This window comes from Bombus bifarius, unplaced genomic scaffold (assembly GCF_011952205.1).
Source record: "Bombus bifarius isolate JDL3187 unplaced genomic scaffold, Bbif_JDL3187 scf7180000007984, whole genome shotgun sequence".
Lineage (NCBI taxonomy): Eukaryota > Metazoa > Arthropoda > Insecta > Hymenoptera > Apidae > Bombus > Bombus bifarius.
This window is the reverse complement of record NW_022884367.1, coordinates 2,117,479-2,178,426: the sequence shown is the minus strand read 5'-3', so window position 1 is coordinate 2,178,426 and position 60,948 is coordinate 2,117,479. Positions and strand designations below refer to the sequence as shown.

Here is a 60,948-nt window from a genome sequence, read left to right as displayed (position 1 = left end):
ACATGTCACGACAATGTTATTTTTTTAATCCACAAAACCTTCATAACAGAGTTCTTAATCGTGGTTTTGTGCAGAGTTTTCTGGAAAATTTCTGGAATGATCTTTTTCTTTTTTACGTATAACATACTAATGATCATCAGGATTTGTGGTTGTTGGTAACATGGCAAACAATTGTCTTGACATCTTACAAGCAGTAACTCTCCGTACATTTCCTGCTTTGTTTCGTTGTGGCATGTAGGTACTGCATGTTTTCGTTCTCGCAGATTTTTTACCTCGTTTTTCCGTGAAAAATGAAGCAACATAAGCGGAGAGTAATTGCAAGACTTATTTTAAACGTGGTAAAACAGTATCAAATTTTTTTTAAGTTAATGCAATAAACTTACGATAATTAATAAGGCAAATGGTACACAACGTTTAGAAAATGGTATACTTAGGAGATCTCTGATAGGAGAAAAGATTACGTGAAATATATTCTTTGACACTTCTTTGACAGTAGAATAAAAAACACGACTTATGTGTCTTAATGTCATCGCATATCAAAATTTTACATTTTAATAAATATTCATTTAATCAATTAACCTTAACATAATTAATTAACATTAACATTAATTAATTTTTCCAGGGAGAGAGAGAGTCCTAAAAACAATGTACAGAAAAAATATAAAATGATCTATATATTGTTAACGAGTAAACCAAAACGTAATAACGCACGATAGTAAGATGTAATGACTATGAGATTATGAATCAGAATGGGCGTGCATCTGGCCAGAATTTCAATGAAAAAGGAATCAAGTGAAATCTCATTTTCTTCATCGTGATGGCACAGACGTACATAATCGAGACCCCGCCGCGACTTCCCCTGAGAATATCGTGACTCGGATTCGCCGATCTTGCACACTTTTCGCGGCATTCCCTACCCCCGTGAGGCGAAACGAAGTTTGCGGAACGGTTCCTCAGACTTCGAGGCTCTTAGGGCTTCCCTCGTAGTTCCACGGAACTACGCGGATTTTCCGTTTTCACGGAAAATGTTCAGGTTGCACGCGAAAACGTGTGCACAGACTGATATACCTATATACGAAAAAAGGCGCCGTCTTATGTACACATTACGAGGAATTACGTGATGATTTAAGTAAACGTAAACGGATGATCCGTCAAGAGGATAAAATTGATCAACGGAGGTATGATTGACGATAAATAATATGCATAATAAATTTTCACCGAATTGGTCAGATTGCAAGGATTTTATATTGAGTAGGATACTAATAGAATAACACATTAGAAATACCTATGTGTAAATATTACATTATGTGAAAATTAATTATAGCTTTTAAATATTTAAATATTTAAATATAAATACTCTAAATTTCAAATTTTAAATATCCAATTATTAACATTTATTTCGTATAACAAATTGAAAATATATATATGAAATCTTATTATTTTTTCATTCTGAAAATTGGAAGTCGCATTATTATGATGCTAAATTTAATATAGGGTTTTAAACGTCACGCAGTCAGATCAATTTGATTCTAGTGAAATAGTGATGTAGCGAACGCTACACTATGGTCTTGTAATAATTGGCTAACTCTACTTCAAACTAACATCATGTGAAAATAGAAGGAAAATAGAAGGACCAGAAGAACGATTAGGTATTTACTTTTCTAGTTTTACAATTGTTTAAAACTAAAGAAAATTTAAATTTCTCATTAGTTTGTAAGAAAATTACAAATATATCCTTCTACAATAAAATTTTATCCGTACAAATATAGAATTGATAAATAATTGATAAATAAATAATAAATTGATATCATAACTATAATAAATTTGTTCTTTTTAATTAAATGTGTAATAAATCGTGTTTACACAGATTGGATGAATCGTTGTATACTTGAAAATAACAAGCGATAAGCGTTTCAAGTATCGTCAGAAACTCTTTCAGTTAGCGTTTTGTAAGTTCTCGCATCCACGAGACAATAAGGAAAAAAGGGAAGTTCCGATCTCTTTTTCGTTCGTCCGTAGATACTCCAGACGAAACTGTCGTTGAATCCTGAGGGAATATCGTGACTCGCATTCTACGATCTCACATACTTTTTCCCACGCGACACGAAATGAAGTTTGCGGAACAGTCGCCGACTGAGGCTCTTGGGCTTCGTAACTTGCTTGTAAGTCTCGCCGATTTTCCATTGTAAAGAAAAACGGCCGCCTAATGAGACTCGAGAATTCAAGACGACCGTCGAATTTACTTAAAACGAGGCTTTTTAAACTACTATCTACGCTTACACAATTAACTTTTTACATTCACCAAACCCTTTAGAAATAGCACAAAAATTATCGCGTAATTAGTAAAAAAATATTTGTAAAAATGTAAAAACGTTTTACTCTTCAATGAAATTAAAATGTTGTAAATCATTAAAATATACAGTAGCGGATAAAAGGGAATCTAAAATTGATTCGTTATGAATTTTAGTAACTTTTATAATAAACATGTTTCGCCATATTGCTAACAGTCGCTTATCGTATATGCATATGCAGTATATATATATATTCGTTCATTACCTTTATTAGATATAAATGCATTCTGTAAAATTATAATGTCTTCTTCTATTTCCTATTTTATGAACATTCTGTTGCCTTTCACTATATGTGTACAAGTTTGTGTAATCGTTGCCACTGTTTGTTGTGATATTAAAACATAAAAGTAAGAGAGTGCCGAGGTAGATATGTAAATAAACACACATATAAATGTCGTCGAGTTCGACTATAGGAAGTCAAAAGTCAGTTGTGCGGCCGAGGTGCGCATCGGGAATATGCGCATTTCACGTGATATCGATTTCACCTTCGACAAAGCGCACAATGTCGATATCGATCGCACAGTCTACAGAACGACGCAGCGCGGGACGGGGCGACTCATTTCTGTTTCGGTTGAGTGCGCGACACTCGAATTTCGCGACAAAGGGAATTAATCTCATCGTTTTTCTGTGTAAGTGCGAATTCTCGTTGTACGAATATATAACGCAGCTTATTGGCTTCATCCGCCGTACAAGATTTCGCCCGAGAGCAAAAAGTGAGTAGACGAGACAATCCATGTTCACAGTTACATGCATCGACTCTGTGTGCTATGGTGGATGTGATTTCGTGCCAGAGAGCCTGTCCAGCGAGGATCTTTAAACAGCCGGGAGGATAACAGGGAATAAAGGCAAGGTAGGATACTTACATTTTACATTATCTTCTATGGAGGCTCATCGGGGTCTCTCTCATTCACTTTCCCGCTTTTCACGTCTAGCATATGTAGCTCCATAGTGTGTTATTGGCAAGGTTAGGTTTCGCGATAGAAGCGTCCGCCACTTTTAAAAGTTGACAAATTTAGTCCAGAAACATATTTCGGTAAGGCAAGGTCCGAAATAACTTTCTGGCGCCCAACCAACTGGAGTAATTTAAAATATGTATTGTAAATTACTCCAGTAGGCGCCATTTTGTAGACCAACGTTTTATGTTCGAGTGTCATAGTCACGTATTACCGAATCATTTTTGTTTGGAAATATTTTCACTCGATGATCAGGTTTATATAAATCAAAGTTAGCTACATTTCGTAATTAATAATTCAGTATATATACAAATAGATTATTAAACATCATTTAACTATTCTTATATGGTGCAAGAAAATATATATATCCCTATATTATGTTTTACAATTTTATATAATTCAACGAGACATTAAATTACACAAAATTTAGAATTAATTTATCATTACAATCTTTTTGTGGTAATAACAATGTGAAAGTTTATTGAGTTCACACGGTGTTTATAGTGGTTAATGTTTTAACATTTTTAATTTTTCATTTTAAATGCATCTTGAGATGCTTATGTATTATCTAAACAATTTTCAAACTCTATTTTCTCTGACACAAAGCATCGTATTGAAAAATATGATTTTATATTTTCGATTTACTTTTGTGAGCAGAATTACATACCTATATCATTTTTGATTATACCATTTGTTGTAATATAGAGAAGTATGATAGAGTGTTAATACGCGACGTAATCAGGATATAATCAACGTTAATCTATGATCATTACGGAAATCAATATAAATTATATCGTTATCGAAATAAATGCTGAGAAATTTCTCCGTACCGTTTGCAAAATAATTTGCTGCTTAAAAGCGGTTTCGTACGCGGCTCTAGTGCTAAAAATTTGAACAAGCGTGGCATTCGTTTTCCACACACTAATTTTCTGGCGTGATGAATGATTAATGTTATCGTTTCTGCGAGGCAAACCGTTCGTTTTCAGCGTCAATTGCGTTTCAATTGAGAGTAATTGATAAGTAGCAATAGCGAAACGTTCAGACGTGTAATAAATTGTAATCAGGCCCTTTTGCAAGGCATTTATATGGACCATGACGCGGCAACAATAAATTTAGCTAAAGGTTGTGATGAAAAAAGATCGTTAGAAATCGGTGGCGCAGTTACGTGAGTAAAATTCTTCTGGGAATCGTACCTCGTTTCTGGTCCCTGAATTATCAAACCAATTGACATACGAAGGTACTTCCTCGGTTGGATCCCTCCATTTTATGGTACTTCTGTTTCCACTTCATATGCGTATAGATTTAGCGATAACGGCATATATTCTTTGACCCCTTAGAATTAGGGAGTTTCTAATCTAAATTCAACATTTTAATCCCTTTGCCCTTCTATTTGAACATTTATTATATTGGACATTTATATGCAATAAATAAAAGTAATTATAATCTTGATTTACAAACTGATACATTATTATATGTACTTATGTATGTTAAATAAAATTTATAAATATTTTCTTAGAGTACAGATGTATGTTGTAGCTGAATTTTATGTGCAATTAGAAAATTGAATAGACATTTCTTTACAGTTTAGAACATTTATGTTATGATTGTAGAATGCTCATACTGTTCGTGATACATATTCTTTTTAATATGTTCTCTGCTGGAGAGGATTGATGCAAGACGTCTACCACAGATCATGTTTCTTTCCTTTTAAGAATATAATTTTCTTTTATTATGAACCGTCTGAAAGTTGTTTTTTTAAATTAACGTTGGTCATATATATATTCATTTATTTACCAGCTTGAAATTAGATATAGTTACAATACATTTCATGGCAATTGTATTAATGTTTACATGTTAAAAGATCTAGTGGTAAAGAATAGTTCTTAGTTCTTCTTATTTGCACAATTATTTATCGAAGTAAAATTATTTCATACTATTATTAGACCTGTTCTGTATTACATATTTATTCTTATTGCATACAATTTTTCAAAAATGATTATTAGTTAAATCGATACTTGTGTAATGTTTGTTTCGCATATAATCAATTTTTGCGAAGCAAAGCCGAATTAATTATACTAATGAGATAATATAAATAATATTGAACCCATTCTCGTATGATGATATAATAATCATCTCATTATATATTCTAACATAATAATAATATACATTGTAATATTCAATAGGATAAATTTTGCAGACATTTATTATAGAAAAAATTATTTTAAACCAATCCACGTAACTTGTACATTTTGTATATTATTTAAAGCGTATTTCTTATACTTATACAAATTATATAGTATATTCAAGGTAAATTGTATAATATACTTAATACACTTAATTACTCAAAATGCATGTGTTACGCCTTATTCTATTCTTAACGAACGTAACTAACACTTATAAAAAACTAAAAACATTAAAACATCTTCTAGATTACATATTACCTGAATAATAATTTCTGATTCCATCTCATTATTCTTTCATAAGAAATTAGATTTCGTGGAACATCTTGTGTGTTTAACACGTCGTGTCAATTTTTGCATGCGAACATTCGACATGCATGCTTTCAGACTAATTGAGGGCACGTAGCAAGAAGTAAAGAGGGCACACAGTTCGTGTTATGAGGATACATTCAAAATTAACACGAGCGACTGGCGGCGACGTCCTTGCTCGTTCGTGGTTTTACATCGTTTAGAGGCGTAAATAACCCTTGGGGGAATGACATTTGACGCTGCTCGCCTCTTTCGGCGGAGTCACTTTAGCAAAAGCTGTTGCTAGACGGTCGAATTTCAAATGTACACCGCCTTCTGTACGTTCTTCACAGGGACTCATGTTTCTCAGCAATCCAATGGAAAAATGCCCGACGAAATTCCATTTTCACTCTGATATCGTTCGCTGACGGCTTCACGGAGTAAGATACATTTATTTTCTTCACCTTCAAACTCGTTAATCTATAGCATCTGCAATTGACAAATAACTTTGCAGATTATAATTACTTGTTAAATAAGTAACAGTAATAAACTATATTGACACGATGTTGGGTTTCTCGTATCTTGGTTCTGGTTGCAATTTGTGCAGTAAAGATCTGTGTTTTAATTCAAACTGGATTAAACAGATCAGACTACTCTTAAAAGGTTAAATTACGAATAGATTTGATCAAAATTGAGAATTCTATGAAGACAGATTAATCAACTTTTCTTTCTATAAATTCTTAGTTCCGTTCTTCATACACGCTGCTATAGAATTTTTATTCCATTCTTTAGAAACGAACGACTTATTGTCACAGGTCTTGGATATTTTGAAAACATAAAAAGGAATGTTTATAAAATCATTATTTCTTTCAATTTTTTTTAATTAATGGAGTGGATCAGTGTAGTTCTGTTTCTTCAGTGATTCTGATTGCTTCAGTCACGATGCATATTTTATATTTCCAGATTTCCAGATTTCCACAAGTAAATATATAAAACTATGTAATAGGGTCTCAAAAGACTCTAGTCTTCCCTCCCTTTGGTATCTTCGGAAGGTCTTTCCCTAGAGAAGGAAATAACGTCCTTGTCTTTCAAAACAGATTGACGTTGCGGTTAAGTGTATCTATCTGAGAATTTATTTCTCCAGAAAATCCATAATCTTGGCAAATGTCAATCGTTGCTTCTGAATACTGCCAGCCTCTTCGCATCAATAGACAGGTATAAAAAAGTAATATATGTATATATGGATTTATGTATACATAGAATATACTTGTAATGAAATTCATTTTGATTTAATTTTATATTAATGTCTTTTGTATTAAGTTGTCTGGAAAATTCGTGTCGCTTTGGAAACGTAGAATTTTCATTCATAGTTTTCACTTTGTATCTTCTGTTACGATGAAGATGTCAGTCTCTATTTCGTTTTACAACTTGTTCCCATTTTTCAACTAACTTTGTTACGTCAGTTATATCAATTATAATATTTCCTAAGCTTTTTGTTAACAGAAATATGTTAACATCTTTGCAGATGACCGCTGTGTTTCAAAATGTTTTTCTTGATAATGAGTGTCGCAGTGCTCCGAATAAATAGTAGTTTGACGAAGTTGGAGAAATATGGTGCTTGCTATACAACTGGAGTGACTTACTTTGATTCAAGTGTTATGGTGTTTCGTAATTTTTCTAATCGTGCATAATATATTTCGGAATTTACAGCGTCATTAGATTATAGAAATTCTTCATAATAATTATGTTCAAGGTCTTTTTTGTACCTTTCCATATCAATATTAATAATTTCTTTACGTATAATGCTCCTTAAAACGTGTTTATAGTATTACTATGGCGTACGATTTTATCTACTAAAGATCCCTGTCAATAACGCAATAATTGTTGTTCTATGCTGTTCTATGCCATTCGATATTATTTTATCCTTTCCTATACTAGTTCGTAATTACATTAATTCTCTCAAGCCTTATCCTTATAAAAAGTATGTGTATCACATTAATCATATTAATGTAGAATTCGATGTAATGTTAAAACGGAAGAAATAATTTTGTCTCCCATTTGTATGAGCTACGTGGCAGGAAACTTCGTTAAACTCGCATCTCACGGTAAAAGTGCATGGAAAAAGATCTTGGAAGCAAAACCAAGCACAAATCGATTACTCTCGTAAAACTGTATGCAACGAGAGATAGAGGGTGCGTTCGATGTAGCCTGCGGGGCTTTAGAATTTTCAGAGCGGTGATGTTCCCCAGGTAAATACTTAATCTCCTTTCTTCTCTGGTTGTTCCGTTTTTACGAAGCTTCATGTGTAATTTAAAGTCACATCTTATGAACGTATAAACTTTATTGCGTAAGTTTTACCAAGTGGAATAACAGGGGTCCTATAAGGGATGGATCGCGAGGATTTGCCTTCTTCTTGTAACTTCCTTCTTGCAAAGGTCACGAAATAAACTTAAAATCTTTTTTGTTCATCTGATCTGATAACCAGCGAATCGAATTTTGTTGAAGGATAGGAAGGTCAGATGATCATTTTTGTCCGAAGACATTGCTTTATTTCATTCGTTTGTTTCGATAGGAATCCTATTTAAATGGCATGGAATCATTAAGAATTTGTCTTAAGTTAATATCGGTTGAATATTAGATTTAATCAACTATTGAATAAAAATTGCTCAAGACTGAAGTTTTATTTTCTAACGCAACTAAAATTTTGATTTTTTTATAGGAATTTGTTAGTTACGTAATAAATAGAAGGTAGATTTTTGTAAGACACTTTCAAAGGTTAATAGAAATGAAAAAAAATGAACAAATATGAAGTTTCTAGTATCTTTCTCGTAAGAGGTAGATTTCTAAAAAAAATAGAAAAGCTTAGTTAGATAAAGTTTCGCTATTTTTCATACGTAATTTTTGAACTTTAATGATCTTAAACCCTATTCGGTAGAGAGAATTCTAGAATTCTAAAAATTTTGTTTTTTTTTTTATATTTTTCGAGGAATATAATACTACACTCATGACAAAGCACTAATGACTAATAACCTGAATATTCTATATGTATCATATAGCGGATAACCGCAATATCTTAATATCAAATTATTATCCGTCATCGAAACATATTACACGTTCGACGAAACATCACACTGAAATATAATTTATCTATTATAATTTCTATAGTACACTGAAAAGTTAACAGCAGAATGTAATCGAAAATTTTCTGTTCACCACCATCAACGGCACACAGTTTGATAATTGCCGACACTAGGAATGTCACTAAACACGTAACGGTATTCAATTCTGCTGTCGATTTCCTGTCAGACCGTGGAATTCGTTCGTTTTAAAAGGCAATGGGAAGCTGACGCCACCCTCTTGGTCAGGCGTGATTTTTGTTCGGACAAGGTCATGTTCGACTGACGCGTTAGACGGGGCTACTTTTACAACGACAGCATAATATGACGCGATAGGAAACGGCGAACGAGGTTGCATTTACGTGTCCAGCATGAAACAATGCTATTTTCAAACGTGTGTCGCGAGCTCGTGTTAAGCTTGTCACAAATAATAATAATGGCACTGCGAACGAACAGATAATACCCACTGTTTCATTAGCGAATCCGCGGAATATACACGCGTCCCGAACCTGCGTATATCGCTAGCTATAGAGTGCTTCCTTCCTTCGATACACCTCATCCGAATGGAGTAATTCGAGTTCACCGCCACTCATGTCCGACTTATATGTATGCATTCAGTTATTTCTTAGTTTATCGACCAACAAGTATAGCGGTCCATTTGTTTAAACTCCGTTTACCCCGGCCGAAACTTTGCGAAAGCCATTGATTTACCGAACTTGCCGACAGAGACTTTTGTTTGTCGAGAATTTGGTCGAGCTGCTATTCAGTTCTACGAATTATGATTGATTTTCTTAGTCGTGGTTAATAGGAGGTATAATTGTTTTCTAGAGTAAATAAGGAGGCGATTCAGGCGACATTTATGCTCCAATCATGGGGCAATTACGGAGTTTGGAATTCTAAATGTTTCCAGACGTCGTATGGAATTTCCTTAGTTATTTAGTTGGAGTACTGGAAAGTAGTAACGTTTTTTTGTTGATTTAATGTCTATTAGGGATAGATTGGTTTAAATTGAAATTAATCGTCTCGAATTTTAAAATTGTTTTATTAGGATGCTTTAATTTTCGATTGATACGTTTGATCTGAACATTTATTTATTTTGAACTTTCACTTCTCGTTATGGAAAAATTACATATCTATTTTAATATGACTGAAAATTTGTATGAGATGTCATGGGTTGTAACAAATGATAACATATGTAAGTCAAAATGTGTAGTTAGAAAATTTTGAGTTGGATAAAAGAAAAAAATATTCTAGATATTAGTTTTATGCATATTAAATTAAACAGATAATTGGCGGAACCCCTATTACTTGAAGCGCCCCTTACATTTTCCTTGACAAGTTTGAACGAATGGGATTTTTGCAATCGATTTGCTAATTTGGAAGAAAAATTTGTCATAATTTAAAAAGTTATAATTTTGTTTCAGTCACTTGGGAAAAAATTTGATAGATACTTCGATAAGTAAGTATTAAATGAAAGTGATGCAAGAGATAATTATTAAAAACGATAAAGTCGTTGATTTTAATTGAAATATTTGTTTTCGTGAAAAATTTGCATTTATCTAAAGAATTATAAGTAATCAGACTTTAGTTCTGCAATTTAAAATAAATGAGACAGATAACCGAATTATACGTTTGAAGACCAACAGGAATTTTCATTTCTAATCAAAATCTTCACTAAAATTATCATTCATTTTATTGACTATGTTTTACCTTACGGGGTTTTATAAAGTTGGAAATCCTTATTTAATTGAATTATCTTAGTTATCTTTGAAAGTTCTGAAAGCTTTCTGTCTTACAAAGTCTCGACAATTTCAAATTTTTTCAAGTAATTTAGCTGTCGTAATAAATCTTAAAAATCTTCAAAGTTTTACGTTTCATGGAGATATTGGAAACTTTGACTGACCTGAATATTTCAATAACATGTAAAACTCTTGCAAAATGGGTAACATCAAAATTATTTTAACGATACATGTATGCATTGCTAGTTTAACGTTTGAGCAAACAGTGAAATTACTATAATTCATTCATAAGAAATATAAAGTTACTTTTAAATCAAATTTAATACGTGATCGAGATTTCACATCTTCGTTATACACTCAAAGTTCTTGAAAGATAACGATTATAGGTCAGAGAGATACTAGAGTGTTTTAAAAGGTTTTACATGTATCTCTCGGATCAACATTCGATGAGTTAAACATCTTACAACCAACACAAAATATCACTTTAACAAATTTCATATTTATAAAGTTAAACGGTTTAAAATATGCAACGATTGAAAAACTAAAGCTATAAGGAAAAGATGAAAGAAAAAAGAAATGCAAAACGACGATAAGGTCAGACACTACGCCAAACAATATTTTCTGCATGTGTTATACTAACGCCTAACAATAGCTGGGGCAGAATACAGTGGTCGTTACGTTAAAACGTATTCGCACGATTTCTTTGCGGAAAGGACAGAATTTCAATGGGGCGCAGTTAAACCCGACGCGCAAGGGAGAATTAAATAAAACCTGCTCACTGTAAACCTGGTTAAAGAATAAAAAAAAATATGGGCATGTCACGTTGAATGTTTAACAGATATTCCAATGGAAAAGTAATATTTCCCTCGGCAATCTTCTACGTGATACTGGACAATGCGAGCTCTTAACCGCGCAACCTTTTAATTATGAACGCACGCACAGATGTAAAAGTGTTTTATTTCCAAACGGTACTACACGTAATTCTTCCCTCTTACGTGGATACGAATCTCTCTCTGACCATATATCATTGTTCTACGAATGTGGATGTGCCACAAAGTACAGTAGCCCGAGCTGTTTTCCCTTTTTCCTGTCTTCTTGGTTAGTGGCTTAATGTGTGAGAACGTCGAGGGTGCGAAGACATGTAACCTGTTTCCCGAACTTTCACTGTTGACATCATTTTTATTCTTGTCAAATGGAGTGACTTTGATATCGAAGTTACCTATTGGATACTGTTCTGTTGAAAATTGTTATACGATACTATTGTACTGTATTGTGTAGAAGACAGGAAAGAGTTCGTTTTAATAGATTTTTATACCACTTGTTAAAGTTAATTTGAGTGAATAATGGGATAGCAAGGTAATGATTAATATTTCAATCTCAGTATTAACTTCTAGAATTTATATATTTATGCTTGTATTTTATACATGAGGTTACGCCCCGTTGCTATAGGCCGTGTTCCTAACCGTCTCCCTTGATACTACAATGTTACAGACAGATCGTCTTACATGGCCGGCGAGATATACACAATGTAGCGATAAGCGCATAGTTATCGTCAAGCAGCGAGTTCTAGAAAGCATCGATTCGCCTTCGGTTCGTTATTTTACCTACACAAAAAAGGTGGCATACGTGATCATAGGCGCGAACGGTCGCGAGAACCGAGCGTGGTGGGGGAAGTCTCCAAGAGAAGACAAAGGAGAAAATCGAAGGGCAATCAGTATCATACGAGGAGTCAAACCGAATGCATCGAGAGGTTCAGAGAAATAAAATGAAGGTCGCTTAGTCAAACAAATACGTCGAGAAATACTATAAAGTCGAGTCGAATTATAATAATAAACTAGTTGTATTGTTGTTAAATCATTTGTAATGTGTTAATTATAATTTTAAATATTATTAAAAATAGAAGCTTATATTAACCCTTAACCTTAAATTAAGCTTATATTAAATGTTAATTCAGTGTTACAATCATTTGAACTATCTCTGTTATCCTAATCGAAACAGGGGAACGACTGATTCGCGGCGTCGACGAATCTTTCCTTTTTGTGCTTTGGTAATTATACAACTTCCTCTATTGAATTGTTTTTTATAACAAGAATGTTGTTTAATGTTAATTTATAGCCTCATGATTCACGAGATAGTAGATCTTCTCTTTTGAGGTAAAGGTTGTTGAGATAAGTTGAGGTAGTGATTTTTGTACGCCTTGTTTTTGAGACTATTATTTAGTTCAAATTATCTTCTATGAGATTATTGATATTCGTTTTGTAGAAATAATTTTCATTCGATAATAAACGTGAATTTCTATCTTTTATTCCAATTTGATTTATGTTTTGTCTCTGAAGGTAAATTACTGCTATGGAAGAATATTAATTCCATTATTTTATTATTATATTATACTAATATCAGTTCATATAATTCTAGATTCAATATATTTTTTCAGCTTCCAGTTAGTCGAAATGTTAATACTTAATGTATCAAAAGCAGTCATATAATTTTTCTGCGGTAATATGTCATCTACCAATGACAACTGAAAGAATAGAATAAAATATCTTTACTCCTGTGGCAGTTTAAAAGTTTGATTACAGAGTATCTAATATAAGATTCCTCTCCAACAGATGTCTACCATGACTTCATTGAAAATTATCTTCCTAGAAATTTTTCTTTTTAAAATGTCTCCAAGGGAAGATACTCCCGAAAGTTTATGTCTGCTTTATTTTTACCGAATTTATAGTAAGTGCAGTACATTTTTAAAATTAATATTCCCTTTTTCAAAATGGGAATTTTATATTCACTATAGTGTATTCCTTGTGGAATATTTTTATATATTACATGGATATATCGCACAGCAACGTTAATTAGTCATGTGATATGGTCTTAATATATAATAACGCTGATTTAATTATACCAAGTGTAACTTATGATTTCTAAACTATTTCATACAAATTTCATTTAATATTTTAAATCACAATACATAATGAATTGTTACAAATTTATTATTAGCTTAACTATAACATTGTAACTATTTTACTCGTTACGATATATAATACTGAATATTCTCCTTTACTAATTATATGTATAGAAGCTTGTATCTATTGTTTATAGCGATGGACGAGTCAGAAGAAAGTCTCGTGTTTCAACCACTTGGTAGAATGTCCTGTTTGTAGTTGCGACAGAACGATGTAATGTAGAACATAATAATCGATTTTCTTTGTAAAATTCTACCCATAAAACGATTCTTCGTAGATTTTAAGAAAGTAGCAATTTTATTTTAATAATTAAAAAAAAAATATTCCACTTTTGATATTCATAAAACTGCAAATATTGTTTAAGTTTTAATCATACATGTTGATTTATTATTTATTATTCGATCGAAATACATTATTCTTTTCTGAATTCTTACGTGAAAACGTGGAAATCAAGGATTTATTTCAATATCTTTACACAGAATCTCTGAGTAGTTTAAAGTAAATATTCGCTTTCCTTTGAGCGTTACCCTTACCAGTTGTCTAATTTGTCCAGTGGGATAGCTTGTCGATGCCATAAATTCTCGATAGCGTGCTTGTCTGTTATATAATTACTCCAGAAATCCAATTTAGTTAAGCTCAAATAACTTTCCGAGCATAAACAGTGTGTTTGAAAGCGATTTGGTAAGACGAGTACTAATAACTACCTACCGTAAGAGATACCAAGCTATCCTACAATAGTTATCTTTACATAGGAAGATATACTTTGATTTTTAACCAATGAAATATAACTTTTTAATGGAAAATTGCCGCAAAAGTTCTATATTTAAGAAAAGAGAACCATTTTCGAGAAACAAATAAACTTTTTCAATATTTTTCGAAAAATGAATCTTTAACGGAAAAGGTTATAGTAAAGACATAATGATAAAAATAAGAAGGTAATTTTATATTGTAGTTCATTAAGAGATTGTTTAACCTACACATATAAAAAACATAATTTGAAAGTTTCATTGAAATGTATTGGTAACCTTTCTGAAACATTTTCTGCGTAAATTTTAATTAATGGTTTTTCAAAATAATAGACATGTTAAGGTAGGAATAAAGGAGAAGCAGGTAGCGAAAAAATTAGTTTATGTGTTTATTTAAAATATAACGTTTAGAAGCATGAACGTGTAGATTAAACATGCAAAGTACAAAACTATAAAATGATGGCAAGATATCTAAATGTATTCTTTGAAGTCAAATGAAATGTAAGTAGAAACAAATTATGTTTGCAACATCATTTTATAAGAAAAGTAGTTGATGAGATATTTTAACAGGTGTGGCCGAGAGATAAAGTGGCCGAATGCACAAATCGCATTCTCTTTGTGCATGAAATAAAGAGGAAGACTGATGAAGTGTAACCGTATGGAATATTGCTCAAATTCAATCGTTTTATTTATAAATTTTCCAATAAATTCCGAAATATAATACAGTCACTGTGAACCTACCAACGGATGCCTATATTTACTGAGTACACAAAGGTCAGTTTATCATAAAAAAAACCTATTCGAATATGATGGGTCCTATGCGACAGCGCTAGGTATTCTTTTGGCAAACATTTCTCTTCGCGTTATTATACTATTCATGTTAAAATTTAGTCTGTCAATGCCGCTGGTTTAATGAAAATCGATTTACGTGAATTGTAAAACATAAAGTGAAAATATAAGCGCTTAACGTTAATTTGTAACTATTTTAACATGAAAATGTTTAAAACAGAAGAAATCATGACAATGCTGTAGTTGTATAAGAACAGTAAAAGTAATAATAACAGCATAGTAATGATCCAGTAATAATAAAATAGAATATAAAATATATAGGTATTTTGTAAAAGAAGGAAAGTAATTTCTCTTTTGCCGGAACTGAACCGAAAGAACGAATTCCTGCATAATTTAGGTAAGCTATTACACAAAGGATGCGCATAATTTTTATGTTGCATTTATAAAATGCGCTCCAGCCACGCGACTCGATGGGTTAATTTTATTTCGTTCATTTCTTATTACACGAGGAATTTTACGAAAGAATAACCGATTTTTCCATAAATGCTTCTCGAGGTTTCTAACTTTTCTCTGAAACCATTACAGATCTCTCCATTTTATCTACGGTTATCACAAGTTTTATAGTATTTAATTATATTTTGACTACAAAATTCAAAATTAAATTTATTAGAATATTCTAGATTAAAATAAAGCAAAACATTTTGTCCTAACTTTAATATTTGATATTTCTGTTCTTATAAAACAAATTGATATGAAATAAAACCTTTGAAGGCACTAATATTGGTATGTGCGGGGAGGCATAAATCATTTCGGCACTCTAAATATTATTTTTCGTCTGCGTGAAATTTTACGCAAATATAGATACAATCTGAGGCGTGCAAGTGAATTTGCTGTGACAATTTCGATAATATTGATTTTAGCAAAAATTCGTTCAAATAAATATTCCATCGTTGAGTAACGATCTCCAAAACGATAGTCCATTAAATTTTTTTTTGTGCTTTTCGAGATTTCGATGTATTAAATTTGTAAAATAAATATTACGTTCTGTTAATGTTGAAATCCATTACGGGATTGGTTAAAATAATTAAGTAATCCGGACATTCGTGTATTTGAGAATTTCGCATAGTTACCTTATTTCAGATTCTTTTGTGGATTAATTTGTTCTACAACCTTGATGTTATTTTTGGACAATATCAAGCCAATATTTATCAACAAATATCGATAAAATTGGTATAAAGATAGGTAGAAGAAAACACACATGTAGGAGTAATATGAAGGTATCATAATAAAAAAAAAGTTTCAGATAATTTTGTTTGCCGTCTATTCTTTTTCACGGTGCAATCCATTCAATATGTTTATTCCTCGCAAAGTTTCTTATCTTTATACCTTTGGATAGGTATCAGTCATTTAAGATTCATAAACACGAGAACAGGACGATGCAGGCGTTCAGATAATTTTAGTCTACGTACATTTTCGTTTATCTCTCTTTATGATAACTTTATCAACATCATTTGTTAATAAATGTTGTTTATATCGTTCAAGGATAACATCAAGATTATAGGAAAAGGTAATAAATTCATGAAAGAAGCTAAAGTCGTAAGATGTTTATGCAAAATCTGCAAATACCTAAATGTCCAAATACTTATGGACGAGGGTGTACTTCTTATAAAACACTAGCCGGATAATTATTAAAATTGTTAAAATTATATATATGATAGCTAAAGCATACCTACCTAGCCGTGAAATTTTATCCTAAAATCTATCGTTCTAAAAATTATGATAAACCAATGCATTCATAGAAATTACATTGATTGGAACGAGATCCTTGTAACAAATCAGGATTACTACTTGCAGGATCTACAAGAAAGCGATGTTCATCACTGTCAACTAGTGAATCCTGTTAATTTCGAACAATTAACTCTCGCTCATTTCCAACTAGTCATCCTTCTTACTAGGTTTTTACAAGTGAGCATCTTGTAATTAGTGTTCATTTCTTCATGTGCGAATCTGTGTAAGCCAACGACAATAATTAGTTTTATAGCAGGGTGTAATAGCTCCTGTAACAACGAATTCAGTGGGTTGATATAATCGTCTCCATTGTATATTGCGTGTAGGTAAAGTACTTTTAGTCAATTAGCAATATTTCCTCCAATTAGTAGATTGAACATAAACTTTAAATAAGACATTGCAAGATGACATTCAATGGAGTTGTTCATCCTTCAAGTTCTATTTATCTTATTGTATTTTCTTTCATATATTTATAAAAAAGAAGAGAAAAAGTATTACCCATTTATATGTAGTAAGACAACGGCAATAAAATGTTGTAATAAGAATTATAAAAGATTTGGATATTTATCATCATTATAATATGTGATAACATGTCATAGTAAAGATATAAAGTAAATAGTAAGCCTTAATGATAGCAGGTAGTTCAGTTGTAGCAATCAGCAAATTACACCTATGATCATCTCATCATCGTCATTACGGGACAGTCGCATACACTCTCGCAATTAAGCTACTCTCTTAGTACACCCCGTGGGCTACAAGCGCATGAAACTGCAAATCATACATTACAAAGACACGTGTTCGCGGGATATGTGAAATCTGTATGAGGAAATTAAAAATCAATCTTCTTAATACACGCAACAAACTCGTGTTATTTATCTATCCATTTATCTGACATCGATCTAAATTTGATATCAAGAGAGAAATTAAGTTAGAAAAATAAAGAACGGGTGAGGATTAAGGAAACTATTCAACTTCTGTGTCGTGTTATCGTGCTACATACAATTATATGTATAATTGTAAGTATTTAATATACACGATTATTAATAACTGTCCATAGCGCAGTTGTAATTGTGTACGATGTCATCACTTTATTATTGATCTTACGATACAGTAGTTGTCATTTGATTTAACATTTCGCTAGTCAAAATCTTTCTCCAATCCAATATATCCATTGTGTCCTTTCCAAAACCACAAGAAATTGATTATTTTTATCTCTGTTAATTGGTCATTAAAATATTCGTACGATCTATAAAACAATGCCAGTACACGACATGTGCTCGTGTAAACCACTCTAAATCGAAACAATCGGTATTATCCCACGTGTTTTCACTTAATCGTAACCCGGAAATAAATCATACACGAACCCCGCTGACCGCGGTTGATTGATTTTCTTTTCCTTTCGCGACGAGTTTCGACCGTGACATATTTCCCGTTAATCAGACCGAGGTCGAAACTTTTTCCATTTGTTTCTCTTTCGGTCGTGGCCACCTTGGTCCCGTCGTTACTTCAACTTTCTCGGCTGCGCCTCCTTTTTTCCCCGGCATGCTCGTTGAAATATTTAACCGACCGCAAACTTTTTCGAAGTGTACGGGGTCAAAACGAAACGTAGAGTCGGCACGACGATTTGTTAGAGGCTGGCTGTGAGACCGTGGAGAAATTTTATGAATACGCGATGCAAATTCCTCGCTCGTGACGATAGCGTTTCCGTCGTTTCGAATCGTGCGCGAATTACCTCTCGCTCGGAACTGAAAATTGCAGTTACGCTTAAAAACTTCCGTTCGAAGATCGATACAAATCGAGCATAAATGCTCAACTTCTCTGCTCGATTTATCTCTTAACGCGTTACGCGGCTGACAGCGCGCCTGTCGATTCCGGATTCCGCCATGTTCTTCGCTTTTCCCTACAATAACGTGGAACTTGAGGCACGTTCAACCGAAGCTACGTCTCCAACGAATAGAATGCTTCTCTGTTCTTGAATAGTTCCGTTTTAATTAAGTAAAGCGGATTATTCGAAAATGTTTTAAGGTGTTTATTATTTCATTATGGAGTTTTTCACGTGATTTAATTTTCAAATTAGTTTTCTAGATTCCATAATTTACCGACTCATGATCTATTTCATGTTTGCAGACACTGAAGTTAACTACAAGTGATTGTATTCGGTTTCAAAATATTGTGATTAATATAAAATTCACTATATGAGACTCGAATTTTGTTTTCAGTCGTAGTATTTTTAAATGTAAATTGCGTGTAATATTTGAATATTTTATATTCGATTATTGTACAATAACAAACAACAGTTTATCATTCAAAGAAATTTTGCACGTATTCCTTTGTTCTACGCCGTATTGAAAACGTAAGGAATTTCGTTGCTTTGAAGAGGAAAAAGTTAATAGCGTATGAGGAAATTGGGGCGAGGGAAAATTCCGTTTGTAAGTGAACAAGAATGATCGCGGAAAACACGCGTAGAAAATACTTAAAATCAATTTCGTAATTTTTAACTAATTTGTAGTGTTTTTTAAGCAAGGTGTTTGGTTTACCAACTTTAATCCCTATTTTTTTTTTTGTCTGTCGTCACTCGCAGCCTTCCTTTCTCTCCTGCGGTTTTTGTACAAGGGAATAATGAATGAAGGTTGGTATATGTCATAAGTGTATATAAGTACGTGGCAAAAATGAAAACGCGATGGAAGAAAATATAAGATTACCTACTTTAAGCTTAAAAATGAAACAGTGCTGTGCAAATATTTGCATGTTTCTTAATAAGCTGCATAATGAATTGTCGTTCGTGTGTAAAATCGTTGTCATAAACCTTCAGAAATAATTTCTTACCATTTTGTGTAATGGTAATTTGAAATTATTATTGTAATACTACATCGTAAGCCGTTTTGAAAGGAAAATTATTCTGAAAAAAATTTCATTACGCAGCTAGTATAGTTCATAATTTATAAATGATTTTCATTCATTTTTATGTACATAATATATTATAATTTTATGAATCGAGCAAGAATTTCTAATTTTTTGTTATAATCCTATACATCTAAATTAAATTTGAGTTTGCATGCAGTATTAAAATATTGATGTAAAAATAGACTAGAGACAAACATAATTTTCTTGTTTTCGAGAGCACAATTCTACTCTAACGACTACATCGACACAAACATCGACAATTTTAAAGTAGAAGGTTCTTATCCATTTTTATTAAATTAACATCGTTTGAATTTCTCGGAAATTATTGTTTGATATTTACTTGTAATAGCCAGTACTATGAACATATTACGTGACTGTACAAGTTCCTTTTCAAGAGAGACATTTTGCCGAGTCGTCGGTTTAATGTAGTTCGCAATTCTATTAAAAGTCGTAGCCTTCTTCTCTGCGTCCGTCTGAAAACTTTAACAAAAGCTGGCGTTAATGTCAGAAAGAAGGATTTTCATCGAAGCAGTACGTAAACATTCTTTGTTATTAGGTCAGTCTATACTACTTTCGATGAAACTTTGAAATTTCATAAAATGCGTCAGTCTTTTTTCTCACGCCAACGATACATTTTTATATTTATTATTAGTTAGCAATTTTTTATAGCTTCCTTCGTAATTTTCTTCGGAGTAAAATGTCCATTAACTGTCCTGATAAGATTCAAATGACATCTGAAGTATAATATTTTCAATCTATTTGTGTGTTTTAATAATAATTTTCCTTAAGTAAAATGTGATTAAGTAAAATGAAATTGTCACGAAATTGTCATGAAATGAAATCACATTGTAAATAATTAAATTATAATTGATTAAATTACTGTTTAACATAATTAATTAAATCCTCTTTCTTGGTCACAAATCTTTATAATTTATTTTCATGAATTTAAATATTCGTGCATTCCAAGATAAATGTCCCAAAAATATCCTGAAATGTTCTGCACTTCAGTCTACAGAGTTGATCAGCATTTCCTCTGAGTGGCTCGAACGTAGTAACTTTCCTATGATTTTTCAGCAAAGGTCTATGCATACACCACACATGTATCTTTCATATTATTTATTTAGTGCATTAAAGTATTTCACCAAAATTAATCGAACTCTTCTCCCGTGTAATGACCAGCCTCCAAAATATTCTGCAATTTTTTGACAAACAAAATAAGAAGAGGAATTCGCGAGAAAGGCTTGACATTTAATTCGACTCTGCTACCCCCGAATCGGTGGTTCTATTCGCGAAGTAAAGAGCGTCCTCGAGAATCGCGACCATGCCCGTCGTTGAAGTCCTCTCCGGGCTATGACAGAAAGTTTCTACGGCAACTATGAACGGGAAAGCACGCTAAAATATTACTCGTATCGCAAAAAAGCCACTTCTCTCGGGAACTTGATGCCCATCCCGACGATTTGCCTACCACGAAACTTATTCCGTTACCCGGTTGCATGGTGCGCGCTCCCGCCTCTCTCTTCTTTTCTTTTTGTTTTCCCTTCCTCTTTCTCCACCTCTATCTCCCTTTCTGCTAACGTTCTCCGTCGTTCGCGTTTGTGATTGGAGTGGAGACTGTTTCGAATATCCTTCCGGTAGCCGGCTGTTATTTCAAACAACTCTTTCTGTACGCTAGGTTCTCGCCGTGTAAACGCGATACGCGTATCTGACTGAAAGGGAACTGCCTCGCAGGAAGCACCCACGTATAAAACAAAAGAGAGGGTCGCCGGTACTGTTTCCGTGATATGTTTCTCGCTCACAGCTCACAACCACACAATCTTGAAGCAAAAGTATTTCGTCATAAGCTAAACTTTTACGGATGACGTTTAATAGATCGTTTAACCGGTTGGTGTTATGTTATGCGAAGGAGGAGCGCGCAGGCTGCTGGGTTCTACAATAGATTGCTTAAGTCTTTACGGTTTTGGAATTTTAAGGTGGTAGTGTTACATATTTATTATGGTATAGAGATTTGAGAAGGATTTCTCGATATATTAACGTTTCTTGTTTTTTCTTCTTTTGATATATTAGTAAATTTTCTACTCGGCGTCTTTGCGCCATAATTTTCTTCTTACTGTCGTTCTTACCTCTTGTCTAGAATGATAGAATTTGTTATTTAGTATCTTGTAGTAAGTTTTCTTAAACTATTGGAACTCTTTTTTAATATTTTTTATGGTTCTTTATATATCTGTAATTAGCATCGTTACTATACCGCGAATGTCCATAGAATTTTATATTTTTATAAATGGAACTGAAGAAATGGAAGTTGAATAAAAATTTCATGCTCACTTTCTACATAGCGTAGAGAATATGCTGTTTTGAGTATTTTATGTGCTTTTGCGTATTACGCGCATTCTGTAGATTTTTGCACTCTTGAGCTTCCCATAAATACATAAATATCTGCAGTCTAGCAGTTACGTTATTTCCTCATTACTAGAATTCTTTCTCCCATAAACGCCCTATGAAAGATGGGCTGGAATCGTTCCGTGCTAGGATTACTTCTCAAATGTGAAAACTTTTCTAAGTCTTCATTTCGTCACGCTAAGATATACTCTAGGAAAATATTGTTGAAGGAAAGTTCCCGGAATGATCGATTATTCTCCCATCATTGATTCAAGGTGGACACTGTTCATGAAGAAAGAAATGAAAGTCGACTCGTGACGCTTACTGTGGTTAAAGGGGTTGATCAGTATCGAACTGAGAAACTGACAGAAGTTTCTCTGTTCTTAAAATATTTCGTCGTCCTATAAGTCAAAAGAAGAAAATATATTTTGTCATTGAGTAAATGCGCTTTGAGATCAATCAAACTAAATAATTCATAGAAATATTTAATTAAAATCTCACTACCTTTTCATACTTAAACCAATTACATTCGTCCTTTCATATCATTTGAACGAAATTCTCTGAACTTATTCACAGATGGACCTCTACCTTTGTTAACTTAACAATGAAGTTCACCATATTGTTCAAAATCATGCAAATCACATCTCATTGAATGTCCTACTTTTGTTAATTAAGAAAGCTAAATTCGTCATATACTTTTGAAAGTCATCCAAATTATATCCCACGCATTAACTTCTATCTTTACTGATTAAAACAATCGTGCTTGTCATATTTCCCAAAATTCTGCCAATTATATTCTATGCGTTCTAACTAGAAACACAATTAATCATATCCTGACAAATTATTCAAATCCCGTTCCATGCATTAAGTTTTTACCCTAAATTGAAACAATTGAGTCTATCGTATTTTTCAAAATCATCCGAATCCTACGCATTGAACTTCCAGCCCTAAATTGTACAGGGAGATATTTAGCATCCCGTCCACGGGGACTTATTCAGCGCGACGCTAGTCCGAAGTACGGGAATGCATTGCAAATTTTATCACATTACCGGGGCGATTCAATGTTGCTCGATCAGCGAGGCAAACACCTCCGAAGACGAACGCGTCCCATCAAGGATTTCGCGTTAATTTCCATTGTAATGAAGATAGAAACGAAATTCTGCGTCCGTCATCTGGACCTGACGAAATACAATTAAAAACTGAAAAGGCGCGTAATGTCTTTTTAATGTTAAAGTTGGTGAGGGGAGGCGACTGACGAGAAGCTGGAGACGAGGTAGTGGTGTTTCCAAGGTCTATCACGTTTACAGGGCGGGGGAAAGAAAGTTTCTCGTCTTTTTGGAGGCTAAAAAACTGCCGCCGACAAAGTAAGCGTTTGTTGAAACGAGAGACTGCCTCATTATTCATAAGTTCTGCCAAAGGGTCTCAGTTTCTCCGCCCTCGCTTCGTCTCAGCTGTTAAAGAAGAAAAGGACACCGCCATCGTCGCCGCTCATTTTGTCGGTGATGCGATTTACTCGGGTTACAAATCGAAAGTGCTCTCCTGGTGATCCTTTCGGATAGTGACTGGGCTGTTTATGACACGAAAGAGGATCACGTAGAAAGATAAAATAAGGGGATCAAGATGGCTGCTATAATTATTCGGAGTACAAATAAAACGGTTAAATATTCGTTTGGCTATTCCTTTTGTAGACAGAATAATTGATTACAGGGCACGGAATATATACATTCTAGTTTAACCGCGGTGCTCGAATTCTTTTTATGTCTCCATCTCTTGGTTTAATTTCAACCGAGAAAAAAGACTTTTGATGTTTCGAGGAAATCTTTAGCGTATAATTAAAACGAGATATCGCTATTCTTTCATATTCTCCTCAAAAGGAAATGTTATACCGACGGAAAACATACAGTAGAGAAACAAGCTTCCATCCGTGTGTTTTACATCAAAAATTATTTAAATTCCCAGAAATGAGCCATTATAAATCCATAAAAGTACGAAAAATTACGAATTGATTATTCCGTACCATTCTGCTCTCGTGTTAAACAAACTCACGTATCCACGAAAAATGTGGAATTCATTTCCACTAAACCATCCTCCCAAAAGGAAGATAGCAATCACCGTTCACAAATCTAAAAAAAAAGTTAGGAACAATTTAACCAAAAGATTTATCCAAATCCGAAACGAATATAAATTCTGCGAATATCACGTTGATTTTCTTTTATCTAGGAAAGCACAGAGAGAGAGAGAGAGAGAGAAGGAGAGAGGGAGAGAGAGAGAGAAGGTGGGAAAGTGAGAGAAGAAAGAAAAAATTCTATTCCATCTAGCTGGTGTCGGTTTTTTTGCGTGAGAGGAGAGGGAAGGAGGATGCGTGAAAATGGAAAAAAATAAAGTATAATGCTGGCCATTCTCCAGCGGAAAGAGGATGGGCGGTCACCGTTTGTTAGAAACAAAAAGCTAATGCGGGGATACGCGGCATTGGATTCCGATCGACCATTACAGGACGATCGATTCTGGTTTTATCTTCTGTTGACTCGATGTTAAGCGAATCGCTCGTTCAAAGTCCCCTTCGAACGACAAATGGTTGTTGGTGACACGGAACGAGTATCGAGGAGGCGACCAGGTACACGATTTCACCTACGCGCTACACATACCATACCATGTACAGGTATTTCTAAATCGGGTCGATTGGCGGCCTCCACTGATGATGCGCGTTACGTTCGAGGGGTTGACCACTTGAAGTGATAATTTTTTCTGCTGCCAACGGAGCAACACCCCGGAGCATTACGCGGCCGACATGTTGGCTCCGCAACCTGTTTGTTATGTTAGACGAGGTAATTTGTTGTTTCCCAGAGTTGGACCGATGCGATGGTCTTTCGAGAGCCACCCACGGTGGCTATACGCTCTGGTATATTCGCGAAGCCTGCGATGCGACGGAAATTGAGGTTGAAATTGCAGTTTTTGAACGGATTCTAACTCTACAAATAATCAGAAATGCTTGTTAACTCGAATCACAGACCTGCGAAACCTTCCATTCGAAGACGAACGTAGTTTCGCTATTTCAATTTGTTGGGTTTGTCCGCGTGAAATAGTTTCAGTGGAATAGGTTGAGGTTTTTTTGTGGGAAATAGTAGGAGAAAATTCGTGGAGAAATATGGTTGGACGAAGCTTTTTATAACTTTGTGCCTTTGAAGGATGGTGTTGTGTTTGGAGAATTTAATAATATTGTTAACAATATTATTTCAAAGGAATTAAAATTTAGTGATTTTACACTAGGATATTTGGAACTTCTAAACGTTTTAAGGAAGAAATTTCAAACTTATTTATCAGAAGGAGATAGCGCAAATAATTGATAATTGATAAAAACGAAAAAATAATATCTGTAATTGTCATTCTTCAAATTCCAATTTATTGAGTTAATTTATAGGGTATGGCTCCTGAGAAACTCATATTTAGGTGCATATTACAGATCGAGATTTATATTAATTTGCATGATAATAAACAAATCGAAATTAACATACAACTTTTTTCTCGATCAGAGGCAAATAATACATTGGTTCCGCGAATAGCATTTTCCCTTAAATAGCACACCTCGTGCACATACGAGCATGGAACAAGAACCCGAAGTTGTCGAATACACTGGCATCGGTATAATTTGCAAGCAAGATAAATAGGAACTTTATCGATTCCCGTGGAGGTTGGTGTACGCGCAAAAGCTCGCCTCTCGCAAATAATTGCATAAATTGAGACCCATAGAATAGCCGCGGAATAGCAGGTTAGCACTGTGAGGGATTCAGCAAGAGGCACGATAGAAACGGAGCAACCGCCATAATAAGGGGGAATGAAGCACGTACTACGTATATCCCATTATACGTCACATGACAGAATATTCATCGGTTGAGAACTTGCTAAATAGCGAATTTACTATCGCCTGCATTCACAACCGATCGGAAGTAAATCTCTGTGCCGAAGAGAGAGAAGTTCGAACGGTCGCGGTATTCCAGATTGAATTTCCTTTGATTACCAGATACAGCTGCCTAGTGATTTACCGTAAACCACATGATCTTTCGATATAATGGTGGTTCAAAAGAATAAAACGTTTGTTGACACTCGTCTCCCTATATGGCTGACACAAAGGATATATAGAATATTTATGCGAATATTCGAAGAATAAAAAGAAGCACTTTACTAGTCACAATAGTTGATTTGTTATCAAGTATCGTTTGCGTAAAACATTTTAAAGTGTTAAATACTCAACAAAAGTTCTGGAGATTATTTTGAAAAAGAAATATGTATACGCAGTGGTTTGATAAAATGATTATATAGGAAAGATTTTAGTGATTTTCGTTCCCTTATTCTATTGACTTTATATTTTCAATTTAGATTTTTTGATTGTAACTTTATAATACGCTTGTTTCTTTTAGAGAAAAATTTAAAGTTTCAAGGCTGAAATTCTTTGAGACGTATTCTGCTTGTTTATTCACTACGGTTCACTAATAAATTAAAGAGTATCAGCACACACAGACGAATAATACATTTTAGATCCATTTATTTTATTACGGTACTGTATAAAATACTATACAATTTTTGTCACTTTAGTTTCAGCTATTTTTTTTAATCCGTCTATCGAATTAAAGTATATTGACTTATCGCTTGAAAGGTCTTTTCGGATGGATTACGGTTGTGTATTTTCTATTTGTTTGCATGTATCCTCACTTTTTTCGTCTCTATAAACTGAAACAGACTTTATAACTTTTTCAAATGGAAGTATTTTTTATAACATTCTAATAGATTTTCTGTGATTTGCAGCATACACATACATATTCTTTATTAAATTTCATTACATTTCTGAAGAGGATTCGCGGTTGTTCGTAATAATAGTATCGATTTCTTGTTTAATTATAACAGAGCGATGAACGTAGCTTCCTTGAAAAGTTTAATATATCTTACCAGTCCTGCGGGATCGGTACAGCGGTTTCACGAAAATTCGCGCGAATCCCACGGCAGCAGCGCGGTAGTCAACGTGTTAATTTTGAAATTTTATGCGAGTTTGCATGGCGAATTGCTATGCTGTCGGGCAACGAGGTTCACTCGTATCAAACAGACCTTCGTTCTTTTAAACGGTGAGGTGCTGCGTTTTAAGTTGTAACGCGTGAATACCGGCTACCATTTTTCATATAACGCGACGCGGAGTAAGGATGAAACACCTTCTGACATTGTTTATTAACAATATCTCTCTTACGATTTAAAAATCAACAGTTCTAAAGAAGCAAAATTATAACTTGCCTATTGAAGCTTGAAAATGATTAAACAACTGAAAATAAAAATTCGACATAAACTGTTGGATTAATAAATTCCTGTTCTTGTGTATTCCAAAGAGAACAATTGAATAACGAAATTTTTCTGAATGTAGCTCGTCGTCCAATCTTTAAGGGGATATTCCACTGTAAAACACTATCTATTATTTAACTGGATATTCTACTGCAGACACGCTTAGCATCTTTTCACGAAGATCTATTTCCAATCACTCGTAGTAGCTCAATAATTTTCGTAGAATGTTAGAAGATAATAATTGCAAATGAAATGTAGTGTCGCTATTTTCCCGCATAGCAGTGCACGGTGACACGCTACGCTTCCATATCTGGCAAAGACACATACACGTATAAGATTTCGCGTGCAATATCCGTGAGCAAATTACAAGGAGTTCAAACATTTCCACCCCATCAAAGAGTAAATAAAGCGCTTGCAGTATTTAAGGAGCAAACATATCTTTCCGAAAGAATCCTCGCGTCATATAGAACGACGCATAACGTTCAAGCTGTGTCTTTTCTCCAGTTTTTTTCTCTTGCCACTATATATACATACGATAGTTTATATACTATTTTTCACTTAATTTCAAGTCATTTTAGCAAGTTAGTCGAACAAACAATGTCCTATTGATAGACGATAGAAAAAGTAAAAGAGCGACGTATTACGATAATTTATTTTAAATTTAGTTAAAGACACGCAATACTCGCATGTTGATGTTTTCCCACGAAACGAATGAAACAACACTTGAGACAGGGACTCCGTTATTGAAATATTATTAACGCAAACAACTTACCACAGATTAAATGATAATATACTGACAAGAATCACGCGATATTGCGTGCAAATTATCGCTTATTCAATTATTTTCTGTCCCCTTAATTTTTCATATTCCGCCCAGCCTATCTTCGCCACTCTCATGAAATATGATCCTCGTCTGTAGCTTTTTAATTAACCTTTCAATGCTAATATTGAAATTACATTGATTATCACACAGCAATTTAATAATTCTTGATGGAATGCGTCTTCATGGCAATGTAATCATTCCGTTGTCTGTTGTTTGATTTCACTCGAATGTAACAATGTCTCGTTAAAGTAGTGATGTTAGAATTTCAGTACTCGTTCCGTATATTTTCATTATGAATTAAATTACCTATGAGGAAGAAAAGTTCATCCTTCTTCGATTGTGAAATATGTTCGTGAAATTTACACGGAAATATAAATATTCGAAATTGCAATGCGTTTAATTAAAAAACTACATAAACACGAAGATACGTGAATATACTAAAAAAGTAAATCTCCCGAATAATTAACGTATTTAATCACGATGTGCAAGGATATGATATTAAATAGCAGGATATTATAATATTGTATGAGCGATTTGATAATTTTCTCCAATGATATTTTATGTAATATACATATGTGAGCGTGGATTTTCATTCATAAATATTGGGACACACGTTGATTTCACGCGGGATTAACAAGCAATCTTAAATTAATTGAAATCAATTTAATCAAGGAAACCTGTTTATACTTCTCAAAATTCTGCTTCTTAACAGGTTATTTCTAATTACACAGAAAAATCCTATTGTTTAAATCAGGAAATTAACAAAAATATACTTATCATGTTTTCCTCCTGCGATCTTTACTTATGAACGGGATTGTAATATATAGTTAATTTTAATTATTATTAGTGATACGAACGTCAAGTCGATTATGAAACAAATATCAGTGACACGTTCGCAAGATACGTGCAAATGATGAAGGGACAGGTGTAATCGTTGTATTAATTGTGTAACGCGTTGTAACACTGGCAGTTGCACTGACGAAGTTTTGCCTCGATGTAACGGAGAGACGCGATAACGAACCACGTGTAATCGAGCGATCCTACTGAACGATGAGCTGAATACAATGAAATACCGTAGTAATTACTTGCTCGTTCCCTTCTGGCGATAGCTCGTCGCGTTTCTAATTTAGATTTCCTTTGCCCTTTGTCTGAACAAAGAAACACGTCTTTGCGCGTTTGTATGTGTGAACAATTAATTCACTGAAAGTACTCTCTTATTTCAATGGATGAAAATATCTGTTTCACTGCTCCTCAGATCCGTACGCTGAAGATTTAAAGCTGCCCAATGATTTCACTTTAGTCTCTGCTTGGATATCACGGTTGATGTACGTTTTGCTTTTCCATATTCCATTGCAGCTTATTAATTGTTTGATAGAATGCTTCAGGGTTTGAGACTCGAAACGAGTTGTTCAAATTCAAACGATTTGTCTATCTGAATCGAAACAAGTTGAAAATACTCTATCAAATTGAATTCGATTTTGAATTCAAAAATTTGTGTTCATACAATTGAAATGTTAGCCCGAAAGTACATTTAGTCGATTTATCGTTATTGATTATATGTAATTTTCAGGTTATTTTATTTTAAATCCCAGATATTATCTTAAACTGTTACTGAAGATTTAATTTTATTTTTTAAATAATTTCTCGCGTGATTTAAAAACGATAGATTGTTAATATATCGTTCTTCAACGTATGCAGAATAATTTCAACTTATTGTTACGATGACATTATTATCATTACGTGCGCAAATCTTGTCGGTGAAGATACAAATGATTGGTAACATTGTTGAATTGAAGGTTTCATACTCGCATAACGCATAGTCATAAAAAATCCAAGTCTGTCTGCCTACTCTAAAAAGAAAGGAGACGAAGTTCACTCTGGAGAGCGTAAAAATGTCAGAAAATGATAACGTAAATGGAATTGGAAAGTGACTGGCAAAAAATTTACAACCTAAAAAGCTTCAATCTATGCGTCTCACAGAAGTGCATAACAGGAAAACAAACCTGCACTTTGTCATTCGCCCTGGGGAGCTATTTTCTCGAGACACAATAAACAAAATCTTAGAATCTTACCATCCACTGAAGAAAGAAGGGAAAGGGGATAGAAACCGTATTCCTCGGATTCAGATAACTGGCAATTCAAATATTTACTTCCTACAAATTTTTATTAGATTCTAATAAAACCTACTCGCCGGCTCCTTAACTGGACAATCTTATAATTACAAAACCGATGGCTATTAAGGATAAACCAATCTCAAATAATATATAATTTATTTTCGATAGAAATAAATCGAAGCATTATAATATAGGGGCGTTATAAGTAAAGAAACAACGATATTGTATACATGAAATTGGAAATTCAAATTACGAGTTAGTTTGTTTTCTCAATTAACAAAGCGTACCAAGTCGATTTTAGATACACGTCAGTTTCCATTGGATGGCCGCTTGGACTTACGTTACTCAAATTGAAGTGATTTCAAATAATGCGTGTACTAAATATTAGATACTGAGTATAATAATTTGATTTTATCATATTTACTTTCATCAATATGTAAAATAAATTACAAACGGAAACAAACGTTTCTTCATTTCTCTCTACGTTTCTAGGAATAGATTTGCGCTAAGTAGTTTATTACTGCAACATCCCTCTATTATTATTCGTATCTTAGCTTTTGCATTTTCGCGTTATCACTGTATTTGAAAATCATTTCGAATGATCGACTCGTAGAAATCGGTTTCGGCGAAAGCCAAAATTTCATGTTATTCCAGACGGATGATTAATGGATTATCATTGTGTACAGTAGGAAATGTTTGAGCGTGGAACGAGCGTTCCAATGGCATCGCGAGTATGTTTCAGTTTTAGCAACGTTGCTGTCTCACAGAATTCCCGTGAATTACGAGTACTAGGTATTCTTAAAGCTTCTCACGTAATGAGAGTCTCCGGGATATAAGGAACGGAGAAGCTTCCAGGTTCGAAATTCATTAACGGAACCTACTCCTTGCTTTTGCAGTCTCCGTCTACCTTACCCTCGGCTTCTCCACTTGTCCTCTTTCACCCTTCACCTCCTATTCTCGTCTACCGCCCTTCCTGCCGCCTGGCTGTGTGCGAACCGTCGCACTTGTGCCGCTGGGATAATGGTATTTTTATAGGTTTACTTGTTTCTCACCCGGTAAGTGGACACAGTGATCGACCGCGCTAATTATTTTCAGGGATAATCCGGCCGATGGACGTTTTCTTTTCGTCGTTGTCGTTGAGAAAATAACGGGCTGCTTCCCTTGGATACATCGATTAATTTCGCCTGGAGCTACGATTCCACTCGACAATATGTTTTCATTCCGTGGCCCCCTTCGAAAATCGATCTATTATGAGTAGACTTCAGATATTTATGCATTTGTAAGAAATCCAAATGTGCAAAAATATATGAAATATATATGCCATTGACTAAATGTTTGCATTGCAAAAATATAAAATGATTAAATGTGCAAAAATATACAAAGTATTTATTATATCGGCAATAATATACATATAACTAGTTTCACACTTTTGTCTGGGAATATGTCTATTTACGTACCCTACTTCTTCATGTCTCCATTTATACAGTAGATTACTCTTTCTTATTTAGACCTAAGAAACAGTCTATATTTTTTCATAATTTATGAAAATACTTTTTCGTGATTACATTTGAAAGCTCCTTCAAATAAATATTATTTTCAAGTACATCTATTTTAAGTATCTCCTATATATAAGTGTCGACACTACAGCGCCTCAGTAATTTATGTTACATATCTCGTTTTAATATCGGAATAAAAATTGTAACTATAGTCAGATGTAATTCAAAAATACGTATTGTTATATAACAAGTACCTTGAACATAATATCGAAATTTCGCGCCACATCCTCGATACTAGTCGTAGAAAAGTACCAATAATGCAACTCGTTGAACTATGCGGTATTCGACACTAATATCTGAATCCTTGTAAATTGTAATTACATTCAGGATACAACTCAAATATTTCGCAAATGCCAGTAATACCGTATTCTTGAACATCGTATGCAAAGTTCGCGCAACATCAAAGAAACGGAAACTGTCCATGAAACACCACGAATTCCATTGTAAAGCCGAAACAAAACCAGCAATTCCTACCATCGTTGAATAATCAATAGCACGGCTGCCGGAAAATTTACATGGACGAAGGCGGTGATTTTGAATCTTGTTAAATTTAATTACTTCCAACAAAGGGGATACGGGGATGGGGTTATGAAGGGTGTCGGCGTAGAATCAAGCGACCGCTGGGTAAATAATTTTCTGCTACTTTTTCTCTCCTCGCAGCAGCAGCTAAGGGATGGTAGTTTTAACTAATTTTGAATAAAGTCTATTTCAACCGGAACGACGCTTAAAACGTTTCATTTTGTGCGTGAAAGAAATGCAACGGCAGGCAAATAAAAAGCGCAGCGTAAGGAAATTTAGTCTAATGGAAGCTTTCGAAGAGCTACCCGGGCTAGTAAGAGAAGATAAATAATACAGAAACGTAATGCAAATAGTAATGGAAAATAAATTATGATAATAATGTTGCAGAAATATAGTCTTCTTGCGGTTCGATACAATTTGAAAATTTTATGCAATAACTTGCATCTTTTCCCTTTATTACTGTATATTGAAGCAAAGAATGGGAGAGAAAAATGTATTTTTCTTTGTATATATAGTACTATTTGTACACATTCATTGGATTTTTATGAATAACTTGATTCATGGAAGCATAGAAGAAAATTATTATCCACGATACTTAATTTTATCAGTGAAGGATCCTAACTATATAAATGTATATGCTATATATGCAGGACAGTCCGCAAAGAATATTAAGAAGAAATTAGTTTTCACTCGTTTGTAGAGTATTATGCTTTTGGTCGCACATCGTATCAGTATTCCGCCAGCTAATGTTATTGCAACCCTTCATACGAAATTATTAGAATGAACCGGTGGAAACAAACTGATAGGCCCATAATTAATTAAAACTTGCGACGTAAAAGACTCGACCGGAGCATTTTATCTATTTTGCTTAACCCGTTGCATTTTCGCTGAAAATTATGAAGAGAATTTCCGAACTTTCGCCTGACAAAATTATTGACACACTACCGACGATAAATTATCGTTGGTTCGCCACTTTGTGTTCAATTCATCGTGATACGAGCAACTCAATTTAATTGAAATATATAACGTGCATATTTTCTTCGGAATATCGCGAAGCCGTGCCAAAATGTAATTAATGTAGTTAATGATTATACGTATATATGTAGTACAGATAACTTGAGTCGACATCGAATCCATGTATATAGTAAACAATAAATTATCGAACAGGGTAAACACAATATCCGAAAGGTTTGATCTGCCAAGTATTAGAAATTATTGTGAGAATTAGCAAGTGGCATTGTATAGATTTCTCTTTTATAATATTACGATTTTATATCAAATAAATTAATCGGATAATCTGTAATTTATAAAAGTCACTTTATAAAAGATTATTTATTAAAAGATTTCATTTGTTATATCACTAAACTTCTTTCGTTTATATAAAGGAATCTACAGTGATTCACGAAAATATTGGAATATTTAAACTAAAAAACTTTTATGTCACGTAGGTAGAAAATTTTCATACCTCACTTTCTCGAAAACTTAATTTCGATCGACAAAATTTTACAGTTCATATTCTTTTTTCTGTAGAAGATATCATTTAATATACATTTGTATAATAATTTTGATTGTTCCCTGTCTATTTGGCAATGGAAGCAGAGGTACACAATTGGCATGAGAAAAGTTATACGTTTGACACTCGACAAACTGAACGGTTTTATAAAATTTCGCGTGATTGTTACTTGGAAAAACCGTTTTATACCCGCTACGATACCTTAGTACTATTTGATTGAAGGCGGTTAGAATTGGTGCCGAACGAAATGGTCCTATGAAAAGAGTTTCAACGAGAACTAGGAACTACGATTGATCCTCGAGATAGCTTCGATCTGGTTGCAGTTTGCTAGATACCTGACTCTTCGAAAGCTATTTTTCGATATCTATTGATGCATCTGCCTGGTTTTCGTGCGTCGATCTACTGCTTCTTCTAGTTCTCGCATTTCCTCGTTTATTTCGACTTTTCGTAGAACTACTTCTCTTACGTTTTTTTTCTATCCTTCTAAGGAGATTTATGATCGTTCCGTCGAAGCTATAACTCGCTCACGGTCTTCAATCGTTTCTCGTTCCACCGTTAACGATTATTGAGAAATGATTTCTATGATTTGTGAAATAAGCTTATTATATTCTCTTTTGTTATGTATGACTTTGATTATAACTTACGGAACACTTGATAGAATCGTAGATTGTATTAGTTTTAGTTAAAAATACGTTTCGAGTGTTGTAATTAGCATTTTTCATTATTTCACATTTTTCTAGACGTAATTAAAGAATTGGAATTTTAATAGTACATTATAGTGCTAATATCACTTTACACCTTGCTTGTGTATTTTATGGTGTTTGCTGCCATCTTACACGTGTGTAATGTACACGTATAATTACGTATAATACATATATACACGTATGTATACGTAATGTATATATATACGTTATATATGTTAAATATTATGTATATATAAATATTATAAGTATTATAATGACAAAAGAAATCAAAATAATAATCTTCTTGACGTACATAATGTTCTGACATTAATTCTACTGGAAAATTGTACAACATAGTAACGTCATTTACAAGATAATAAAAAAAAAATAGAATTTCGAATCGTGCGAAAGAATTTTGAGAATTCGATTTGAAATCTTGTTAATTTGTTGCGAAATTGGCAAAATTATGTAGTTATCAAACAGCAACGGAGTTATTTCGAATGAAAAATGTTGAGAGTGCAGCTTTCAGTTGAAAATATTGGATAACTGTTATATCCGATTTATTACTTCCCTCTGGTATTTGTACAATTAAATGTAAAAATGCACAAGAGTTGTTACAGAAGTTCCTGTTGGATAGTACGGTGCGATTGTACCGTTAGTTTTAATTAAGTGAAGAAAAAAAAAGCACATTTCGAATGTTCAACACGTAACGCACTAACGTCACTTAGTTATGAAAGGAAAATCTAACGTTTACCAATTTACCCATCTGTTCTGTGCATTTCTCTAATATTTTATTATCTTCTGCATTATATCGTGATTCGTAAATCACATATCTTGTACAGAAACAAGACAATGACGGATAGAATATTCTATATGAAATGTTATTTAAATATAAAGCTTTAGAAATTACGTTTTTAATAAAATATCAAAAATTTTGCTTTTCTGTCGCATTCAGTTGGAAGAAATCTCGATAATGACTTTTAGAGACACACATTTTTCGCATTGATTTACTTTTTAAGTTTATTTTAGAATTTTCTACTGTTTTATTATTGCCAATATTACGCCAATCTCTTAACTTTATTTTCAAAATTATCCTTCTGTAACCAGAATTTCATTTGCTTACACGAAGAAATACGCGAATAAAGAATCGACTATAATGTTTTACTTTAACTTGAAATCTGACAAGCAATAGTTATCATATCAATGAATGATTAATAGTTATATATTTATAATTTACTATGCTTATACACTAGTGTATTAATAAAATAAGCAGTTAGTTTTATTTAGCGCTGCAACGGGTTCAATAAAGATATTCCTTAGTGCATATAAAATATTCTATTTGTTCTAAAAATTTGGGATATGACTGCTTAAAAGTAGGTGTTGTGTGTCATTTAAAACTAAGAGTTCACAAACTAGAAACACGTGATTAATATACATTTCATGTCTGCATAAAATCGGGGATGTGAAAGTTCAGTCAGAACGTATAGTAGATAGAAATACAATTTTCCAGGACGAACGGGATTAAGGTTTGCGATGGCTGCGATCGAAGAGTTGGATACAGCCTTACTTGAAATTTCAATAAAAATTTTCATCAATCCACGATTTCCTCTTTTCCACGCTACATCTACAGGTATGTCGTTGGATTACGATTCAATCAGATCGATTTATCGAATTGTTACTCACTCAGTGGCTGCATTTGTTTCAAATCGTAAAAGGGATCGCGTTCATTTTCGAACATTTTAAATTATTATATTAATGAAATAATAATACAAATTATATCTAATCTGTTTGGAAACTTCTTATAAGATACTATAAAAAGTTTGATCATATTATATTTTCTTTCATATGAAAGCAAGTAAAAATGATTCAGGAATTTGTCAGTAGTTGCTTTACTCGATAATTTAATTTTCAAACTAAAAGTTTATAAACACCTATCATTAAAACATTAAAAGAAAAAGAACCTATCATTAAAACATGAAAAGAAAAAGAACCTATCACATTATCTAAAAAGACTCATACTTTCAGCATATAATATAAGAACAAGATCCTATTTCTGTTTAATCCTTTCCAATTATAATTCTTCTTCAAAATAAAAGTAAAAATTCCTCTCTAACCATGTTATGCATATTTTACATAAAGTTTCACATAATCTAAATTGCTGATAATTCTATGCGTAAGAATTGATTATAATTAATCCAAATATAATATAAAAGACTTACTTAGCTCTCAAACCCCTTCAGTAAACAATGCACATAAACCAGCAACAACAATCTTTTTCATATTCAAATTCCTTCCTCTCTTCCTGTGTTCATTCAATCATCTTAAATAGACAGAGCAAATTCACTCAGCCACGAAATTCGGTTCAACCTGGGCACACGAAAGAATCGATCAAGACACGAGCCATTTTCCAACCTGCTCGTAAACCTTCATTCGATCCGGTTGGTTAATTATGGAGAAAAAGCCATACCTCATACAAAAGTGCATACCATTTTGAGTGATCTTGATACATGCTATCAAGAACAATATCCCGTGTGATGTCAATTATATATATAGTCGTCGCTCAACTTTAGTTAGCGAGATATATATCTTTTGGAGTTTGATGCGAGGAAGCATCTTTTAGAGTTTGGGTTATATCAAACTTTATTTAAATAATAAATAAGATATACAATTTTAATTTATATGCAATTTTATATTATGTTATTATAAGTATTTGTTGTGAAAATCGCAGCCATAATACTAATGGTCGTGTTCGACCATTCACGAACACATTGTCACTCATTCTGCGTGTACGTACTGACACACTAGAATACTAGCATCTTATTGTCAGTCCTTGTAACATAGATCTCTGCATCTTAGGTTACTGTTTGGCCTTGTACGTTCATCTTTGTGTTTACCCTCTTTATCTGCAGATTCTTGTTTACGAATGGCACAATGGTTATGTGTTTTGAAAACAATGCCTTGTTAGCAATCTCAAGGTATTAGAGACTGTAACAAAAAGAAGAATAAACATGTGCCTTGGTTTAACCAAAATGTAGCCACTAATATCCCTGGCAATTGATGCGACTTTAGGTAATAAAGCAATAACAACCTATCATTAACTTCCTCGCTGCCATTTAACTTCCACATCTCTTTGACTCTTGATCGTTGTTGTCTAACGCGCGTTCCAGGTTTCCAGCAAGCGACAGCTCCCTCGAGGAACACAATATTTGACCGAACAGCCGCGAGAAACTGCGAAGTCCGCGCGTAAATTCGTGATACTCGCGCGTCCTTCCTCGCTGAAGGATGATAACCGGGTCCACGTTTAATACTCGGCGCACGTAGGGACACGTTAGGCCGAGGGAGGACGAAGCAAAGCCTCGGAACATGCCCGCTATAAAGTAGGTTCGCACTTTATCGAGCAAATTCGCACGTAGCGATGGACCAACTGCGGATTTCTAACGAGCCACGATCGTCGTTCGCGCGACCCTCTGACACTGCTAACTGTTGCAACTGCGAATCCACGGGTTCTCGTTTGCAAATGTCGAAACAGGGATTCGCTTTTGTCGTCGAAAGGGTTGACGGAGTTTGTGGTTTCGTCCGGAATTTTGAGTGGAAGGGTGGCTCTGTGTTGCTCCAACACGTGTAAATTAGCTGGATACTGTGAAAATTCCAGTTTTGATTATATTTTTACGAAGAAATATGTTTACAAGTTTGTATTTTTTAAATAAATCTCGTGAGAATATTTTATGTATGGTTCGATTATTCCCTAATTCTTTAACAGAATTTTGAGAAAATTCTTATTCTGTAAATTATATTCTATAAATTTATTTCTTATACTGTTCATCTTCTGCCTCAGATATGTACTTAAATGGTAGTTGAAAGATTAAAAGAGATACATTAAAAGTGTCAACTGTTAGCTTTCAAATATTTGCCGAAGCTTCCCTAATTCGTATCTTTTACTGTAATTATTATAGGAAGTATAGAAACAAAGTCAATGCAAGGAAATTGAACTTCGTTAAAATTTGTATAAAATCTCAAAGCGATAAAAGTTGGAGTATGCCAGGCTAAAAGTAAACGACCTTTAAGAAATTCTAAAAATTCTTCCGAAACTTCGACTTCTGATTAATGCGGTTCTTTGATAACCTCGATTTTCTGACAAAGTAGTATAGGTATTTGAATAATAATATTTAAAAGCGCACGATAAGCTAACTACACGAATATAATAGATGTGCCAATTCCTTAAAGTTTAAAAAATTTGCAGAATTTTCGAAAAGCCTCCTTTGAGACCTAATCGTTTTGTTTTCAGTTGTATCATCTTTACTAGAATCATTTTTCTTATTATTCCAACTCAACTGAAAGTTCATTCAGAAGAAGCTAGAATGGTCTGAAATTATAATAGCAATTAAAGGTACGTCCTAAGCTATCAAATAAAGTACAAACACTATAAAAGATAAATGCAAACTCATTAGTAGCAAATTATTAAATAAGAAGAAATATTTTTAGAAAAATAGAATCCAATCGGATTCTAAAGTACTCTAACGTGAAAGAATATTTCTCACCGATACGAAACAATCACAGTAATCTAAACAAAATCCTCATACGCAGCAGCGTCACAAACAACTAACGAGATAATGTACGTTCACGTCAAAGTTCTGTCAAAGTCATTGTTCTGAAGGTGCTTATCACGAACTCGACTTAAATCACGGATCGTAAACGGCGGCAGAAATTGTGCAACGCGATTCTGCCACGTTTATTTTCAGGCGTGTGCTCATATCGCGCGCATAACGGATGAAAAAACCCAGCAGAAGAAGTCGCGTGTATTCTAGGAATAAGAAACAAGGGGAAACAGCGTTAAGCTTTGACCGGTGAACCACGGACTTGCGCGTTACTCTGCTTGAAAATTCTTCGAGTCCGTCTAACGATACACATGTAAACCGGTCGCCCGTAGCCACGCTCACGTTCACACTACCCCGCGTATGATCCCGTAATGAAGAAATGCAGAGAATATAGGGTCTGTGCTTCCAGTTTTCCAGCCACGTAGAGCCGTCGGCTCTCGTGCATGCGTGAATCTGACGATTCTCTCTTCGTTTCCTGTACCAATCTTGTGTACGCTTATGAAGCTTCCTTCTTCCTCCCTGACATCCACACGACCTGTTCGACTGTGCTCGTGTACGTACACAGACGTAAACATCGCCTGAAGAGTCGCTTCCTTCTCCAACAGTTCCGAGTCTGTTCGTCGACGTTTTCTCGGTCGTTCGCCTTCTAGACCAGCGACGGCTCAGGGAACGAAAGTACCAAGCTAGAAAGAAGAAAGAAAAAGAGGCAAAGAGAAAGGGTTTCCTACGACTGTGCTGTTTTAGAGTCAGCTCGGCACCCGTCTTCAACAAGCCGGCTATATGTGTGGAAGATTACCTTATTTGTTACGTCCTTCTAACAAACCACAAACATCTAGCCGTGGGAAGAGATGGCATGGCATCCGGTGAAAAGGATACTCTTGGGAGACTCCGGAGAGGTGGCAGGCAACTCAGCTCTCTGGATGAAACTGTTAGACAACTTACGCGAAATTTCGTTTCGATAAAATTGCAGCTACACGAGAAGTGACGTTACCACAGCGGACCAACCTTTTTGTCGGATCTTTTCAGGGAGTAACAACACATAAGGGACGGAAGATCATAAAGAAAGAGGCTGAGGCTATAAGGAAAAGGATAAAGGATCAGCGTTGCGTTACTCGACGCGTCAAAGTGAATCTCTTCTGTCTTGACCCCGGCCCGGGATCCCGGAACAATCGATTTGTCTCCAGAGATCTATCCAGGAAATGAAATTTCTGGCCTGTCGTGCTAAGACCCGCTCAAACGGTTCGTGCATACAGCTTATCGAGCCGATAAACTTGATTTCCAACCCCTTTAACTTCGCATTGTCCACTTCTCTCAAGATGCCCGCAAACAATTATGCGATCTCCGTCGTTGGGAACTATTTCGTTTATTTAGTGATTGTCATCGGGTTAAACGGGATTGAATGATTGAAAAATATTAATTAATTAAATTCGATTTTCATTCTTGATGATAATTTATATAGCATATTTAACTATATAACTGAGCACTATACTTGATACTTTTCTGTTTTAATAAAATTCAACGCTAATTTTGTCAAAAATTTCGATAGGTTTTTAGTAAAGTAAGTAATTTCAAACACAAAAGGTGTGTAACCATCGATCGTTTCGAGTAGTTTAGTGCTTAGAATGTTAATTCTAATACTGAACTATTTATTTTCACGTATTATAATTTTATGGAATAAATTTATAAACGTACATTTACATCACATATTACAATTAAAAGAAATATTTCATTTTAATTTTAATAATCGGTTATTTCTACTTGCGAAGAGAATTATCCTGTCGCTTCGGTTACGCTTATAGAAAGTGGCTGGAACAGTTGCAACCCGTTGATTCATGATCGCTGATAATGTTTATAGGTCGCACCCTCTGTATTCAAAGAGATCGTGTGACTGCGATTGCAGCCGGAACAATACAATCTAGTCCACGAAGACAAGGATTTCGACGACAATTTCAATAACCAAATTTGACCAACCTGTCATCTTTGTCTATTATATTAATGATGAGGTTATATTAACCGGCACAATACAGATTTCGCTTATAGGTCGAGATAGCATGCTTTGAGGAGGTTACGTTCTTGCGATACAAACGTACACGTCGAACGTACCGGGGTCAAGTTAAAGGCATTTGCTCCTGTAAATATTGATAATGCTGTGGTTAACTGTGGCAGACTATCTAGAGGGGACTTAGCTATCGGCTGCATCGCATTCTTGCTTAAGACATTAAACGAGGTATAAATTGTGAATGTCTATAATGTCCGCTATATACATGTATATAGTGATTCACTTGTAATTAGATGGAAACATTTTATGGATGTATTGTGTGTTATAGAAAATACTCAAATTTCATTAATATAGTAACGAGACGTTAATGTGTTATTCATTAATTTCATTAGCACTGTATGAAGACTGTAAAGCTTAAAACAAATTCTACTGCCAATGTTAATATGAAACTATATCTGCAGTAAATATCTTATATAATTCCTATAAAGATTTCCGGGTAGATTCCACTTGTTTTTCTTATCTAACAAGTGAATCAAGATCCACTTGAACTAGCTATCCTCTGGAGTCTACTTACTTAGTCGAGTTAAATCCGGAGGGAGACAAAAATTTCACACTACCAGTTAATTATGCGCATATCATGTATCCGCATTTATTGCTTACATTGTCGAATTATTAGTGCCACTTATATGCCATTTGTTCCTCTGTTTCCTAACGTCGTGTTATAAAATTTTCAATCGTTCGCTCTGTACTTTATTCTTACATTTTTCTGCATTTTGCTATCATATGAACGTTTGTGTATATAGCAGAAATGAAGAATATTTCCAATTTCATCTGAGCTCTCTTTTATTTCTACGAATTTAGAAGATACCCAACTAAACAGTTCCAAAGAATGCGCGCGTCTAATTTTCAAATTACACTCCATTGCCATTAACACGATTAAAATGCTCTTAGTACGCAGCTCGACTAGCTCTGTACCGTAACCGAAACGTGAAATTTCCAGAAAAATAGCACATACTGCTTAACGTTATAATGACACTACACGATGTATCCTTTGTGCGACGTTTACAGTAAAGAAGGCCGAACGAGACCGTGTGATTACACGCGCGCGTGCACAAACTATATTTGGAAAAGATCGTGCGGTAATCCAGCTGAACGTTTAATCACGTTAATGGACAAAAAGCGTTATCGGAGGCATGCAAAGCAGTCTAGTGTCTGAAGCTACGCTTCCGGTTTATCGTGCGACGTCTGTCTGTCACGCGACAAAATGTACAACGAACGGTTCGCAGTTGCGTGTCGCGCGAATTTAAGGTGTACTTACCTCATTAAGACACCCCGATTCCACCCTCTGCACGCATTACATTAATTAAAGTTGTATCAAGTTAATTGCGTTTTGGCGTCTTGTGTCACCTACCCCCTGTTATACCGAGAACGAACATAATCATTTCGCTATCATACCATCGCGGCCCTGTTAATTACTTTACTTTTATCGCGCTGGTATCGGCGCGGATTCTACGCGCGTTCAATTATTTTCTTTCTATCGAACAAAGCGATGTAATCTGACACGAGCCAGTACAGATACGCTATCTCCTACTGATACAGCACGTTATTCCGTGATAATGGAACACAGATAGTGTAACAAAGCTTAAGCAACCCTGATTAACTCACTTCACCTATTCGATCCGCCAAGTGGATATCCAAGCCAAACGATACTTAACACTGGTATAACGTATCAAACAATACTACGCGAATCAAGTGGATATTCCTAATTTCAATTTAACACTCAAGTTTCTCGGAAACGAGATTATTCAGATTTATTAGTGATGAAAAATTGTGTACCGTTTGTGTAAAATTTAGTATATTGAGGATCTTTATATCGCAACGTTCTAATTCGATCTTCTTCCTTAGCCACATTTTTTATTTTATAATATTGTTACGTAACTATTGTACATGCATATATAATATGGAATATTATTATATAAGCATGCACGATGTTACGGAAATTATTAACTAGTTTCTCTACTTAATCAATATTCATAATCAATGTACCTCCGGTAAAGTTAAATTTAAAGCTTAGTTTTTGGTCCGCTTTTGATGTTCCACACTGTAACTGTCAAATACACGCAACAATATGTATGTTCACACGTTCATCGGTTTCTAGAACTTTACAGAGGGTGTCCATTTTCACGTCACTCATTCGTTCGTTTTTATATTTTGACATGCATTGTATGCTGCTGACTATCTTTTTGAAGAGTTGCGGTCATCAACAACAAGAGTTCGCCAATGAAACGCAGTGAGACATCTCGTATCAAATGTTAAATATATATTCTCATAAATTTTTCAAAAATCTATGTTATTCTTTTTAGTTCCGCACAAACGATATTCCTATAATATAAACGCAAATACCGATATATGCTCTCATGGAAAGCAAATGCTTTCTCCAAATAAAAGCTACTTGAATATTCCTTACATCCATTTATTCATGGCAATTCTTATAGCGCTCGCGAATTTTCTGAGTTTTCTGATTTATTTCTATTTTGATGTCTCTATATAACCAACACTTTTAAAACTTCAACACGTGCTTAACACCAAAACTATCAAACTTTAATTTCTAAGTATATCTAAGATACTAGTTAATTAGTATCAGGATCATTGAGATTTTAGAAAGCAATCCCATGTTTTTATCTGACTGAAACTCAATATATAGAGTCTGTATTTGGAAGAAGAAAAAGCTAAAACCCGCTAGTTCGATAATTCCAGTATCAATCTAATTATAATATATTTACGATCTGTAAATAATACGATTTTATTTGCCAATTAATCTGTTCGACGAGCCCTATGGAATTCTTAAAATTCGTGACGAACGAAACACGGAAATAAATCACGGCGCACGTTTCGAATCCTTTTCATCAGACACCGCTAAACTCAAAGAGACTCCGGATCGTTTCATAGTACACCGGGGAATAATGGAAAGGAGAAGAAAGGGAAATAGAGAGAGAGAGAGAGAGAGAGAGAGAGAGAGAGAGAATAAAGCTGCAGGCTAGGTGGGACAAAGAGAGCGCAAGGGAAGGATGTGAGACAGAGAGAACGTCTTCATTGCCGCGGCAAAGTCGACTTCTCAAAGTGCTTGGAGAAAATCTTGGAAGCAAATCACCCACATCACGAGAAGTAAGTTTCAGACTGAACCGTAGCTACTCCTCTTCCCAGTCAGTATAACGCTCTAATGTCCATTATTAAGTTAACCGATCCGCGTTATTGTTCACCCCTTGACTCTCCTAATACCCACTTATCCAGCTCGAAGGGGCGAGTCTTCGTGGTGCCTTTGCTTTCAGGCGAACTCTCCATGGTGAACCTTTCTCAAGAGAGAGAGAGAAAGAGAGAGAGAGAGAAGGAGAGAGGGAGAGGGAGAGAGAGAGAGAGAGAGAGAGAGAGAGGGAAAGAGCTTACAACGCCAAGAGAATAGAAACTGGGACACACAGGTGATCCCCCGGTGGTTTCCCTTGATTTTCCACGGGAACACGCGCCCAGTCTCTCCACCACCGGGCGTACGAATTACGAAATTACTGCCGTATCAGCGAAACTGTTCCACAGGAATGCCGTGTAAAGCTCTTTGCGTGTCCTTTTCCACACTTGGTCTATACGTGGATCCTTCAGACCGATCTCCACACGCTGATAACCGTTCGATCCGCAAGTATCGAAGCGTGCCACCGTAGTTTAACATCAACGGGAATGGCGCCGAGACTGTCTCAAACTATTCTAACTATCTCTCGAGCGAATTTTCAAGATTCTCGCAAACAAGCGAGTGGTCTTCGCAATTCCTGATGCTCGACTATCGGGAACATCATCGACGATCGGATATGGGATAGAGACAGAAAGAATTCGAGAATGGACATTCTTCGGAATCATACCTATGATCTTTTTGTAAGGGATGATGTAGGGGATTGTCATGATTTTATTGACAATTTTTGTACATAATTTTTTAGTGTTCGTAATATGGACTTGTGGGAATAAAACTGAGGATAGAAAAGAAATGGTATGCATGAAATTCTGCGTTCGGCAAGCAAAAACGTAAATCCACATGACCCATATTTCAAGTATTAAGCACACGCAATTATCTGCTTTTTGCTTTATTGGTAACAATGGATACATACTGGCAGTTTTTAGCAAAATGTATGTAGCTTGAATTATATTTAACCGACCGTGTCTTTAGATTTATTAATGGGTTTATGAATTGATATACACAAGTTAGGATAAAAATGAAAAATCTATTTATCTAATTAAGATTCACGATTTATTTCTCTTTACGATGAAAGCGATAAATTTAGCTACAGCCTAAAATTAATTCCAAAATTGAAGTCAGTTAAATGCCCGAACTTGTTAGAACTTCGTGGTTTTGGAACTCATTCTCTCTCTCTCTCTCTCTCTCTCTCTCTGTATTAAACTAAAATCCTTAGATGTTATTGAACTTGTGGACTTACAAGAGACTTCAGGGTTCTAAACTTATCGAATATATTCTACTTCCTTATTCTCTGCACTGTTGTGTCCTACAAGTTTGTCATTCAATAAATCTTACTACCATCGCGAATAATGGCACTACTTGTCATAGATATTCAGTATTGTTAAGCTGGAAGAAATTTCATTTAAAAAGAATATCAGTTATGAAGAAATTATATTCAATTATAATCATAATACTTTTACCATCATGTAAAGTATCATGTTCGCTATTTAAGTACAAAATATGCATTTATATCGTTTTACATTCTAGTGTAAATGATGCTATGTATCTGTAAGAATATTCGCAAAGAAATGAAAGCACACATTTTATCTCAATAGGATTAAAATATGAAATAGTACATTACAAAAGGTTAGCTCTGTGAAATGTACATAAACGAAGAATATTCTGGCGATGAGAAGTTTAATGAATCAAACAAATAAATTAATAATTTTTAATTAATTTTTAATTAATAAAATAATTATTCAAATAGGAATGTTTCATTAGTTGTTTGACAATATTCAGACGATCTTTGTCACTGGTATCCGATGTAATGCTTCATATGCATAGAATTAAGTATACACTACCAAACCCTTTGAAACCGCGTGTTCCATGAAATTTACAACATTAGAGGATGATCATCTTGAAATTCTGTAATCTTAAAAAAACCCGTTAATAAAATCTGTATGAAAGTAAAAGATATTATCGGTGATATTGGTAGAACGAATTTCGAATTAATAGTAAAATCAGCAGGTAATTCAATATATGTATATATAGATACCAAGTTGTTGACCTGTGTATATATTTAAAGTTTTATTTCAGAATAAAATATATCACACTGCGACCTAATACACTAATGCATCGTTGTAACTGTCTATTCTTTTTCAGAAGGCGTACAACTTCTTCGTGAGGATCGGTGAATCGCGATACACAACCGAAATAGCCGACGGTGTTTTAAAAGCCATCCGCTACACGTGTAGAGACGTTTGGGTTAGGCTGTCCGCACCATTCTTGCTGTATCTTTTCATCGTACGTGCCAATAGGTAAACTCTGTCTTTCTCTTTTTATTCTTCATCCTGTTCCCACCAAGTACATACATATATACGATTTCAGAGTATACCACCTCCGCTGGATTTTACGGTTCGGGTTTTATGGTTATATTTATTACGTCGGGCTTCTACGGGGCTCGAGGAACGTTTTCCCTGGGAGCGATTGCGACGTAAGTAGTCTATAAACCAATTCTCAATGAGCGAAGAAAACCCTTGTATACCAACACGGTTATGTTTGTACCTTCACCAACCGCTAGATGCGTTCAAATGTGTATATGTATAACTGCATATGTATAGTTTCATTCGTAAGTATCACGACATATTTTGACTTTATAAAAAGTGTGATAGTTGGTTCAGGTTATTAATTTCAACGATTAATCAATCAGAATTTTGCTTTCATGTAGGATAACGATCTAAGAATTTTTTCATTTTTAAACACGATAATTAAAGAATTACTTGTTTGTCTCTCACAATCTCTTACGCTAAATCTCATTGAGAAAGCGTTGAACGAATTGGAAACTGAATTTATACGTACAATACATACAATACATTTGTACATAAAATCAGAGACAAATATGGACATTTATGAATGGAGCTGTATCTATAGATAACTGTACAAGTACATTGTCGTTTATAAATTTTGGGACATCTATGCCCTACAGAATTTGATGAACGATCCGGACTACCCATGATATAATTAAAAAGCACAGATTCTTATATTCATATCGTTTATCAATATCATATCAATATCGTTTCCACTCACACGAAATCGAATATAAAACCTCGTTTCACGTATTCGTTACTCACTATTTCTACGACATAACAACACAGCGATCTTCACACGACAACGATAAATTCAACTCCGACTCTCTCAACTCTCGTTACAATGCTTTCCATGCTCACTTTTTTCCAAAACATACCTTGATAACGCTCACAACACTCTTTGACAACATCAACATATCTTGACAACGCTAATAAACAATTACCCCTCACGCCACGTCCTTCCTTGATGTCACACTATCCCATATTCATGATAATGATATAAAATATACTCAACTCGGATTACTATTAACTGTTGTTTTCTATTATCTGTACCACATGGTAGTCTGAGTTAAGATGAGAGTGGTGAAAATTAGATCGAAGAATTTTACTGAAAGTACATTTATTTGATATATTGGCAATAAATTGAACGCGTCCAAATACTTATAAACGAGGGTGTATAATGCTTGTGATTTCGCACGATGCGCGCGAAAGCAACTACAGACGATGTCACTTCGGGACGTAAAATAATTGTATCGTAACATCGCAACATCGCTACGACGGCTCTTTTAATATCGATTTGGTGATACAGTAACCACAGGTTGCCGAGTCGAATCGCAAATCCTGCGTATGTCGATCGATTCTCGTCAACCTGTACCCTACCGGTCATTTGTGCTTTCACGAGCTCCGCGGCCGAGTTTACACGACCCCTGGGAGTCTTTCAAACAGGCACTGTGCATTCGGAACCGCGGCAGGGATCTTTCAGTGCCATGTATATCCGGGTCATTTGTATGCATGCGTCACCATTTGCTTCGTTATACGAAGCCTACAGTGCTTCTCAAATAAGTCTTCGTCTAATGTTTACCATTTCTGCGGATACCTATAGCGAAGTGGTTATACTTTGAGCTTAAATTCTCCGAGATGTACCGCTGCGAATGTTAAATTTGACTTTGATCATGACTTTTGATGGAAATAGGCAATTGCTGGAAGTATCTTCTTTATTTACTCAGAGCCAATGTTACGTTAATTGAACGTTTTATTTGAAAAAAGATTTTTTTTTTTAATCAATACACTGTAATTTATTTATGCTTTTTAAGGTTGTTACAATAAGAGTGTGAATCTCAAGGATTTGTGTAATATTTTTCTTGGCCATTACTTTCACTTACTTGAGGATATAAATCCATCAATTTTCGTTCCATCTTCATAAATAAATCTTAAGGATATAATCAATTTAACCCAGATGAACGACTAGATGTAAATGACTACACAAAATAATTGTGATATTTTCGTAAAAAAATTTAATAATTGTGAATATACGAGTCGTGTAATAGAAAGTGCTGCTTCTGACTATTAATGTACCATTGATCTGTACACTTCATATATTTTACTGTTATAATATATATACATATTTATAATATATATACATTAATTCACATATTGTTATTACGAATCGATACACTTTACATAGATACCCTCTTTTAAATATATCAGTCCTAGAAGATATTAGAGATATTTTAACAACTGTAATTTATTTTTAGGTTTACTGTTGAAACTGATTTTCCCACTATATTTTGTAATATAATATACAAAATAATGGTCGTAACGAAGCAATTGGCACGAGTTTGCGGACAAGCTGGATCATTTGAAAAACACAAACGGGCAATCAAGGAATGCGATAAAGCGGCTTACTGACGAACGAGTCGTTCCACGATCACGAGCACATTTCTTTCTGCTTGAATCGTCGTCCTTTCTAAGGTGCATATAACGAAACGGTCGAGCAATGGGCCGTTGGAACAATGGTAAGACCAAAAGAGCAGGGAATTTCAAACGATAAGCGTTTCCACGCACAGCGAACCGTTTTACGTTCGTTTCTATGGACTCCCGGTTTTACGGTGCACTCGGTCTTTGGGAATGATCGCACGGCGAAATTTCTTTTGATATTTAGTGTGCACGGAACCGTACCAAGACCAGCTACGTGTGTTTAATAAAACGAATATTCCTCGAGGCTTTATTGACAAACGAATTTCGTCAGTCCACCATGAAGAATTCTATTCGAGATTCTGTTCACGGTGAATCCTGTAAATCCGACGAAGCCGGAAGAAACGTCTATCTGTACCGCGGATTCTGCTTACATTTATTCTTCAAAAGTATCCCGATACGCTATTAAAACAATAATGCTGATAAAACAATAAGATTCTCTGTGAATCTTAAAAATGATCTGAAAGAAGTAAGATGATTCTTTCGAAAGGAATCAAATTGTGCTTTAAATATTTTTCATGTAATTAGAAAGAAACATGCAAGTCGTAAAGAATATTTTACAGAAACGCAATTAAGTTTGACCTACCGAAACAAAGCGAAGCATTTTCGATTTTCTTATTCCACTTAATGATATCTCTTGCTCCTTATTCCTGATATAATAATATCTGTAATTATTCAGCCTCTGCAAGTGTATTCATTTTAAACACGAAAATGTCAGTATTGTTTCGATGCTTCAACGTTTTCCCTAACAATCACTCTTGACATATTTCTACGTGGAACTGAAATTACTCGAACTTCGTAATACGGTATCGCGTCGCATCAGTTGACGATACGTAAAATCGTCTCGAAAGGGAAGTTGTTTTCAACGAGCGCTACGTCGCATTTTCAATCGGTCTTTCAACCAGCAGCAGCGGTAATTACCTCGACGGATATCGAATCGCTAAATAGTGGTCGTTATTCGAAAGACATCCTACCACTATTAGCCCATTCAGCCCTCGGGAACATACTCGTCTAGTTTCCACTCGGTCGAGTCTTCGTCCCATGGTTCAAAGGGATCGCATCATTAACCAACAAGTTTTCATCTTTATCACTCTTTAAGATGATCGCCTTCGTTGCGCAACTTCTCCGTCGAGGACTCTCGTAACGGTGGCCAAGAAGACGAAGGCGACCGATAGTTACATGTAACTGCGAAGACACTCTCGAGTGAGTGGAAAGAAAGTTCGCAACGTAAGGTCGAGGAGGCCTCTCTTTTAACGAAAGGATCTCCTTTAGTAAACAGGCAACCCGATCGTTCGTATTCGTTACCGCGTCGGTGTGAGGACAGACCGATCTCAGGAACTGGGACAGAGTGTAACTGCTTTTTAAGATTTTCCGCGGCTTAACCATCTTTACGTTTCTACGAGTTTTATGTGGCTCTCCGTAAGGGACATCGATAAAATTGGAAATCGTGGGCGAGCGTCTTCTGTAGCAGAGTTTTGAAAAGTTTCAGAAGAGGAATCGACTTTTTTAATAGTTGATGGATGATAGCATTAAGGTAGAGTTTTTAGCGATAACTTTGATTTTTGGCATTAGCGTGGACAAAACGCAATTACGACGTTAGGTTGAGGTGAATATGAAATCCTCGATTGTAAAAGTTAGTCGTACGATAAAATTTCTTTTTCATAAAACAAATACCAGAAGACGAAAAAATTAATAGCTACTCATATTCGTATTCGTGTTTAAATGGTTAAATACGTGATAATAATGTCATGATGAATAAATTTGAACAAAGTTAGGACAATTATAGTCTACTGAATGATATCTTTTGCTCTATTGACGATATTGACATTGTCTTTCTTGATCTCATTACGAATATTTTTATCACCAGTCTTTTAAAATTTGTACATACTTGACTTGCTATCTGCTATTGAATATTACATTGGAATATTTTCTATTTTCGGATTTATCGTCTTTTTTTTACAGATATTTGGAGTAATATGCAAATTACTTGGTTGAAGATATTCTGAATTATAGCCAAGGTAGGTTCTACTTACGTTGAATTAGCATAAATATAATCGAAGTCAAATAGGTCAAGATTACATTGAATCGGTTAAGTCAGTCAGATTAGTTTAACAAATTGACCAAAGTAACGTAGCAGTATGGAAAGTAGAGCAAACTACGGCGATTTAACCAAAGAAAGTTGAATATCAAGCTCGTGAACAGAACAACTTTCGACCGATAAACAGAAACCTTCAACTATTTGGAGAATGTTGCTGTATTTTCGTATACAAATGTTCCTTCCTCGAGATAACGATCCCTTATTGTAACTGCACAACCTATTCATATTTTGAACTGCAGTAAATTTCTTTAGAAATACGTTTTGCAATTAATACACAGTCACCAGTTATTCAGATAAACGATGATAAAACTAAATTTATATGCGATAATTATTATGAAATCCTTTAAACTTATACTATGATATACGAAAAATATCTGGTGTATAAATATAATTAAAGAGAAAAAGAGATTATAGATCTGACAAATGTTAACATTTTCTAGTCAAATAATGGAATCATTATAAGACTCCTGTTTATTTCTCAAACCATAAATTTCAACGTAATTACTATTAAACAAGTAGATTTAGTACTTCTAACGTAATTTACCCAATTCACTGCTTCGTCTTACGAAGTTTTCTTGCAGAAATCTCTCCAATCGTAATGTTACAAGTTCAGTATTTACCGATATCAAATAAGATGTTTCGAGTTGTGATTCGTTATAAGCACCCACGATCTCAGTACCGCGGTAATCAACGTTTTTCCTAGAAACTTCGTGCGATACTAAAACTTTAACTAATTCCTAGAAGCCACAGCTTGGTCGTAGACTTTACAAGTATATCCGAAAATTTGTTACTGGCACCTTACCACCGATTTCAGTTAAAGCGCGAAGATCGCGATAGTATGGCAGGCAAAACTGATAGACGCTGGGTATGTGTGTATGTATGTGTGTATCTCGTTACTTGGGTCCGCAACCTCTGCGCACGGTTATCCGTCATTCCCTTATCTGCGTGAACGTTTTATGCCGCATAAAATAGTCGTGAAAATTGTCCGTGGATTCCTTTTCTGATTTACTAGCCGGCATCGATTCTCGATTCAATTCGAAAATCGTGTTACCACGAAAGCGATAACAGGTAACCGCGTTTCCAGACATGCTGCCTTCTCTTCTGGCCGACGCGATAAACGCGCCGTGCAACCGGCCTGGATAGCTGCTGCTACATCTAATCGAGTCTTTGCCTAAATGTATGCAGTAACCGAGTAACGCCAAACTTTAAATCGATATCTGGAATTCGTCTAGCCAAGAGAGGAGACCGGCACAACGGCTTCTCCTTCTCTTTCGTCTCTGTCTGTTTGTCTGTCTGTCTGTCTGTCTGTCTGCCTGCTTGCCTGTCTCTCTCTTTCATCATCTCGTCCTCCCTTTCACGCCTACCGAGTTACCCACCACTAAGCGTACTGGAGGGTGCAAATGGTACATCCATTACTTCCCGCAGTCTAATGGCTGGAATTTATTAGGCGATAAGTTACTCCGCGCTACCTGCCTTACTTGCCGAGTTCCAAGACTCTATCCGGCCGGAAGTCGAGAGGGACACATTTTCAGGCTGTTTCTCCATCCCCTAAGATCCGTCACCTTTCTCCGCTCTCCTCTACCACCCTGTCCCTCCCCATTTTGAAGAGACGCGGCTCACCGCAATGACGCGAAGCGTGATTCCTTGGGATCACACTCTTTAATCCGTGACGAGGGATGAGAGAGACATAGAGAGAGATAGATAGAGAGAGAGAGAGAGAGAGAGAGAGAGAGAGAGACAGATTCACGGCCAGTAGGGCGAATTAGGAGGGTCGTAATTCATGCTGACGTATTTTCAACGCGGATAACTCGAGTGGTTTGGCCGAAAAGGGTTGACTCGCCCCCACTCGTCTTATTTTTATCGTGGCCGTTAAGGACTCGTCACTGCTGGGATATTCTGGCTAGAATTTCACGCTGAAAATACGAAAGTGGAAACTAAAAATAATGGACTTTTCTCTATAAGCAATATGCGTTAGACATCTTCTATCTTTATAAAACGTTAAAATGTCGCAGCAAACGCGGCCTGGCCGTATTTCAGCCAACGCTAAATGCATCCTAAACGTTTATTGCATGCACGCGTATGGTCGAGTGTACTTTATGGGACAGGCTTATACGTCATGGTATATTGTGTTTCACTTGGGCGTTACTCGTTGAGTGATAATTCAGTGAATTCTTAATTGTTGCATCGTTAGTTACGCTTTCGAAACGGATTTTTCTTTTTTTTAACGCTGAGTGCTGTAATGCGATTGTATGGACTGATACGTTAAATATGCGTACATATTGGCATATTTATGAATCACATATTCAAATTTGAAGAAAAAAAGTTGACAACTTTTAAGATGAGATATACATGCATCGCATCGATATCAGTTTTCTGTTACACAGAAACCGGATTTATTAATATTATTTCTTGTAGGTTTCTCAATTTCATAGTCTAGATGCGTAATCAATGTTGAGTTTCTCGGAAAATAAATGATTTATTTCCATGAGTTCGTATGTTGCACGGACAATCGAACATCGATAATCGCAAATTCCATAAGTTTATAAAAATAACCTACTTTTCCTACTTTTTGATTGATGAACTTGACCAACTATATTAAATATCTTGAACACATATAAAACAAATTAAAATTTCCCGTACCAAGAGGATTTGCATTTTTATGCAAAAAGGATAATAATTATGGAGCAAGACTAAGCAGCAGTCATTATTATGCAACAGTATTAAACATCAATAAACACATATCGATATAAACGTATGTACGTTTGTACAGCTGCAAAGAGTGCCGCAAATCATGATCTCTCGAAATCATCGCAGTCACGATATACCAACGCGATCGACGCAAATAAATGCCGATGAATCAGCTAAAGATTTATCGAGCGTCTAGTCACGTCTATTCGCAAGAGTACCAGAAGCTACGGACAGATTGATAGAGCGTGATCTTCACCAACAGGGTTCACTCTTAAGCGTGGACTCACGGCTCACTTTGTACGATTCTGCTTCGAACGTCCGACAGAGAAGTATTACGACGCGGAACCAGTCGGTGTTGGCAGATCGCACCGTAATTTCACCCTCACGTGCTGGAATCTGGAGCTTCGATTTGTCATTCGGCGCGACTCGCGGCCCATTTGTCAGCCGATGATTCAAGCGACGAGTAGTTACGCGGCCGTTTTCCGTCGCGCGATAACAACGCGACCTGGACCGGCCGCATTACAGGCCGACTATTCGATGTTACAATGATTTCATTGTTATAATTGGTCGCCTTGTATGCAAAATCGATAAACTTTCAATTTTGAGACTACGCCGACAGATTTACTGTTCAGCGCTGTAGAATCGTCTATTTTGTTGCTGATAACCAATAACGCAGACGCCGGATTCGATTCGAATTCAAACAAGTTTGACACATACTATGGGCGAACACCGGAATTTTTAAATGGACGATGTTCTCTTCGTGGTCTCGCTAACATGCCGGTACACGTGAATTTCGCATACGGCATTATTTGGGTCTTAACGGGGACAGCTGGATGAATTAGATCCGGGTTGACTAGAATAGGGAGGTTGCCTAGTTTAAAGTGGATTAATTATGAATAATTGTGTTCTGGATTAGGCAGCTTTAGGGTGTAGACGACTTGGACTTGTATGGTACCGTATACATAACACGCGTAATTGTTTGGAGAATCTTATGTTTTCCTGTGAAAAAATTGTATTTTTTCATATGTAAAATATGATTGTTCATCCATTGGAAATAGTATATATATGTAAGTTGTTTAGAGGAAATTGATTTTTACATTTTTAATTCTACTGGTAGAATATGTTCACTCAGATATATTATTTTGGATAGGAAACGCGAGCTCGTTTCAGTGTAAGTTACTTCATATATATTTCTGGCTGTCGTAATAAATTATCGGAAAAGATAACTATCCTATGTCTAGAAGAAGCCCATATGTTAGAACACGTCAAACAGATGAGTTTCGAGCCGTAGTCGTTCGTATTTTTATTTATATCGCTAGTCATCCTCGTCACATACCTTTCGACATATAATTCTCCACAATTAATAACCATTTACCGACTTTAAGCTTTTACTTTGTGAAACCACTTTTATTTTCTTTAAACCACTTTCCACATATACATAATTTTCATGTTTTAACAATCTTTAGATACAATTTCTTCGAACAAGTAACACATATACAACAATCTAATTACGAAACTCGAGTACAATCAAGAAATAAAAGAATCCAAATTAAAATACTTCCAAACCAAAAATCACGAAACGACATAAATTGTTATAGCGAAGCATGGAAATGGAAAAAGGTACGAGCAACAACGATCTATTAAGCGGTCGTGTTAGCGTTCCGTCGGCGTTTAAAACATATACAGCATGTAGAGGAGGGTTGGTTTAATGACGTCGCCGAATGTTAATTATACGTTATACCACGAATCGTTATTCCCGCTGAAAACACAGTCCTCGACCATTGAACAGTGTCGATGTACACGCGATCGGTGCTTGTGTGCGAAGGTTTCCCTGGTTTTTAGCCGAGTCTCGATACGGGTGCGTGACTCCGCGGCCCCTTGCTCTCACCCTATTCGCTGATAGTTGCATTGTAAACATTGTGGCTAACCAGAGTACCTCAAAAGGGTTTTAAAAGTCCCGGAAATTCGGGCTACAGCTGATTCGGAAGCTGGTATTTACTGTTACTCATGAACCTATCTGGCCACCACCGGGCTACGATTGTTTGCACGTTCCTCCGCTATTCACTCTTCGCGGCCACACGCTTCCACGCGTTCGCGTGCGTCGATTCGTTGGTTAATTATGTTTATGGGCGATCGTAAGGTGTGCCTGACGCGGCTTCGCGTCTGGTTTACGTGCTGTAACCACGTTAAGGTTCGTGGGTGGGTCGTCAGTCTTTTGTTGCGGTTGCGAATTATTGGCTATTTTATTTACAGCCGGTTTCAGGTTATAATGCCTTGCCGTGGGCTCTTCGTGGCGATGGTACCAGCGATTATTCGAAAATTTTGTTTACGCTTCGTTTACTTTACGGAATGGTGTGGGAGTATGGGAGTGGAATGGATTTGTATTTCGAATATTTGCGTTACAAAGCGGTCGAGAGCCTTAGGCCACGTCTTATCTTTAAAATTATTTAACTTAAGTTGTCAGTATATTCTATGAGTACAGATGAGAAAAATATGATACACAAAACTAAATTATTTGAAGCATGTATCTATGATTTTTACACTTACGCTAAACACATAATCTTTATTTATGAACGTATAGTACGTGATACCTGGTGATCGATTAGCAATATCACGTTAAATATTGAATATTAATATTTTTGAAATTTTATTTCTTCTGATACTTAAGAAGAAATTAATAATAAGGAAGTTTTTATTTCATTTGTTCAAAATATGAGTTTCGAACGAGAGTTATTCACTATGCTTCTTTCGCAATAGCGAATTGATGGGATATGAAAGTAGGAATTTTCAGAGCTTAAACTACGAACTAGTTATAACAGTTTCATGCTCTAATGATGTTATCAAGTGACTTTCACCATTAACTAGCAGCTAATGTTTGAATGTTTGTGGAAAGCGAACACGATACGTTCAAATGGTTAAATTTTTTAAAAATTACGTCCATATGTATTAAGCTTCGTATCTTCTTCATTTCATCATATCTTCTTAATTTGTATAAATATTGGCAGTCTAATTACGTATTACTATTCGTATTTTCCAATTATCTTTCTTTCATAATAACTGCACGAACGAAAATACAATTGATTGGAAAGAGGATGAAGTTTATTAAAAGAAACCACTTTCGATCGATCTATTATTAATCGTATCTCGTACTCTTCTCGTGTTGAAATTGCTTGATACGCGATTAAATGACAGAGGAATCGGAAGGGCGACAGTTCGATTGACCGTTTCAATTTGCGTGAAATGATCGGGTAGAACGGAATGCCTGGTATACATAGAGTGGCAATAAATTTCTGTGGCTCCATCGAAAATTACGAAAGTCCGCTCGAAGTTTGCCGTGGGAGTTCCATGTAATTTTATACGATCGAATTTAAAATATAATTCATTTAAAATTGGAATCGAAGCTTCCGACCGAAAATTGCGATTGTCCGTTCACGACTGTTCGTGCTCGAGCGCAGAAATATCCACTTTATTTGCAAAGTATCGCGAGACCTGATGCGCCGGTGTTTGTTTAAAAATGTGTCATAAAAGTTCCGATGAGTGATTACAGTTGCAATGCATATTTCAAAGTGATACACGGAACTATCGGTTATCGTACAGATACACGTGGCTGGTTGAAATTTTTCGTCGGAAATTCGTCACGAAGCGTCCTTTTGTAATCTCCCGTGAATTCGTAATGAACATAGTTGAAAGAGATCGTAAGTTATTTGTCGAACGATAGTGGAAAATTGTTTGTTCAATTTACGAGTCGTGGAATCCAGTATTGCACAACACGTGGTGTAAGCTTACTTACATGTATTATGGATTATGCACGCCAGGTATAATAATTGGGTCTAAGTGTGTACATGTTGGGAAACTGTAGTTAATTAGTTACTAGTAGCAAGTATGTACCTGGTAATTAATTTTAAAGCTAACAACTAGTTTTTAGTACTTGATATTACGCAATTAGATTTCTTTCTGTCTCGCAATGCATATTAAATTGTCATGTTTTCTAGTGTTTCGAATTAAGAGATGGTGGACAGGTGGGGGAATCAGTTGTTTCCTGTGGCTTCAAAAGAAATTAAAATATCAAAAATTACAGCCTTCAGAAATCGTTCATTAAAATCCGTTAAAATTATTTCAAGTTCAACAAATATTATTTTAGTCGTAAATTTAAATCTCCAAGGTGATGATAATGTATTCTTTAATCGTACATTTCAATTATGTACTATGTCGAACGATGCAAAATTAATAATGGTTATTATAAAATAAATATCCCAAGTAATCATTTATACTGTATGTCATTAATTAAAATTTTTGCTTGTTATCAATTTATGAATAATTTACAAAATCTGGTGCAACAGAACTTCCATTAATATTTTTCAATATACTGTTAATTACTAATTATTGGAGACAAAATAAATTTCATATCTTGCTTTCTTACGACATTTATATACTTTAATATAGCTAATGATAATATAAATGAATTAAAAGAATATGTTTTCATTGATTTTGTTATTATTGTTATTGAATAACATAAAACATGAATTTTGAGCGTCGTATCACGAATAACACACTATGGTGTCGCAACTTTTTTTTCAGCAAGCGCGAAAAGAAAGCACTGATATATCGTTATCGATTTGGAAACATTTCATTGAAAAGTTATAATAAAACACTGAAATTGATATGGACCACCAATTTCATGTAACTTTATAGATCGCTATTTGATGTATTAATAGAAATCTGATATTAATTCAATATTGAATTTATAGTTCTACATATCTTATATCTATTTACATATCACAGCAAAGCTTTATGATATTCGATCGATTTGAAGTAGTTAAATCTAAAATTTCCAATAGAAAAGGTAATTTCTTTTTCAGCCTGTTCAACTGAATAATTCAATTGTTATTGAATTACTTAATTTATACCTATTTAATCATACTAATATATAATTAAAATTATACATATTTCTAATTATTGAACTGAAATTCATGATCACCAATTTTGTCGATATTAGCAGTACATCTATATTTCTGATAAAATTCCATAATTTGAGAGAATATTTAATTTAGTTTCTTGTAAATATTGTTATGATATATCTAGATATTAAATAAATTAAATAAATACAAATTTAAAGAAATTACCACTTCGAAAAATGTTAACTTTTATAGCAATCCTCTAGAGAAGAATACTATACATTGTAAAAGTGTCGTTCACAGCAATGTGCACATTTTAATCAAACAAATGTTATTTTGTTTTACGTTATCAAACGATAATTTCACATACTGCATCGGACTACTAAAAGCAAAGGATAAAAAGATAATGGGATAAAAGGATGAAACAGACATAAAAGAGAACCAATTAATTACAATATTTATACCTCTCGATATTATTTCCAAGTATTAATCATGAACGTCTACTGAAAGAAGAAAATCCTCCATCATTTCCCATTTTTCTCAAAGCGCAATTCCTCGGCGTTCCACGATCTCGTTTCAACTTTGCAGCGAAGCTTTTAAGTAAAACCTTTCCCTCTTTCTCCGTTCATACGTTATACCGGCTAAGTTTATCGACAAACACTCGGACGCCCTCTTTCCGTGACCGGTTCAGAAGCTTTCACGGTGATTCGAATATAATACGTTATAATCCATTCGTCCATTCTGCCCGAAGGGGTGGAAACAATCTGATGAATTTGTTAAATAAATCCACAAAGACGCCTGAACTCGATGAATAGCGGAATCGGCGCACGCATCTCGAGTCGATCGAACCAACTTTCAATGTTTGAACTAACTTCCGTAATGAAGCTCTACTTTTCGAGTATCGCTGTACGCCGATTACACCCGCAACAGTTTCATGGTGACATTCATCGTGGCGTTAGGGCTCGTACGATGATCGATATCGTTCGCATTCCATCGGTCGATTTCGTACGGATTGCTGTCTTCTGTTTTCAACGGCATCGTCGTCGCCGCCACGACAAGAATAGAGGAACTCGTAGGAACTCCGTGGATACTCGACAACTAGGTAGTTTGTTCAATTATTAAAATAAAGCCCCTTCCATGATTCCGCGGCGACAGAGAAAATGAAGTCTGAAATTCCCGACGATTTCATTCGCGCGGAATTTAGGGGTGAATAGCTCGAACGCGTTAAAAACTTTCGATTCCCCGCATTTTCGCTCGTGAATGTAGCTCCAACACGCGGTGGAAAATCAGTAAATGCTCCGTGATCGCTCCTCGTGAATTTTTTGGTAATTAATGGACGAGAAACGTTTCGATGAAGCGTGTTGGAGAGAGATGTTTTCATTTTATTAATGGAATTTAATTAATTATTGCGGTTGTTATCGTGAGAAATTTCTAAATTCGAATAGATTTTAAAGCAAATTTAGAATAGTTATATTTGGTGTTTTACTAGATTAGTAGGAGGTAAATCTGTAAATTAGTATTGTACATCTCCAGAAACAGAGTATTATTTCCGATAAATTTATTTATTACAAACAAATAGCATATCTGAGTAAGTAGAAATTTTGAGACGAAATTAAATAATTATGTTGATAATCATCAATTTTCGCTGTATTTCAGTCGATGAAATTCATTAATTCGGCTTCTGAGCGACTCATTTAAATTGCTTCATCATTCTATAATAATAAAAATGTTGATCGGTTTATTAAAATAGTCCTTTCTTGTAATCGCATACTGAACTTTTGACAAATACGATAAAATTCATGAAACAGTTTTTATATGAAATTACTCGTTATTGCTTACAAATACCCACTTTGTAATAGTCGAATTATTATTTTTTAATAGTCGATAATTTGAAGCTA

At 34.9% G+C, this 60,948-nt stretch overlaps 1 long non-coding RNA gene across 1 annotated transcript; it reads left to right on the top strand.

Moving 5' to 3' along the window:
* The first annotated feature begins 2,851 nt into the window (after window positions 1-2,851).
* LOC117204910 lies at window positions 2,852-51,387 on the top strand. The gene is made up of 4 exons (XR_004487156.1): window positions 2,852-3,201; window positions 46,692-46,846; window positions 46,917-47,022; window positions 51,332-51,387. It is a non-coding gene; the product is annotated as an uncharacterized LOC117204910 (long non-coding RNA).
* Window positions 51,388-60,948: the final 9,561 nt, after the last annotated feature.